At 45.1% G+C, this 51,877-nt stretch overlaps 1 protein-coding gene across 2 annotated transcripts; it reads right to left on the reverse strand.

Moving 5' to 3' along the window:
• Nucleotides 1-4,756: 4,756 nt before the first annotated feature.
• UTP14A (UTP14A small subunit processome component) lies at nucleotides 4,757-26,651 on the reverse strand. 2 transcript variants are annotated; one of them, XM_051967852.1, is made up of 15 exons: nucleotides 26,300-26,651; nucleotides 24,714-24,789; nucleotides 23,321-23,532; nucleotides 22,824-22,888; nucleotides 21,286-21,428; nucleotides 20,167-20,322; nucleotides 16,100-16,219; nucleotides 15,889-15,983; nucleotides 15,030-15,153; nucleotides 14,837-14,914; nucleotides 13,610-13,979; nucleotides 10,993-11,399; nucleotides 9,195-9,388; nucleotides 8,832-8,928; nucleotides 4,757-7,125 (listed from the first exon to the last, which is right to left on the reverse strand). In XM_051967852.1, exons 1-15 carry the CDS (start codon nucleotides 26,320-26,322, stop codon nucleotides 6,862-6,864), a joined length of 2,424 nt encoding a protein of 807 aa, XP_051823812.1. In that variant the 5' UTR covers nucleotides 26,323-26,651; the 3' UTR covers nucleotides 4,757-6,861. The 2 variants fall into 2 exon arrangements, with proteins under 2 accessions (XP_051823812.1, XP_051823811.1); XM_051967851.1 differs by having other exon boundaries at nucleotides 24,714-24,792; nucleotides 26,300-26,650.
• Between the last annotated feature and the right edge of the window lie 25,226 nt (nucleotides 26,652-51,877).

A 51,877-nucleotide genomic window follows, 5' to 3' on the forward strand; every position in this document is an offset into this window, starting at 1 on the left:
CAGAGAGGGAAATCAGGGAGTGCAGGGGTACAGTGTGCCATTCCGTAGGTGGTTAGGCTCCCAAGATCCCTCTTCTCTCTACCTCCCCAGCCTCACCCCTACTTCCTCCCCTCGGTCCCTGAGGGAACCTGGCACGTTTTTCCAGGACAAAGAGAAAATCTGTGCCAGAGGCAGAGGAGGCTGGGACCCCGGGGCATCTTTGCCCCGGCAAGTCCCTGACACTGCCTAATTGTTAGCTTTTCACTTTTATTTTTTTGGATTGTTGAACATGCTCAGCTAGAGCAAAAAGGCTAGGGTGGGATCCAGGGGGCCCTGTCCCTTTTCCAACCTTCCCAGTTGGCATCCCACTGAAATTCAAGTCCATTTGAGGAGGGATCTAAGGGAGAGAGTACACAATGTCAAGGAGAGAAAGGCCACAGGCACGATTTCTCCCCAAGGGCTAAAAAGCTGGAGGAGCTCTGTTCCCTGCCTCCAACTGAGTCCTCCCTCACAGCCAGTTCTCTCAACGAACACCTGTCCTGGATCACAAAGGGGGTCAAAAGAAAGAACGTGGACAGCTCAGTGTTCAATCTTCTCTCCTCCTGGCAGCACAACTCGGAGTGAGCGTCCTGGGCGGGGTGGAGAATAGGAAGGGTACCTTGACTGTCTTTGTACCGGAAGGGCAAAACGATGACCTGTTTGGGGGCATTTTAGATTGAGGACAAACCAAGACAATCCCATAGAGCAGCCTTAATCTACCCCCGGTAGCCCTAGAAGTGGGAGGGTGCTCCTAGCCTAAGAAGGCAGGGTGGGTGCATTGACTTCCTAATAGCAAGGTAACTGTGGTGCATTGGTTAGAACGATAGACTTGGGTGTCAGGAAGGGGGTTTGAAACTTGTCCCTGACACTTACTCCATGGACGACCCTGGGAAAATGACTCCTCTCTTGGCCACTGTTTCTCCCTCACCTATGAGGGTCTTTAATTCTAGTAAAAAACAAAACAACCTTAATAATAAATGGAGGGGTACCAGTTACAGGTGCTGGATGGACACATCCATCAATTAAGAAGCATTTATTGAACTAGATTCGGTACATGAGTGAAAGTTCCTGCCCTCGGGGAGTTTGTGTTCTTATTTATCACATTTGGTCATTCCCCACCCTTCAGGTTCCTCTCCCCTCCCCCCCAGGAGACCCTTGAGAAGGAATAACCCCACCCGGGACACTACCTTTCGCTGTAAATGGCACCCTGCAGTGATGAAGTGGCCTAAAGGCAGGCCTTCGTTGGGTGCCCGATCTCCAGGCCCCCACCGGTGTCTCATTCTCCCACCTCCTCCAACCCGACCCCCTCCCCACCCCCCGAACTGGGAAGCTGCGGAGTTCCCTTTGCAGCCCTCACGCAGCTTTGCATTTGCCCATAGAATTACTCGATAAGATTGCTGCTTGGTCTTGGGGCAGGGGAACAGCAGCAGCAGCAGCATTTGTGTCCATTCGCAGAGGGCCGAGTGCTGGATGGAGGTTAGCCCGGGGAAGGCTGGGTAGCAGGAGTTAGGGATTTGAAGGAAAGCTGGGACTGAACCCTGCTTCCTCCCTCCCCGCCCCCCCCTTTCCCCCTGCTGATCAGATGCTCTTGAATAAGTCACCTAATTTCTCAATCTGTTATCTTTTCAGAGCGATTTCGCTCTGCTAAAAATTCTTCCTTCCCTCCCTCCCTGTCTGGTCTGGAGGGAAGAAAATACTTGGGCGATCTTTTAGGTAGTGAACCAGAGAAACGTTCACTCCAGGGGCTTTTAATCTTTGAATGACAACGACAACTATGTCACCGAGAGAGATTTAGAGAAAGTTGGTCCTTGTAGGCGGACCGGGCCGGGCAATGGTTTGGGATCCCGAGAGCGCTCCGAAAACACGGATCCGGGCTCTACCATTTACTGGCGGGGTTATCTCGGCCAAGTTATCGTTCCCTCAGTTTCCTCCTCTGTAAAATGAGGAACACGGTATCAGAGCTGGAAGGGACCATCCGTAGTGTTCAGAGTCCAAACCTCTCGTGGCAGAAGGGGAAAGTGAGGCTGGAGCCGGTGATCGGCGAGCCTGCTTCCAGCTTTTTGCTGGGACCTCCGTTACCGAGCTGCTGATGGACCGGCCTTCCCCAGATTCCCGTAGGCGCGATGGGGACGCGCCGAACGTCCGGGGCTAACCCTCCCCATCTCGAAAGAAAGCGCTCAAGCCGCTTAAGACATCGGACGCTTTGCCGATGCCCAGACTGGGTCGGGGTGGGGGAGCGGGGATGCCGAGGGCAGCGGGAGGTTGCCCCCAAGACACTTCCGACGGGTTCGGGGGTCTTCCGTGCTCCGGCTTTAGGGCGGAGGGCCGGGCTTTGCACGTTTCCTGATGGGGGCCGCGGGGAGAGAGAGGGGGAGGGAAGCCGAGAGAAGTCGGGAGCGCCGAGGGAGGGAACAGGGGAGAGAGGCCGGCCGGGTGGCCGGAGGAGGAGGGGCCCCGGGAGGGAGGGGGACGGTGGGGTGCGGCTGGAGGAGGGGCAGGGCCTCGGAGATCCGAGTGAGACCAGAAGGGAAGGGAGGACTTGGAGACCGAGGAAGAGACAAAAGGACGGGATGGGGGGGGGGGGGAGGCGCATGGATATGGGGGCGGGGCCTGGAGCCTCACCGGGGTACACCGGGAGGCGGGGCCTGGAGGACACTAGGGTGACCCCTGGGGGGAGGGGCGTGGATGGGGAGGTGGCCCCGGAGTGTTAACATACTGAGGCTTTAGGGAATGGAGACGCCCGAAGTGGGGACCCCACGTGGGTATAAACTGTCCGCAAGGAGCGAGGCCTGCGGCGCCGGGGTGCGCGCGAGGGGTCAGGCTTAGAGCACCGAGCAGGGTCCCGGCCCGAGGGGCAGGAGAGGCTGCAGGAGATCAGATGGACTCGCGGGGAGGGACTTGGAGCTGCGCGTGGGTGGGGAATCCAAAGGCCACGGAAGGGAGACTCTGATGGGGCAGCCCGCGACGGGGCGGGCCGGGCCCGGCTGGGTGACAGCGAGGGCAGGAAGCGAGCAGTTCACGGGTGGAGGGGCGCCGGGACCCTCGGAGGAAGAGGAGGGCCGGCTGGGGCGGCCCCAGCTCGGCAGGAAGGCGCCACCACCGTCGCCCTCCCCTAGTCCCTAGCGCGTCCCGCCCCGCCCCGTCCGGGGGCCCTAAGGGCAGCGGCCTGGGCCGTAGGGGAGCCGAGCTCGGACGGTACCATTCAGCGCAAAGGTGGGGGGGGGGACCGGAGAGAGAGAGAGCGAAAGAAGGGAGGAGTCAGGGGTCAGAGCCCTGTTGGGGGCGGGTGGGGGGGGAGCCACACCCTGGGAAAAGGGCTTGGGCACATCCAGAACGGACCAATCAGCGAGCAAGGCCAGGGTGGCGTCAAGGGGCAGCTGCGGCCAATGGGAAGGAAGAACACTTCGGAGGTTCGGAGGAAGAAAAGGGGAAAAAAAAAAAAAAGCCATACATCGGGAAAAAAAAAAGACAACAAAAATCCCACCCAATTCCCCCCAAACCCATGAAAGACTCCGATCCGGAGCTGGGAAGTGTGGGCGTCCGTGTCTCGAATAACGAGGCTCATTCGCTCATTTAGAGCGCGGGGTCATCGGCATCCCTCCTTGACCGCAGGGAGCCCCGGGAGCCGAGGAGGGTCCCGGGAAAGTCGATGGGATTGGCCACTCGCTGGGGGCTCTGGATCGGGCGCGTCTGTAGGGTATGGGGTGGGAGGGGGCCTGGCCGGGTCGGTCCGGGGCCGGAGGAGTCAGGCGGCCACAGCCCGCGTCCCTGTGGCGAAGGGCACCGGACGGAAGGAAGCCGCGGCGACCCCGCCCCAAACGCTGGAGTCCCCTTTCAGTGATCTGCCACGGCCAAGCCCGAGGCAGCGGCTCCACGGGGTGAGGGAAAGAATTTTTTTAAAAATCCCTAAGCATTTTGGCACGCAGCACCATACCCTCACCCACTCCCATCCCCGCCCCTTCTTTCGGTCCTGGACCCCAAACCCTTTCCCTTTGCCCATCTTAGCTTGTTTCCAGGCTGAGCTGCCAAGCCTGGTGGAAGTAGGTCCCCATATTATTTTCTGATATTACGTGGCTCTTTCGGAGGATTCAGAATTTAATCCCCCCCCTCCCAAGTGACTCCTGTCTGCGTGTTCCCCCAAGCTCCCTGAGGGCGTCCACCCAAGGTACTGAGGGCTTTCCTCCAACTAGCTTGACCTTGTGTCACGACAAGGTGAAAAGGGTGTCTGTGCATTATCTCTCTCTCCTTCTCTTGGCCATCACCAGCCCACTTCACTTTGTGGTCGTGCGTCTTTCTGATAACTTTTCTGTAGCTTCTCCTTTCCCATTTCTTAGGGAGCGAGTTGCTCAGGTCCCCACTGGGTGGCTCCCCATTATTATCTAGGGGATCCCCAAACAAGCAGAGGGAAAATGCCTCTTGTTTAAGCTACGATAGGCAGTGAGTGAAGGAAGTCCACACTGCCCATGGACGGGATGAGTCAGGAACTAAAGAGAAGAACAGGCTGAATTTGGTTGGGGAAAACTGCAGTGTGTTTAGCTGCCCTCCACATCCTTGCCCACCCACTCTGCTATTGTGAAGTAACTCAGCATCGATCATAAGATGTGAGAATTGGAAGGGACCTTAGAATGGTGAAGACTGTCAAGAACTGGGGAAATCCTTAGTACAGAAAAAGTCAGCTGGAAGAAAATCTTCAAGCACAGTTAAAAAAAAAAAAAAAAAAAAAAGCCAGAGCAGAAGAGGACCTTAAAAGATCATTTATTCCAATCCCTTCATTATACAAATCGCAAAACTAAGATGTGGACTAGGAAAGTGACTCGTCTAGGATCACACAAGTAGTAAATACCAGAAATGTGATTCGAATGCGAGATCCCGACTTCATAACCACTTTCCTTGCCACTGTCCTGGGACATAATTTATTAAGGGACAAATGAGGGCGGCATCACACAGCACTTGGAACAGACCATGAAGTCACAAATGGATAAATGGAGATGCAGCAATCCTTATCGGAGGAGGGCTTTAAAAATCAGGAAGACGTGGGGTGAAGTCCTGGCTTTGATTCTATTGTGCCGTCATCTATTTCAGTGACCTAAGCCACCTTCAAATCAGGATTCGTAGAAGAGCTGTAATCGGCATCAGAGAAGTGGGTTTTCCTCGTGCTGACAGAATCACAGATGTGGATCAAAGGAAAATGTAGACATCAACACCCACTGGACTAATGGAGGAGTCGTCTCTTTTTGGGGGAAGGAGGCCAGATTGGTGGAAGAGACCAGAGAAGGTGGAGTTGGAGTGGCAGAGACCAGTGGTTGAATACAAAAGTTTGGAGCTGAATTTGCTGTTTGTCTTTTTCCCATGGATTCCCAGTGCTGGCACACAGTAAGTGCTTAATTAAGGTTGCTGGAGGGGAGGTAGGTACACTCAGTAGAAAGATCCTTTTGGAGGAGACTATATGCAGCGATAATCTGTCCCACATCCTCTGGAGACAAGGTAGATTTTGCTGTTTGAAGTTGGCACCAGAAACTGTTTCCCCTGGTTTGGAACAGGTTTCACCTAGCTGACACTGTGAAACATTGTGCAACGTAGGAACTGTCCCCACCTCCCTTACTCGTACACTAGGGCTCCTCAACTATGAGGGACTCTTCATTTGCAGGAGACATAGCAAAAGGCCCGTGTGTACCCTTCAAGGCCATCCCTCAGTGGTCATTCATAAAAGAACTTGTAATAAGACACAAGTCTGCCCAGCTTCTCAGAAGCTCTGGTATTCAACATAATTGTCAATCCCAAACCCGAGTATGGAAAGCAAGCATTTGCGTTAAGAAAGAGGAGAGCTGCCTCATTGAGGGTGGGGGACTCCCCACTCTCAGTAATGCCCCAGGGATAGAAAATATCCTAAAATTCAGAGCGTTCCTCCGACAGGAAAGGGATCTGCAGAGGGTTGTTTCCTTTTGGAAGATCTAGAGAGAAGTGCTTCGGCGTCACAAGGTTCTAGGACTAGCCTCAGCCTTTGGGGACATCCACTTCACGCACCTCCAAGAGTTTAGACGAACCGGATGATAAAACCTGGAGGTCCTCTAAAACCGCACTGGAGAACGAGTGGAAACGGGAGAAACCGGTGCCTAGTCCGGGGCCGAGGTTCGGCCCTGACGGTGCCGCTTGGGGCAGATTAGCTTCCCCTGGGTCTGTTTCCGATTCCTAGAACATTAGGGCTCAGCTACTGACCGGGGTTGACTTTTTGAGGTGTCATGAGCCCCATTAGCATTCCAATAAAGCCCATGGATCCCTTCTCAGAACATTTCCAGATGTACACAGGAAAACAGTCGTATTGACATGCATTTCCCACCACATTCATTCAGATCCCAGGTTAGGAACCCCTTCATTTTCCATTGTGGTGCATGAAATTCAGAGAGAGGAAGGGAATTGCCCAAAGTTAGCCAGTGGCGTGAATAAGCTGTCTAGACTACGGGGGTGCTTTTCCTGAAACCTCTCCCCCTCCTCTAGTGAGTCAGAGAATGGCTATAAAAAGGCTGTCAACAGTTCAATGCCGTCCAGACGGATGGAAGATATTAAATCTGCTTTGCGTTCTTGATTTTTCTTGCCCCACTTGGTCCCTATTCGGCCACCTAACGAGCTCCCGGTACAGAACAGGAGTTGGAAGACCTTGAGCAGATCTGTCCGATGGTAAAGGGAGAAGGGAGTTGACTGGAGAATGACAGCACACTGAGCTCCAGTGAGTTGCAGGGTTTGTTTTATTTCTAGAAGGAGTTATTGTCACCATCCAGGGTACTGTTTTCAGAGTCCCAGGGAATGAGTACCAAGTTCTCCTGGGTTTGAGTTGAGCAGTAGGACTTAAACATCTTTCACTGGCTCTCTCTTCCGATGGTTAAGGTACTGATGTCCTTTCTTCTGCAGATCCGGAAGATCGGAGTGGGAAGGAGAGGACTCGACATTACTCTCCTTAATGGGTTCAATGATATGGCCCGGCTTGGTCACCACCTGGGGAGCAGTCAGCTTCTGGAAGGCCCTCTGTGTGTTCCACGTGGTTCCCACTGGCGTCTTGATGGTATGTTCAAACTCATTCGGGTGCGTGAACGGGAACGGAAGCACGTTAACCTGCAGAAGAGGGGAAAGGAGGGAGCTCAGGCCTGGAGCTCTGCATGGCTCCACATTGTGGCGGCAGGGTGTGAAGCTAGAGAGGGAACAGTGGGCATGTGGTGTTTTGGCAACATTGTGGGTCGTGGAAGTGTGTCCCAGAGGGGATGGCCTCACATGGGGATTCTATAGGAGGGAGGTAGTGTGGTGTAATAGAAAGGGCCTTGGTTTTAGAGGCAAAGGACCTGGTTGAAATCCTAGCCTTCTTATCGGCCTGCATGGTACGGACAGGCCTCTCTTTGGGTCTCAGTTCCTTCACCTATAAAAGGGAGGGGTTGGATTTTCAATCTTTCATCTTTGGAGTGACTGGTAAGCAGAACGCTACATTCAAAGTCAGAAACCCCGAGTTCCAATGGTGGCTCCGACACTAGTTGTGGGCCCAACTCCAATGCAACTTTTTTTTTTTTTTTTGGTTAAGGCAATTGGGGTTAAGCAACTTGCCTAGGGTCACACAGCCAGGAAGTATCTCAGTTTAAATTTGAACTCAGGTCCTCATGACTTTAGGGTTGGTAATCTCTCTGCCCACTGCGCCACCTAGCTGTTCCCCAAAGCAATCTCTTTTAAGAAGCCTTCTCAGGGCCTTTCCTCTCTTAATCCTGTCACTGCACTCTGTTTAGATGGTTCTAAAGTGCTCCTAAAGGCAGAGCAGACTAAGGGGGAAGGGGCGGGGAGAGGGGGGCGGGGAGAGGGAGGCGGGGAGAGAAGCCCAATCTATACTTTTTATCCAGGTCAAGATGTAAGACCCAATCCCAAAGTACATGTGTACTTTCATACTCGAGGAGCCAGCAGGGACTTTTCACCTTGAAAAATAATTGATTGCTTTGAGAGGTATGCCCCTCTGGCTTATGAAAAAAAAAAAGAAAATGATTTTCTCATTCTACTGATTAGTTAGAATCCTTAGGCTCAGGCTGAGTCCAGCCAGAAAGCAAGGTTTGTAAAGATTATTCTTCCGTGGATTCTCTCCATTCAGTCCGCGAACAGCTCCTGTAATTTACAGAGCTGGAAGGGCCTTCCCGTGACCCTGCCATCCCCCTCCCCGCTCAATCCTCAGTATGGCCATGAAAGCCTCTGGGCTTTTTCCAGGTCTCTTCTGCCCAACCCTGTTGGCTCTCCCTTTCCACCTAGCCACTCCATCTGCCCGAGGATTTGCCCTGTCTATGGCCCCTTCCCAGAATGCTCTCCTTCTTCATCTCACCTCCTGGTTTCCTTCGAGTCTTAGCTACAATTCTACCTTCTCTGTCCCCGTTAACCTTGGGGCCTTCCTTCAGATATTATCTGCACTCTCTCTAATCCGTGCCCACTCGCATGCAGCTGTTGGCATGCCACGAACTCCATTAGACTTTGAGCTCCACGCTTGAGGACAGGGACGACCGTCCTTGGCGTTTCTTTTTGAACCCTGGAACTAAGCATGGCGCCCGGCCCGCACACCCAGATACTCTACTCACAATCGCCAAAGCGGGCATTGTGCAAAACGCCAAGTATCAGAGAACTGAAGCGATCTGTGACAAGTCACACAGCTCCGATATGCCAGAAGCAGGGTCTGAACCCAGCTCTCTGCCCACTCCCGGTCCTCCGTTCTTCTGACCGGCCGCTGCTGGCTAAGCGGGCCCTCTACAACTTACCCGGGAGCCTCAGACCCCGAGCCCATCCCAAAGCCACCTCCCTACCTGGTGGGCTGCAGCATGGACGTTCCGCTTCTCGGTGATGACCACATTTGGCAAGCACTTGTCTTTTCTCGGAGCTTTAGGGGCTTTGATGAGAAACCTGAGCAACAAAGAACAAGATGGCTGGTGTAAGTGACTGAGTCAGCACTGTTCAGGTAGGGCTCAGAGGCTCCTGAGAGGCAAGAAAGGGTTTGCATCCTTTTGGCTGGGAACCCTCTCCCCTCTGGGTCTCTGTATTCCTGCCTGGGAAATGGGCAGAAGAACAAGAAACCATTATTTCTTCTTTCCCTCCCTCCCACAGTTACTGCGAGGAAGGCACTTTGTAGACTTCAAAGGGCTCTAGAAACGTAATCACGTGGGGCTTACCGGCGTCTCTTTCTCGCACTGATCGCCAGGCCCGGACCACCCCACTGTCCCCAGCCTGGCAGGCACAGGTCAATATCTTTTGGTTCGCTTGCTTTCTCGGCTTCTCGTTTCTCCTTCTGGAAGTCGGCGATGACATCGTCCCCAGCAAAGGCCTCCTTTATGAGCTGCTTTTGGATTATGTCCTCGTCACAGTCCTGGGAGGAGACAAGAGCAAGAAGCAGATGGGAGTGCAGGTTGCCAACAGCTAAGCAGCATGGGCCGCCTGGGGTGCCAGGCTGTGACACTTCAGCGCCCTCTGGGGGAAGCTGTGTGCAATCTGGGCGGAGGGAGGGCCTGGCTTACCAGCTCTGACCCTCCTAAAGGCTACCTCCTCTCCCCACTTTTTTTTTTTTTTTTTTTTTGCCTCGAGGAGGCTAAGTAGGGGCCAAGTGGCATGGCCTTACATTCCAGGGGAGTCCTCCTGGCAGGGCTCCACCCGGGGCCTCCTGGTCCCGAGAAGAGTCACAAGCTTGGAGGCAGCCTTGGGCTTCTAGGCCCATCCTCCAATGCACTCTGCATTGGAATCACTCCACTGTCTAAAGGAAGCTTTTGCAATCCATTAACTGGGCCCAGAAATCGGAGGAATCCCAGCTTTCTAAGGATCCCGCCGCCCATCGTCTCGAGTCTCCAACAATACTCAAACATCGTGGGCTTTGTAGGCGACGACAGCATCCGGGCCAAACTCTTCCTCGGACACCCCGGCAAATCCTGAGGTCACACCGCAGGTACTAGAGCGAAGATATGAAGCTGGGAGGGTTTATTTAGCTAATGCTGGACGACGGTCAGGATTCCCAAAGATCTGGCCGGGCTAGACGGCTCAATGTGGCCCCAGCCTCCCGCCACAGACTTACAAGCCCTACCTCCCCCCCCCCCCCCCCCCCCACCTTCCTACAGGGGGAAGCTCAGGTACCACCTCACTTCCTCTTCCTCCAAAGACAGTACACACTTAGCTATTTGTATGCTCTATTCCCCTAGAGGTTCTAAACCTTTTCTTTTGTTACAGACCTCTTGGGCAGTTTCATAAAGCCCAGGGATGGGCCTGCCCAGAATGGTTTTTCGTTGCATAAAATAAGACAGATGGCAAAGGAAACCAATGACATCGAACTGATTATCAACAGATTAGAAAAATAAACAAATAAGTCCACCTTAAGAGCTCTTGGCTCTAGTAGAATGTAAGCTGTTCGAGGGTAGAGAGCATGGTTTCTATATTGTCTTTAGATTCTTGGCACTTACGGGGTAGAGAGCCTAGCACGGCGAGCTTGCATCGGAACCCAGGTTTTGGAATCCGAGGGAACCCCCAGTGGACACCGCAGTGCTCGGCCCTCTGGTCTCCAATCGCTGCTGCCACTGCTCTGATTGATGAGGGGACCTGGGGATCAACCAGGCCTCTCTGAATGCCCCCCACGCCCAGTCCCCCGACAGCCGGGACAGGCCTAGAGCAACGCTAGGGGTGCAGTACTAAGGTCAGAGCACCTAGAGTAGAACCAGAGCTGTCGCCTACAGTGCGGCTCCTCTGAAAAAGGACATCGTACTTAGTTTGGGGTCTGGGGGCCCTTCCAATTCCAAATCTCTGATTCAGTAATCAGCTTGGGTGATAGGCGATCGGTCAAGCCACGGACCCCCTGTATTCGAACGAAGGGTTTGTGTCTCCAAACGCGGCTCCCCCATGTCCCCCGAGGCCAGCCCCGAGCCTTAGATTAGGCCAGGTGGCCAACAGGGCTTCTTCCAGTCGCAAGGCCCCGGGCTTAGCCCCACTCACCTCCTGTTCTACAATGGTAGGGATTGATAAAAAGGAGTTTGCAGTGTGAGCCTTCACACTGATGATGGTGTGCAGGTCAGTCACGGGCTTCTCATTTGTCTTCCGAAGACTCTTTTGGTTAGAGTGGTTAAAGTGCTGCCTTTCCGGCACCGGCTTCCGGAGCTCAGGTTCTTGGCCGACTTCTTCCGTGTCCAAAGCCTCCAGGTCCTCCTCTACCATCCCGGCCGGCCTCTCATTTAGCAAGGCCCGCTCTTCTCTCTGGACGCTTGGCTTACTGCGGGTGGCTGAAGGCGGGCTCTCGGGCTGTTCTCCATTTTGCCTTATCTTCTTGGCCTTCTGCTTTAGTTGCTTAGAGAGGTCCCTGAGATGAACTAACACCTCCTCATCTTCCTTCGTCTTCTCAGGTGCTAGAAAAAGAAGAAGCCATTAGGGAAGGGACAGAAAGTAGCCTCAATCCTGAACTATTGCTACTCCCCCCTCACCCCCCCGGCGGGTGACAGACTTCTGTGAAAGACGCTTCAGGGATACTGGGGGAGTTTCCGTGCGCTGGAGTTCTGGGACGGTCTGCTAACTACTGCCTGTCAAGTAGGAGGTAGAAGGCTTTAGTGCTAAAGGCCTGTAACTTCCCCTGGGTTCTATTCTCAGCATCACCAATGACTCACTGGATAATTAGGCTGGGAAATCTGCTGGCGTGGAGGAGCCAGGGGTCAAAAAAAAAAATAGGTGATCTCCATATAACAGGTCGTTTTCATTTATGCGCCATTGTTTACAAAGGCCAACAGAACAAATAGTGTTCACTTCGAAGTTGGAATCATTCCATATCACCAAGTGGCTCTTTATCATCCACTGGCTCATTCACGGAACCAGAGGCAAAAGTTTCTACAATGTATGCATACAGCTTACTCTAATTACTAGTGACATCCAAGTTTCAGCGGTTTTAGAGCAGGAAGGGACCCCAGAGGGCCATCGAGTCCAACACCTCATGTTAGGGAAGATGGAAAGTGAGGGAAAGGGATTTGCCCAAAGTCCCCCAGGAGGGATGCAGACAGAGAGTTGGAAGGGACCATCTAGTCCAACTCTCGATTTTGCTGATGAGAAAACTGGGAGCTTCAGGCCTTGTTTTTTGAACATCCATGCATCTATCCATCCTTCTGTCCTTCCTTCCATCCATCTGTCCGTCCATCCATCCACCCACCCACCCATTTTTCCTTCCACCCTTCCACCCATTCAGCCATTTTTCCTCCATCTATCTATCCATCCATCCTTCCATCCTTCCTTTCGCCTGTCCTTCCTTCCTTCTTTTCTTTTATCTATCCATTATTCAATTTGGTCACAAGAAACAATTTACTTTTCTTTATAATAATAAAGATATAATATAATATAATATGATATAAATGTAATAAAAACAGTGAGCATTTATCCAGCATTTTAAGGTTTGCAAAGTAAGTGCTTAATATATTATCTCATCTGATCTTTCTAACAACAACCTTGAGAGGTGGGTGCTATCATGATCTCCATTTTACAGATGAGGAAACTGAGGTTGGGAAAGGTGAGTGACCTGCCCAGGGTCACAAAGCTGGGACATTTCAGAAGCAGGATTTCCCGCCCCCAAGTCGCTGCCTCCAGAGGTGGAAGGAGCTCAGAGCCCATGTAGTGCCAAATGAGCATTCCTTCTACATCTGGACAAGCGGTTCCTCAGCCATTGCCGTCAGACCACTGGTAAAGTGTGACACCTCCTCAGGTCATCAGTCCCTTCCGCTCCACAGAGCTGGAACTGTCAGGAAGTGAGCAGGTGCCCACTTTCTGAAGGCCTGTTCCAGTTAGTTTTTTGTCAGATACAATTCAGGTCCACAGCCCAAGTCTTTATCTCAAAACCTAAGACTCGACATTCAGTTAGAGGAGAATGTTTTTTAAATCAAGTTTTACAGACACTTTTTAGCATCATAATCATTTCTGATTAAATACAATCTAGCCCCTCCACCACCAGCCTCCCCTTGCAACAAGAAAAAACAGAAAAGTGAAATCAACTGCCTGAGCCCTGCTGTCTCACCGCAAAGCCAACATTCTGGGCCCTCGGTCCCCAGCCTGTTTCTTCCCGTCTGGGGCCAAGACCAATCGGTGCGGGAACGTCATGTTCTAGCAGTGCAGTTTTTAAGAAGCCTCGGGAGAGGTACCATAGGTGGCCTGGGGTCACACATCAGGCTCCCTGTCACTCCAAACCTATTGCATCAGTGCTTTCATTTTCCCTTAAAATCGTGTGGTTCGGTGTGCCTCCAATCCCAGAAACCACAGAAGCAGACAACTGTGGCCAAGGGCCTTCTGCCCAATGAAGGTCCTGCCACGCATCCTGAATGAGAGCTGATGCTTCTTCATTCGTCAAATGGGTGGATGGACGACGCACAGGGACAGATCTGGGCTCTCCAAAGTCACAGTTGTCCCAAGTGGAAAGGGCTGGCTACCTCAGGATGCGGCAGGAAGGCTACTGGAGGGGCTGCTTCTGTTATGTGACCCGTTTCATAAAGTCAGCACAGCACCCATTTTTAAAGGTTAAGCTTTACTGCTCCATTTTACAGAAGGGGATACCGAGCCTGCTCGGAGAATTTCCGGGACAGCTCACCTGTCATCGTGGTCGTGGTGTGGTTCTGCAACCCCTGTTCGACCTTTGAGCTCTTCCAAAGGGCCCGCCTCTCTTCCACTTCTCGCAGGAGCAGCTCGTCTTCCGCCGTGGCCTCTTCTTCGTCCTCGGACTCGGCCGCTTCGTCGGCAACAGGCTTCTTCTGGGTGGGAGAGTTCTTGACGTGATTCAGACGCTGCTTTTGCATCCAGGGGTTCGGTCCGTCGACGCTCAGCTGCACTTCGTTCACGATGGCGGGGATGAGCCCAGCGTCTTCCTCCTCGTCTTCATCGTGCTCACTCTCAGAAGGCACCTCGAGTTTCTGGGTCAGTTCTTTGTTCTTGGTCAACTGCTCCTGCATTGCCTTACGGGCCTGAAGGAGACACAGCAAGAGAAAGGACCTCAGTCCTAGGGTTCTCAGGCCCTTATGGATCCCTACTCAACTCACCAGCCTCAGAAACCCAATTGTGCAAAGATATTATGGACCTGGGGGCAGGAAGCTCTGTGTTCAATTTCTGCCCCAGACTACAAGTTGTGGGACTGGGCAAATATCCCTTTGCCTCTGTCTGCCTCCCCATAAAAAAAGCCTGAGCGCCTGCCTCCTGGGAAAGCTCAACTGAATGACTTTAAGTAGGTAAAGCACTCTGCAAACTCCCAAGAGCTTACAGAAGGACCAGTCATTAGGAGAGCTACAAAAGGAGCAGCAGAAATAGCCTCTGCCTCTAACACAGAATCACAGCTCCAGGGTAGGGAGGGACTTCAGAGGGCAGATGATCTAGGGGGGACAGACTTCAAGATGGCACAGTGGACTGAGCACCAGCTCTGGAGTCAGGAGTTCAAATCTGGGCTCAGACACTACTTATTACTAGCTGTGTGACTCCGAGCAAGTCACTCCCAATTTTCTTTCCAAAAAAAAGAAAAAAAAAGATAGTGGAGGGCTACAGTCCACTGAGTCACATGGACAATTGGGAGGGGAAGTGATTAGAACGCTAACTCTAGAGCTGATGGGGCCTTCGGAGGCCGGCTAGTCCCAACCTCATCCTCAGTTTCCAAGAAGTGAAATTAGGCGCTTCCTCTACTCCAACCCAAGATCCTTAGCAGCCACCCTCCCTGCCACTCTTGATTCTGCTCTTGTCAGTCTCCTTGTACTCTGAGTCACCTTTCCTCATGACCATCACCCGTGGCACCCACGCCATCTTCCTGGGCCCTCCCGTGCAAATGCTTGCTTACCTCCAGGTCGTATTTGGCCATAATAGCCTTTGACTTGGCCCATTTGCCGCTGTTCTGGTGCTTGAGGGTCATTCGTTCCTGAGAGAAAGGACAGAGAGTGATGATGACATGGTTTGGGAAGCGTGCCGGGTCATGGGAGCAGGAGGCGAAGGAGGAGAAGAGGAGGAGAAGGAACAGCAGGGGAGGAGACTACCTGTATTCTGGCGTTTTCGATTTTTTTCAGCTGTTCCAAGGCCGCGGTGGGATTGATCTTACGCAGTTCTTCAAACTGCTTCAGAACTTCTTTGGTTTTTTTTTTCTTTAGCATTTTGTGAAACCTGTGGGAGGACGGCCACAGAAGGGAAGAAACACATTACGGCAAGGCGGCGCCACATCCCAAGACTCAAATTTGGGGACTTTGGAAGAAGGCCCACCGCCAGCAGCCCTCAAAGCTCCGAGGGTTGTCCTGGAGGACAGAACTGTAGGGGTGCCCCGAGACCAAGAAAGAGCTAACTCCTGGAGGGCTTAAAGATGGGGTGCGGTGAGAAACGCCATTAGCCTAAAAAAAAGGCTTTCTGACGCAGGGCTGGCCCCTCCCTGGGGCTTTGGCAAGAGGAGGTCACCAGGCCAGGGCTCCTAACCTTTGACAAAGTAAAAAAGGCACTATCCAGATGACACCCAAGAAGGCGCCTTTTAAACAGACCAAAGGATGATGCTATTTGGTGTGGGCAGTTCAAGGGGAGTGTCTCTCCATGGCCCCTTCTACCACAGGACTCATACATAAAAGGACTTAAGAACTGGAGCTTCTAGGAGAAAAAACACTGGCTCTGGAGCTGGAGAATCTTAGGGTCATCGCTAGCTCGATTCCTAAGTGCCGTCCAATGGCACGCAGGTAGGTGGCAGAAACGGGGACCCGAAGGCAGGTCCCTGCCTCCAAAACCAGTGCTGCCAACACCGCCACATAGTATTGCCTGTGGCCAGCTGTCCTGCTTTCCCTTAGGGATTTATAGCAAAGCATACACCAGTTTCCCCCCAAACCCCTCAAACAGCTTGAGCTCCTGGGGACTTGTTACCTTTTGCTTTTGACTTTCTTCTCTCTTCGAGCCCTGGCCTCATAGTAGGACTGCAGGGCCCGGGCTTTCTGGAGCTCTGCTCGGCGCTGTTTAGCCTGCAATAAATGACAAGAATGGTGAGGCCGGGGCCGTTGGGCAGCTCAGGGAGATGCTGGAGATGGCTACCAAGGAGAGGGGAGGGGAGATGGGGCTGCAGCAGCCTGATACTCACCTCCTCCAGACTCATGGCTTTCAAGGAGGCCTTTTCCTCCGATGTCAACGAAGTGTTGGTCACAGGCTGCTTGTTCTTGTGGAGGACGCTAAAAATTTCCTTTTCCAGAGGAGTTGATACCTTCACGATACAACAGAACACAGCAAAAACTGAGCAAGGTGCTCCCACCTTTCCTTCCATCCCCTACCTGTTCCATGCCCCTAGAGATGAGCTAGGATGGCTGCTCTGAGCCAGAGTGGAGCGGCAATATGGCAGCCTTATTCTTCAATGCCCTGGGGGCTTCGTGTCAGCCTCAGGAGCCAGGGCTACTCATGACCACCATGAAACCACAGAGCAACCATCAAGGGGTGAATCTGGTCAACCACCCCCAAGATCACACAACACCTCACGGTTCTAGAGAGCTTTAAGATTTAGCAAATGCTTTCTTCTCAGCACTTGAAGAGGGAAAAGGGTCCTAAATTCAGCATTAAGAACATCTGGTTTCAAATCCAGATTGTGGACAAGTCACTGTTCTTTTGGCTTCCCTTGCCTTTCTGCTCTATTATAAAACAAGTGGGCTGCACTAGCTGCTCTCGAAAGGTCCTTTCCCAACTCTGAAACAGATGCAGTAGGGAACTCTGCCCAAGAAAACTGAGGTTCAGATTGGTTGACGGCTAGTTAGGTGTCAGAGGTGAAATCGAAGCCTCCCGACTGCCACAGGTTCTATCAGATGGCTCCAGTCCACACTCCGGATGATCGTAAGCCTACTGGAAAGTGCACTTTGTGGCCCAGAGCGAGACCTCTCCCCCACCCCCATATTATTCTCTATGCTTCCAATCAGCTCTTTCCCTTTAAATTTACTTTCTAGAGGGATGGTAAGGTTAGATTTTAAGATCAGCAATCTTTACAGCTGATAGTAAAGCAGGGGGGGAAAAATCTGGCTAACAGCTTCGAGGCAAAACCCATTAACAAAACTTCAGAAGAGCCAGCTGCTACCAATCATGTGGACGTATGTGCCGTGATGGGCTATTGTCACTTCTCAGCTCTGTATTGTTCACTTGTGATGGGATCAAACAGAAAAACAAGTCATTTTTAGGCACGCTCTCCGACTGCTGCGTTCCAGTGGGCTGTTTTTTTCTTTTTAAATTTCCTGAGCACAAAAGGACGCTGCCTGAACAAAAATATGACCTTCGTGTAATTAGCCTGTTTCCTGACAGTTCAAATTTAACCCTAGTCATTTCCTCACTTTGCCTGCCATTCCCTAAACTCCACGGCCTATTTCCCACCACGACTTGATTCCGTATGTAGGAAACATATGGGCTGCAGTACCAGGAGATGGACGGGAGTATCTCAAAGGTCTCTTCCATCTCAAACTCCTCGGACTATCAGAAGCAATCCATCTGTTTTCTCTTACAGCAGCAGCCAGAAAAGGTGGCCACTGTTTCACCGGATTCAAATCAGCCGGCCAGTCTCCGATCTTCAGATATACGCCCTCCTACTGCCTTTAGTCACACGGCCTTTTTTAGTCCCAAGAATAAAAACAAATTTGCAAACAAGGCTTGTTCATCATCTACCTAGGAAATGTAATTTTCTCAAGAGTAAAGGTGACCGTGATCACAATAAAAACAAATCTGTAAACAAGGCTTGTTCATCATCTACCTAGAAAATGTAATTTTCTCAAGAGTAAAGGAGCACCGATGTCAGGGCCAGATCTTCAATGTCAAAGCTCGCCACCTGCTACCTCCGCCTACCTGGAAATGACCTTTGTGAGTTACTGGGATCCAAAGAATCCCTCCCCCGTGGGCCAATTTTAGCAAGGCTGGGCCTCATTTCATGACACACAGTTCATCTACAGACACACGAGTCCGTCTCTGCGTGAGAGAATCTGTCAGGCCCTGCATTGGGCTGGCGTGGCCAACAACAAATTTCTTAGACACCTCAGTGTGGTAGGGAGGGAAAAAGGCCAGATGTCAAGTGAGCCAACTTGGTCTCCCATCCCAGCTATCACTTACTATGTGTGACCTCAGTCAACCCACTTCACCTCCCTTGCCTCAGATCCTTTTCATCTCTGAGATGAAGGCTATAAGGATAAGGGTAAATACTTCTTGGGACTCAGTTTCCTCCTTGCAAAATGTTGGAATGGATGGTCTCACATCCTTCCCAGCTTTATGAGTTACTCAAGGTTCCCTCTGTACCACTCGGGCTGTTGGAAGATAGTGGGCCATGAAGTCATAATTAAATTAAAAAGTTGCAAAAATGGTTTCTACCTATCATCTCCCTATCTTTTCAGCTCAAAAAGAAAAAGTTAACTAAAACTCTAGGAACTAGGACTAAAGCCACAGTGTATCATTTAAAAAATTCCCAGCTCTCTGAGAACTGTTCTGTCGGCCTTGTGCCTTTTCCCTGACCAGCTCCAACGAAGAGTTCAAGAAGTGTTCAAATGTCTAAAAAAGGAAGCTCAGAGGTCACCCTATTGGCCTAAACCTGTGAGGTTAAACTCAAAAAGAACCAGGCGCCACTAACTTGCCCGGAGAGATCCCGGTGGGCCACATATTGACTTAGTTTTAAGATATCATGTTATTTATATTTGACTGGATTTTGATTTCATTTGTGGAGTATTTTCCCATTACATTTTAATATAGTTTGACAGCACTGGCACATATGTGTTTGATACCTCTGGCTTAAACCATCCTGTGGCAAAAGTGTTTTAAATTAAACAAAACAAAACAGATAAAAAGAAACACAAAACCAAACCAAACCCCAAACCTCCAAGCCCTATATGAATGCCTATTATTCCCTTTTCTCTAAGGTCACAATTCCCCCTCCTGAAGACAAATTTTAAGGCATTAATGCTCTCACGTCCAGTACTCGGGCATCGGCTAAGTTTCTGGAGCCCATGTTGTAAGTGTGGCAGCTTGTACGCGTTCCACAGCCAGCCATCTTTCGCTAATGTGTGAAATCTTCATCCTCTTATCAAGGGAGGATCACAAACTGGCTTCGACACAGCCGCCAAGGTTACTGCGATGAGCTGCTGTTCTGTGTTTTCCTCTCTACGCCAACCATCCAATGTACATTTCCAGAGCTCTAGGCCTAGTCCCACCCTCAGCCCCATGCCTCTGGTTGACTAAGAGTTGGCTGCTGCGGTTCATCACGGTCCACAGTCTTAAAGAGCTACCTTGTTGGTTTTGGTCACTTTGGGGGTGGGGGGGATTTCCATTCTTTCTTTCATTAGGAGCAGTGTATTGCTTCTAACTCTCTAGCTGAGGATATTCAACCTGTCTGAGCCTTAGTAAGAAGGGAACAGCAATGTCTCCAGTGCCTGCCTCCTGCGGTCGTTGGAGACTCGAGAGAGAATACCCGTGAGGGCAAACTAAAACCCTAGAAATGTCAGTTACTATTGTTACTTCTCGGCTGTTTTGTGAGCAAACTTTGGGCTGTTACATACACTTCCCAGAGGCAGAATTCCGAATAAGGAATCCCTTCTTCCTAAGATTACTTCGGCTGCAACTGAATTTCTCTGAAGATCCTATCCCTGGTGACCAGAGGTGTCAAATCTGAGATCCAGACTACTGGGACCAGATTGAAATATCATCACAAAGTGGATAAAAATACAACGCAATGGGTAATGTTAATTTGTGGTTGGTGAAGATAGATTATCTGCGGAGAAGAGCCTGGAAGAATGATGGGATGTGTATAGCAGGAATGGAAAGGCCTGCACTACATCTTTCCCTGGTCTGGTCCCAGACTCTGTAACACGAAGAGGACTAGTCTAGACTCTTGCAGCTCTTAAAATCTCTCAAAGCTGTCTTCAGTGGCTGCTGCATTAGAGACAGAACCCTACCTTCCTCATGGACATGACTGCATACACTAGAGCAGTGAGCTGCCTGCGAGAGCTGTGGGGAGGACCAGTTGAGGTAATGAACACAAAGAACTCTGCACACACTGGAAGAGTTTGAGAAACGGCAGTTGTTATTGTTACTTCTCCACAATTGGGCTTGGACCATGAGCACCCCCCGTCCCGTCCCCATCTGGAGCCCCAGAACCTCCCTTCCTTATGGAAGCTTGGCTGGCCCTTGTGCCAAACGTACCTTCCAGCCCTCAATCACTTCCTCGATTGGCACGTCTAGAACTCGCTCCTGCTCCAGAGGAAAGACTAGCTGTGCTGCTCTCCGGTTCTTCATGACTATTGGCTCCCACTTGTTCATGTCTTGGGAAATTTTGTTGTAAGCAGCTTCCCTGAGGATCTGAAAGAGGCAAAGCAGCCAAGTGCCCAGAGGTCAATGTCACAATACCTTTTGCATCTGACCTAGAGACTCAAAGATATCATGTCATCAGGACTCCAACTTCCCCTGGGCTCCTGAATGTTCAGCATGTCGACCATAAGCCAGAGGGATACCTGAGCTCTAGAACACTTTTTTTTTTACCTAAATAGCTAGACTTTCCATGTGGTGCAGTGATGATCACAAAATGGTCTAATTAAGGATTCCGGGAATCCTAGGTGGATGCTTCATGAAAGATTTAGGGCAATCACAGGAGAAGATGTGTATAGAATGAGGGGCCACAGATGAGCTGTGATCGGAACTGGCAGAACGTCCATACCAACGAGCTCACCGAGCTACCCAATTACTATTGGCTCACTGAAATTCCAGGCTGGGTTTTCTGGGGGATGTCTCATTCTGGCTGGCTCTAGGAAAGTATCTTCTTCCTCACGAAACTGCTGAAACAGAGGCCGAGAGCCCCCACTCTCGGTCGTAGAAATAGAAATGGAGCTCGAATTGAACTGTACCCAGTCTCCCCCACTTGGTGAGAGGCACCCAGCCTGTTTGGTAAAAGAATGCCCGCCGATTCCTGTCAAAACTGATCCACCTTTAGCACGAGCCCCCTAACTGTGCACTTTGGTAAGGATCAAGTTGACGAAACTGGCTTCTTTGAATGGTTTTTGTTTTTATTGGCCACTATTTTTCAGTGGTTAAACTCTACTTCACCCTTTTAGTAATATAAAATCTAGGCAAGCCTGCAAAGATTTCTGCTCACAGGCCCATTCATGATGGAAAACGATAGGATGCCTCCGGCTTGGATTATACTTACCATTTTTTACTGCAAGGGGATTCTATAAGGTTTGGCCATTTCTATTTCTCTGAGATCAGCTCAGCTTACTCTCCCGATTCTTTTCTTTCTCTTTGTGGGCTACTTTCCAGATCACTCACCCGTTCATTCTCCTCTTTGCTAAGGGGTAACTCCACAGTCTTCTTGTTTTTGACGTTCTTCAGCCGCTTCTTCACGCTGCCCAGCGAGGAGGAACTCTTGATGGGTGCCAGCAGTTCTGAGAGTTCCAGCTTCTCCCCTGTCCCTGTACAAGCACCAAATTTCTCAGTAGGACCAGAAGGGAAGGAGGGAGGAAGCAGGGGGTGAAGGAGACTGCTCCTGGGACAGTACATTCAGGGAGGCTGGGATGAATCAGCTTACTAGAAACTGGTCATCAGATAAGATGGGGGATGTGTGTGTAAAGTGTTTAGTGCCTGACTCAATGACTTGAGAATCAAGAGATAATACACGAGAAACGTTCTGCAAACTAAAACCCTCTAGAAATGTCGGTTATTATCGTTACTTCTTGGCTGTTTTGTGAACCTGACACATACAATCACTTGAAACTCAAGAGATAATACACGTGAAGGGTTCTGCAAACTAAAACCCTCATAAAAGGTATTTTTTTTAAAGGTATTCTTTCCAGGGGTCCTCAAACTTTTTAAATAGGGGGCCAGTTCACTGTCCCTCAGACTGATGGAGGGCCGGACTAGAGTAAAAACAAAAACTTTGTTTTGTGGGCCTTGAAATAAAGAAACTTTATAGTCCTGGGGGAGGGGGATAACCTTCCTCGGCTGATACAAACACACTCCTATTTTAGCACCTAAGGTGTCCTGAGGCATTAGGCTTACCCTAATGAGGAAACAAAAAGCAAGATTGACTATTACTCCCCTGGCCCAAACTGTTATTTGCTCTGGGTAAATAAAAACAAAGCTAGTGGAGAGGCGGGCCCAGCCACAAAGCTGGGAGAGATATGGGGAAGGGGAGAGTTCAACAAGTACCCCCAATTCATTTTAAACTTAGAAACCAGTGACTGATGGGTGGCTGTCCAAGGTGGGAAAATCTGAAAGGGGATGAGGGAACTTTTAGTGAACTACAGACCTGAAACAGCTAGGTTGAGCAGTGCAGAGAGGCCTGGGCTGTGAGTCAGGAAGATTTGAGTTCAATCCTGCTCATAGACACTTACTAGCTATGATCCTGAGCAAATCACTTCAACCATCTGCCTCAGTTTCCTCAACTCTAAGATATGGATAATAATAACACTTACTTCCAGGGTTGTTTTAGTGAGGATCAAATGAGATAACATTTGCAAAGTGCTCTGCAAACCTTAAATGTTGTAGAAATGCTGCAGATGATTATTATTCCCAGGAGCTATCTAATGTCTCTACAGTAATTCTGTCCCTCAATTTCCAGGCCTTCTCATCTTGCTGTCTGCCCTGTCCTTGTCCCCTCAAACCTCTGAAGAAAACTTTGTCTTTGGCACAAGGTAGCCAGGGAAAAAGCGAGAATGTGAAAAAGCTTGTTGCCCACCTACACACTCTCGTATAAGGTTAACAGTGAATCAAAAATCAGATTCGCAAGCCTGAGGCTGGGCAACCTGTGATTCTCCTTCTCCATGACTGCAGAGGCAGACGCACCTCCGGCTGTCCCGCTGACTTACCTTCAGTGCTGACGCTGAACTCCGACACCTGCAGACTGGCCTCTGACCGCTCAGCCAACTTCAGCCTGAAATCATATATAAGAAGACCGTGAATGTGAAATGAGCTCACAAACCCAACTAGGGTTCCCTTAGTTATAGGACAGTTGAGCATTTACTAATCTTAACTTTTAGACCTGCCTTCCTTGAAAGGAAGGACTGGAGGAAACATCAAGCCTATGCCCACTGTTACATCCAAGGAAGGACTGGAAGAGCCTTAAGGAAGTGAGGTAAAGTGAAAAGAGTACGGAATTCATAGCTGGAGGCCCTGGCCCCAAATCCTGGTGCCCATTACTTGCTTAAGCACAAGGACCTCCTCAGGTAAGTCCCTGACCCTGTCCTGGCCTTCAGATTGCGCCTCCATAAACTGACAGGTTGAACTCCTAAGGTAGCCCTTCTAGCTCTAGGCTTAGGACTTTGTCAAGCTAGCAAAAATCCATCTAGTCTCAGCTGCACATTACCTCTTCCTTCCACCAAGGCCACAAATAACATTCAGGAGCTTTTGATGTTTCCTCTCATTATTGTTGTCACCTTCGGCGTTAACTCCGTCCACTTCGCCGTCCACTTCTCCATCAACTTCTCCGTCAATTTCGCTGTCCATTTCTCCGTCAATTTCACCGTCCATTTCTCCCTTGATTTCACTGTTATATTTGTTGTTGTTGTTGTCGTCACCCTTTAATCAGAAAATGACACAAAGAGTTCGACCCGGTCTAGTGATGCTTGAGCCAGTATGGGGAAAGGGTATGTATGAGTGGGCCCTCGATCCGTGTCATGATTGCAAAGTTTGGGTGAGCAGATGGGGAATGATGTGAAGGATCTCAACCAAAACAAAAAGATTCGCTTTTGAAACTGGGCAGAGAGAGCGCAATTGAGTAAGGCAGGTAGCAATTACTGACAAGCTATGATCCCAAATAAGGAGAATGAATCCTCTGAGATCAGCTGGGATACTCCACGTCTCTGTTTTAGTTCTGCTTTGGGAGGAAAGGTGATATGTGGCTGTAAGGCACTATTATGTAAGAACATGTACTGGCACCCTGCCGAGTACTGTGAGTCACATAATTACTGCGGGTTAAACTTCCAGCCATCCTACTTACTTATGGTGACTTTGGGTAAGTCCTCTCCCCTCTCGGACCCCCAGATTCCTCATCTGTCCAATCAGGATGATTTAAACTTAGAAACGTGACCTCTAAGGTCCCCTCCGACTCTAAATCCTATGGTCTAAAATGGCCTGTCCTAGGGAAAAAACTACATCACCACTACAGCTGTTCTGTGACATTTCATTTTTTCCTGGCAGAAATGATTATGTCAATTATTGGCTTCAAAGTTAAGAATGGTAAAGAACAGTATCTGTTAGGGGTCCAGTAAGCACCCTCTAGTCAGATGATCATGGCAATCTCTGTAGAAACTGAGGTTGGGGGAAAGGGCAAATTATGTCACGAGCAGGAATGCTAATCTTGTTACATTCCCCGCAATGCGGCTCAACTTAAGGTTCCTGAAGGCAAGGGGTAGGTCTTATCCTTCTTTATGTTCTATATAATGCCCAGTGTGTGTTAGGTCCTCCATAAACATTTCCCAATTTGATCTGATTAGACAGGGAACCCGGGTTCTCTGCTTGACCGTTTCTGGAATTTATTACTCAGCTTTAGGGAAGAATGCAGAACCCCCTTTGGGGATTGGACAGGGTGGGTGGGCAACTATCAGTGCTATGGCTTCTGTGAGGAAAACTTGGCTTCCCATGAACAGAAAGAATAGAGTCCCCTTTGGGGGACCTTTGGGAGTTATGGGTAAGATTTCTCTCCACGGCCCCTTTGCATTGGGTTTTTCTCGAGTCTGGATTCAGTAGCAGTCACTTACCTCATCTTCAATGGTACTCGGCTCGCAGTCTGTAAGTAAACCCAGCACTTCTTCCTCATGGTTCAATACCCGAAGGCTGCTAGAAGGCAACAGAGAAATGTCACTATCTGTAAGATCTCCTTCCTCAAAGTCCCACACAGCAAAACTGTGTCCTCACACGAGACCGGAAGACCGAACAAGACGTCAGAGATTCATAAAACCAAACACCACCTATAAGAGAGGGCATCACGCAGAGGTATCACAGAATTGCAACTACACTTTTGACTTTTAGTTCCTTCCCAATGTCCTATATGCTTCCTAATCCTCCTGGATCCTCATCTCAGACCGCAGGCAAAAAGACAGAAAATGGGAACTCAGTTTCATTAGTTATATTTGTGGTAAAGCTTAAGTAGAGCAACAGACTAGCAACTCTCCAAGGTTGGAAAGCTCTTTTCCCTCTGAATCTTTAAACAGTATATTCTATGAATAGAGGTCGCGCAAAATATTGTCAAGTAACTAATATTTCATCGACTGTTTTTGGGCAAAATAAGTGACAGTGATGAATGGTGGTGATAAACTACAATCTACAGCGTTTGGAAGAAGTAAAATAATAAGATATTAATCCTCGAGTTGCATGCTGTAACAAAGTATCACTTCTTATGTGGAGAGGTTTATTATGGCCGGTAGAAAAAGGAAATGGATCTGGAAATCAGAAGACCCGGGTTCAGTTGATACTTCTGCCACTTACAAGCCATGCCTCTCTGTGGGCCTCAGTTTCCTCATTTGTAAAATGAGGGGGTTGAACTGTAAGATCTCTAAGGTCCCTTCCGGTTCTAAATCCCATAACCTCACGAAAAAGGAAGCACAAAGAGAAAACATGTGAACAACTGCAAAATACTATGTTTCACAGAGTAAGTAAGATTAGTAAGAGTTGCAGAGAGCCAGTAGGAATAAAGGACTGAGTAGGATCAGGGAGCGTCAGCCTAGTGCCTGGCACAAAACAAAAATAAATGTTGACTGTGGTCCCCGCGATCCGCGGGGCACTGTTGGGTTTACATTGCCAGAGGAGGGAGGGGAGAGCTACGAAGTTTAAATAAGCCAGGAGCGCTGGTCTCCCGGAACTTCTACAGAAGCACGAGGTCAAGACAGGAAGCCGGACAAGTGAAATCCACAACTTTTGAAAGTAAGTGCCCGAGGCGAGTGAAGACAAACGGTTCCCAGGGCGGAGGGAAGGGGCAGTCCTTGCTAAATGAAGCGATCAGAGAAGGCGGGCGAGAGGTGGAGGGTGACCGGGCGGTGAGAAGAGCACGAGAGAAAGGGAGTAGAGAGAAAAGTCCCAAAGCGATCGGCCTGGAGGGAAGGGGGCAAACCGTGCAAGAGAGAGCGAGCTGCGGCTTCCTAAGTCCAGGGGGGAACTAGAGAACGGGCGCGTTCGGAACAAGTCGCGCCAAGTGGGGGGAGGAACGCAAGGGGAGTTTCACATCGCAGCGCCCGGTCGCCGGCGGCTCCCGCTCCCTCCCCAGATGGGAAGTCCCCGCCCCGACGGGGCGCAGAGCCGGACCCCTCGGCCCCTGCCGCCGGCAGACTGAGCTCGAACTCGACCTCACCTCTTTTCAGGAACCTTCTTCATAATGGGAAGCAGGGGGTATCCTCACGTGGGCCCAGAATCGGAAGATAGAACTGCACGATTTCCGGATAAGGTTGCGAGCGCTTCCGCTTCCTGTCCCGCCCTTAGCTGACGTCACGTCCACAGTGGGAGCTGGGGAAAGTCTGGCGGAGCTAGGCCCTCCCGGGAAGTGGTGGGGTTCGGGGATTTGGGGATGCCCCGATCATTCCCTCAGACTCCCTCCTCCGACTCCTCTTCTTCCTCTGCTAATGCAAGTTTGAGCTTCTCCCGGTTCCTGATTGCCGGGAGGGCGGGGCCAAGCGAGCTACTTACGTACTCGCTGATGACAGGGCATCCCCTTTGAGCTACATTTACGTGTCACGTCGACGTAGGGATCTGTCACGACAGAGAACTTGCTAGTGCCTGGGAGAAACCCGGAGACAACTTTCAGTCTGCCTAGGGATGTCAGGCACACGCCGGCTAGGCGGCCCCCGCGTTGGTGCCAGACTACGTAGTCAATTGCCACCTCTGAAGTCCCTTCCAACTCCAGATCTCCGATCGCCTGTGGGACTTGGGACAAGTCCCTTCCCGACGCTGGCCCTCAGTTTCTTCCTCCTTTGTAAAAAGAAGGAGTTGTACTAGATGAGTTCCCAGATGCCTTTCAGCTCTAGATCTTTTGATACCGTGTGTGACACATAAGCTACTTCACATACAGGATTTCTGACCTCAGTTTCCTAATCTGTAAAATGTTATAGTTGGGAATAGATAAGATCTGAAATTCCAGATCAAGACCTATCATCCTGTGTGTAACCTTGAACGAGTGAGTACACTTTGGACCTCAGTTTCCTTATCTATACAAAGGAGTCGAGCTAGAAAAATCTGAGGTCTCTTCCAGCTCTAGGGAGGGAGGTAGGGAGCCATCATTTATTTAAACCTCTTCGTAACTCAGGCAAATCACTCCAATTCTCCTTGGCCCTCAGTTTCTTCCACTCTAGATGAGGAAGGTATTGGATGAGATAACTTTTGAGGTTTTCCGGCTCCGGGCCCATATTCCTGTGGCATTTATTGGTAGAAGTGGGATTTCCTAGAAACATTTATTAAGCGGCATCGTTTCATGTTGCTTAATAAATGCATAAATTAATAAGTTATCAATAATAAGAATTAATTGATGACTAATTAATACGTTAATAAATAAATCAATGTCCATTGATGTGCTCATTGACACAGCTGTCTGTGTTCTTCTACTAGGACTATACATATATACACCCAAAGATCAAAGACAGAAGGGAAGGACCCATATACATAAAAAATATTACTAGTAGCTCTTTTTGTAATGGCAAAGATCTAGAAACTAAGGTGGTGCCCATCCACTGGGGAATGAATGTGATAGAATACTATGGTGCCACAAAAAATAACTAACAGGATGAATTCAGAGACCGCCTATGAACTGCCACAGAGTGAAGTGAGCAGAACCAGGAGGTAAATTTCTACAACTTTGTCAAGACAGTTTTGAGAGACTAATAATTTCTGACCAGTGTAACAGCCTGTCATGATTTCAAAGGACTCACAATGAACTATGCTGCCTGACTTGGCAGAGGTGATGGATTTGGAGTGCAGAATCAGGTGTAAATTTTTAGACAGGGGAATTTATTTTGCTTAATTATGTATATTTGTTGCAAGGGTTTTATTTTTCTTTAATGTATGTTGGAGGATGGGAGGTTGAGAAAAAATATGTGTTAATTTAAAATTGAAAAAGAACTTACTGAGCTCCTTTTGTATGAAGAGCCCTAAACTGGGCATCGGGTAATAAAAAGTTTAAGTAATAATTACAATTCTTGCCTTCCTATTGTTTATACCAGTGCGGTCAAACAAATAGAAATGGATCCCTGAAGGCCTCGTGTTGACTTAGAAACCACCAATTAACATTTGTGTTTTGTTGTAATTTTTATTTATTATTGCTTTTCCTAATTACATATTCAGGAAATAGTGGGGAGGATCTGAGGTCTTCATGTTTGACAATGATGGTCTACACTCTACAATAAGGAGATGCTGACACATTTAGCTGTGATACATTCCAAAATAAGTGCATTATAGATAGTTCTAAATGAAGAGAAAATATTGGGGCATATGGGAAATAGGGAAGGCTTCTAATTTAGAGAAGAAGGGACAAGATATATTTTTTTAATTAAAGCTTGTTTTCAAAACATTTAAATGGATAATTTTCAGCATTCACCCCTGCAAAACCTTGTGTTCCAAATTTTTCCCTCCCTTCCCCCCACCCACTTCCCTCTGAGGCAAAAAAATCCAATATATGTTAAACATGTGCAATTCTTCTATACATATTTCCACAATTATCGTGCTGCATAAGAAAGATGAGATCAAAAAGGAAAAAAAGAGAAAGAAAACAAAATGCAAGCAACAACAAAAAGAGTGAAAATACTACTATACTGTGATCCCAACTCTGTTCCCATGGTCCTCTCTCTGGGTGTAGATGGCTCTCTCCATCACAAGACCATTGGAATCAGTCTGAATCATCTCATTGTTGAAAAAAACCACATCCATCAGAATTGATCATCATAATGTTGCTGTTGCCATGTACAATGTTCTGGTTCCGCTGACTTCATTTAATATCAGTTCATGTAGTGTGAACAGACCCAGCTATTCTAGAGAGCAATTTGGAAATATGTCCAGAGTTATGAAACTGTGCATACCCTTTGACCCAGCAGTGTTTCTATTGGGCCTATATCCCAAAGAAGGTGTGCAAAAATGCTTGTGGCAGCCTTTTTCATAGTGGCAAGAAACTGGAAACTGAGTGGATGCTCATCAGTTGGAGAATGGCTGAATAAGTTATGGTATATGAATGTTATGGAATATCATGAATGCCTCTTAGTCTTATGAATTTTAATAAGTTTCTTATATGCCTTGGATAGGATACCTTTATCATTACTGCAAAGGTTTTTTTCCTTATTTACTTGTTTCTCTTGTAATTTAAGCTATATTAGATATTTATGGAAGAAGTTTTTAATTGTATATGATCAAAATTGTCCACTTTATTTTGTGTGGTCCTTTCCATTACTTGTTTAGTCCGATATAATCTTTCTCAGGCACAGGTCTAACTGTCTTTCCTTTATTCAACAATCTTCAATAGCTTCATATTATTTCTGAGATAAAACAGACCTCAGTTTGGCATTAAAACCCTTTACAAGCCAATAAATTTTAAGATTTATTTCATATTACTTTTTTATGTTGTCTGTTTTCCGTATCACTTGACCTACAAATGTCCCCAAACTCAATTTTCTTTATTTTTTTTTATAACAAAAGGTAATCTTAATTTATTTATCACTAAATCTGTCCTTGTATTTTTTTGTAATCTATAAGATGGACTGAAATATGTGCCACTGACACCGTTAAAACATGGTGTGCAGCCCAAACCCAATTTTCCATTTCCTTCTTCTATGTGTACCTTTGCACAAGCTATCATCCTATAGCTTCAAGGCACTTCCTCCAAATTCGCGCTTCAGACCTGTTGTTATCCAGTTGTTTCAGTCAGGTCCAACTCTTTGTATCTCCATTGGGGGTTTTCTTAGCAAAGATATTGGAGTGGCTTATCATTTCTTTTTTACAATTCTTTTTACAGATGAGGAAATTGAGACAAACAGGATTAAAGGACTTGCCCAGGTTCACACAGCTTGTAAGTTTCTGAGGCCATATTTGAACTCAGGGCGAGGAGTCTTGCAGACTCCTGCTCTATCCATCGCAGTGCCACATAGGTGCCCTTAGACTCTTTAGTGTTTACTTATGTGTGTCCTTCAATAGAAAGTAAACTCATTGAGGATAGAGACTGGTTTTTCTTTTGTCTTTGGATCCTCATTCCCCATCCTTGTATAATAGGTGCTTCATAAATACTTGTTGATTTGAATAATATCCAGGTCTAGATAGGTGACAATGCAGGGCTGCCCTCTGCCCTGGCCAGACCATATCGGGAATATTGTGTTTTGTTTTGGACACATCTTTGAGAATATGCCATAAGAAGGTCTATTGAAGGAGCATGGGATGTTTAGCCTGGAGAAGAGAAGACATGAAGGGAACATGATACCTGTCTCTGAGACTTTGGAGGACTCTCTCTTGGGAATGATATCAGACTCCGTTTTCCTTGGTCTGACAATGCAGAACCAGAAAGCAAAGAGGGAAACTTAGGTTTAGTGTGAGGAAGCTAAGTAAAACCAAGGAGGAGATAGCCAATAAGGGGAAAACTTTCTAAATAGCCCTTAGTCATTGAATGGGTGTTGCCTCTGACAAACTGAGACTAGGAAGGACCTCAGTTTAAAAAGGCCAAGGTCACCCACTGCATCCTGGGCCATTGCCAGTCATCTTGACTTTTGTCTTGCCATTTGACTCTAATGACTCTGGCCAAGAGATTGAGGCTCATGACTTTGCACAGCTGTGCCTCACTTAAATCCACTTCACACACGAGTCAAGACAACACCCTATGATACCACAGATCCTCTTCGAGGATGAAGGCTGAACAACAACCTGGGGAATGTGGCAAGATTCATCAGGCCCTCTTCATATTTCCTTGCATAGGGATATCTAAAGCCTGCCTAATTTTCATATAACAGAGATAGCCTTAGTACAATGTGACCTTCAAGGATTTAGTGTAAATATCAGGCTGTCGGTCAGCTGGGGAAGAACAATTATTAAAATGATTCCGTAGGATTCTGTCTTTTCATCTGCTATCAAGACCAAACGTGTCAGCAACGCCAGAGTGCTGCCTGAAACAATTAAAAATGTAAATGGGAAATATATAACAAAATAAAATAAAATAAAACAAACTTTTTTTTAGTGTTTTTCAAATTATGTTTTTATTTTTTAATTATAGCTTTTTATGTACAAAACATCTGCATGGGTAATTTTTCAACATTGACCCTTGCAAAAACTTCTGTTCCAACTTTTCCCCTCCTTCCTCCCACCCCCTCCCCTAGATGGCAGGTGGTCTCTTACATATTAAATAAACATAAACATTTTAAATGTATTTGTATCCTGCAGGGATCCTCGTATGTGAATTAGTGGCCCATGTCTATTTAAAGTTGATCCTACTGGTCAAACATTCAAGGGGTTTTTTTGAGTTCCAAATTCTCTCCCTCTCTTCCTCCTCTCCAAGTAGGGTAAGCAACTTGATATCGCTTATACGTGTGCAATCATGCAAAACATCTTTCCATATTAGTCATGTTGTAAAAGAAAACAGACCAAAAAAAAAAACCATTAAAAAAGTACCAAAAAAAAGAGTATGCTTTGATTTACACTCAGACTCTCTCAATTCTTTCTCTGGAGATGGATAGCATTTTTCCTTGTGAGTTCTTTGGAATTGTCTTAGATCACTATGCTGAGAATAGCTAAGTCATATATATTGCATATAATTGCAGTTATTCATCATACAGTATTGCTGCTACTTTGAAAAATATTCTCCTGGTTCGATTCCACTTTGTATCAGTTCGTGTAAATCTTTCCAGCTCTTCCCAGTTTTTTTCAGAAACCATTCCCCAGGTTGTTGTTCAGCCTTCATTCTCAAAGAGGATAAATGGTATTGTGGGATGTTATCTTGACTTGTGTGTGAATTGGATTTAAGTGAAGCAGAGCTGTGGAAAGTCATCAGCCTCAATCTCTCCGCCAGAGTCATTAGAAGCAAATGGCAAGACAAAAGTCAAGATGACTGGCAGTGGCCTAGGATGCAATGGGTGACTTTGGCCTTTTAATTTTTTAATTTTATACATATATTTTATTAAAGCCTTTTATTTTTCAAAACATATGCATGGATAATTCTTCAACATTAGCCCTTGCAAAACCTTGTGTTCCAATTTTCCCTCCTTCCCCCACGCCCTTCCCTAGATGGCAAGTAGTCTAATATATGCTAAACATGGTAGAAATATATGTTAAATCCAATATATGCATACATTTTTATACAATTAATGTACTGCACAAGAAAAAAAAAAGAGAAGCAAAATAAAATGCAAGCAGACAACAACAAAAAGAGTGAAAATGCTATGTTGTGCTCCACACTCTGTTCCCACGGTTCTCTCTCTGGAGTAGATGGCTCTCTTCATCACTGAACAATTAGAACTGCTTTGAATCATCTCATTATTGAAGAGAGCCACATCTATCAGAACTGCTCATTGTTTGATCTTGTTGTTGGACTTTGGCTTTTTTAAATCGAGGTCTTTCCTAGTCTCAGTTTGTCTGAGACAACACCCATTCAATGAGTAAGGGCTATTTAGAAATAGTATTCCATTACAATCATGTACCACATACTATTATACACCTCTCAGATTGGCTAAGGTGACAGGAAAAGATAATGACGAATGTTGGAAAGAATATGGGGAAAACTGGGACACTTATGCATTGTTGATGGAGTTATCAACTGATCCAGCCATTCTGGAGAACAATTTGGAACTATGCCCAAAGGGCTGTCAAACTGTGCATACCCTTTGATCCAGCAATGTTTCTACTGGGCCTGTGTCCTAAAGAGATCATAAAGGAAGGAAAGGGACCCACATGTGCAAAAATATTTGTGGCAGCCCTTTTTGTAGTGTCAAGGAACTGGAAACTGAGTGAATGCCCATCAGTTAGAGAATGGCTGAATAAGTTATGGTATATGAATGCTATGGAATATTATTGTTCTATAAGAAATGATCAGCAGGATGATTTCAGAAAATCCTAGAAAAGCTTACATAATCTGATCCTAAGTGAAGTGAATATAACCAAGTGAACAAATGAACAGGAAGAACAAGATTATGTGATGATCAATTGTGATGGACTTGGCTCTTTTTAACAACGAGGTGATTCAAGGCAGTTCAAATAGACTTGTGATGGAGAGAGCCATCTGCATCCAGAGAGAGAGCTATGGAGAGCAAATATGGAGCAAAGCATAGTATTTTCACCTTTTGTTGTTACTGTTGTTTGTTTTTCTTTCTCTCTCTTGTTTTTTCCCACTTTGGTTGGATTTTTCTTGCACAGCATGATAAATATGGAAATATGTTTAGAAGAAATGCACATTTAACTTATGTTGGATTGCTTGCTGTCAATGGGAGGGGAAAAAACTTGGAACACAAAGCTTTGCAAAAGTGAATGTTGACCATTCTGGAGAGCAATCTGGAATTATGCCCAAAAAATTATCAAATTGTGCATACCCTTTGATCCAGCAGTGTTTCTATTGGGCTTATATCCCAAAGAAATACTAAAGAAGGGAAAGGGACCTGTATGTGCCAAAATGTTTGTAGCAGCCCTGTTTGTAGTGGCTAGAAACTGGAAAATGAATGGATGCCCATCAATTGGAGAATGGCTGGGTAAATTGTGGTATATGAATGTTATGGAATATTATTGTTCTGTAAGAAATGACCAGCAGGATGAATACAGAGAGGCCTGGAGAGACTTACATGAACTGATGCTAAGTGAAATGAGCAGAACCAGGAGATCATTATACACTTCGACAACGATATTGTATGAGGACATATTTTGATGGAAGTGGATTTCTTTGACAAAGAGACCTGAGTTTCGATTGATAAATGACGGACAAAAGCAGCTACACCCAAAGAAAGAACACTGGGAAACGAATGTGAACTATCTGCATTTTTGTTTTTCTTCCCGGGTTATTTATACCTTCTGAATCCAATTCTCCCTATGCAACAAGAGAACTGTTCGGTTCTGCAAACATATATTGTATCTAGGATATACTGCAACATATCCAACATATAAAGGACTGCTTGCCATCTAGGGAAGGGGGTGGAGGGAGGGAGGGAAAAAAAATCGGAACAGAAACGAGTGTCAATATAAAGTAATTATTAAATAAAAATTAAAAAAAAAAAGAAATAATCCACATTGAACAAACATAAAAAAAATTGCATTTATATACTTCTAATTCAAATGATACAAGTACAACTAGCACTTGAAAAAAGAGAATGTTATATTGTATTTAACTTATACCTTAACATATTTAACATGTAATGGTCAACCTGCCATGTGGGGGAAGAGATGAGAGGAAGGAAGGAAAAAGTTGGAACAAAAGGATTTGCAACTGTCGATGCTGAAAATTTACCTATGTTTATATCTTGTAAATAAAAAGCTATAATAACTTTAAAAAAAAGTGAATGTTGAAAGCTATCTTTGTATGTATTTGAAAAATTAAAAAGCTATTTTAAAAAAGAGTTACAAATATCATCTTTCCTCTTAGTTATATAAATATTTTAACCTTATTGAATCCTTTCTGTTTTCTTTATCCCGTTTACCTTTTTAATACTTCTCTTGAATCTTGCATTTGAAAATAAGATTTTCTGTTCATTACTGATCTTTTCATCAGAATGTTTGAAAGTCTTCTATTTCATTAAATGGATATTTATTTTACATTTATATTTAGTTTTGCTGAGCAAAACAAGCAAAAGCAGGAAAACATTGTACACAATAACAGCAAAAATGTGCGATGCTCAACTGTGAAAGATTTGCTTCTTCTCAGTATTTCAGTGATTCAAAGCAATCCCAATAGACTTGGGACAGAAAATGCCATGTATATAAAAAAAAAAAAAAAAACCTAAGGAGACTGAATGTAAACCTACACATGCTCTGTTCACTTCTTCTTTTTTTTTTTTTAAATCTCACCTATGGTTTTCCCCTTTTGTTCTGATTTTTCTCTCCCAACATTATTCATAAAGTAATGTGTATTAAAAATAAATAAATTTCCTGGAAAAAAGATTAATAGGCAATACAGATAGGAGGCTTATTATAACCAGAATTTTCTGGCATCTGATTATTCTTGATGTATAAATGAAAAAATTTCTTGAAATATGATGTCTAGGTGCTTTTTTTTTTATCATGGCTTTAAGGCATTCTAATAATTCTTGATTTATCTTTTCTTGATCTATTTTCCAAGTGAGTTGCTTTTCCAATGAAATATTTCACATTTTCTTTTATTTTTTCTTTTTTCTGATTTTGTTTTATTGCTTCTTGATGTCTCATGGAGATATCAGCTGCCATTTGCCTAATTCTAGTTTTTATGTAACTGTTTTTTAAATTTTTAAAAATTTCGATAGTATTTTATTTTTCCAATTACATGTAAAGATAGGTTTCAACATTCATTTTTTGTAAGATTTTGAGTTCCAAATTTTTTCAGTAGTATTTTATTTTTCCAAATACATGCAGAGATAGTTTTCAACATTCACCTTTACAAAACCTTGTGTTCTAATTTTTCTCCATCCCTCCCTTATTTCCCTCTTCCCCAAGACAGCAAGCAATCTGATATTAGCTTTCATTCTTTTTTTTTCTTTTTTTATTGTAGCTTTTTATTTACAAGATATATGCGTGGGTAATTTTTCAGCATTGACAATTGCATAACCTTTTGTTCCAATTTTTCCCCTCCTTCCCCCAACCCCCTCCCCCAGATGGCAGGTAGACCAATACATGTTAAATATGTTAAAGTATTCGTTAAATATAATATATGTATACATATCCATACAGTTATTTTGCTGCCCAAGAAGAATCGGACTTAGAAATAGTGTACAATTAACCTGTGAAGGAAATAAAATATGCAGGCGGATAAAAATAGAGGGATTGGGAATTCTGTGTAGTGGTTCACACTCATTCCCCTGAGTTCTTTCGCTGGGTGTAGCTGGTTCTATTCATTATTGAACAAATGGAACTGATATGGTTCATCTCATTGTCGAAGAGAACCACGTCCATCAGAATTGATCATCATGTCGTATTGTTGTTGAAGTATATAATGATCTTCTGGTCCTGCTCACTTCACTCAGCATCAGTTCATGTAAGTCTCTCCAGGCCTTTCTGAAATCATCTCGCTGGTCATTTCTTATAGAACAGTAATATTCCAAAACATTCATATAACACAATTTACCCAACCATTCTCCAATTGATGGACATCCACTCAGTTTTAAGTTTCCGGCCACTACAAAGAGGGCTGCCGCAAACTTTCTTGAACACACAGGTTCCTTTCCCTTCTTTAAGATCTCTTTGGGGTATAAGCCCAGTAGTAGCACTGCTGGATCAAAGGGTATGCACAGTTTGATAACTTTTTGAGCATAGTTCCAAATTGCTCTCCAGAATGGCTGGATTTATTAACAATTCCACCAACAATATTATCAGTGTCTCAGTTTTACCGCATTCCCTCCAATATTCCTCATTATCTTTCCCTGTCATCCTAGCCAATCTGACAGGTGTGTGGTGATATCTCAGAGTTTTCTTAATTTGCATTTCTCTGATTAATAATGACTTGGAACATCTTTTCATATGGCTAGAAATAGTTTCAATTTCTTCGTCCAAAAATTGTCTGTTCATATCCTTTAGCCATTTATCAATGGGAGAATGGCTTGAATTCTTATAGAGTCAATTCTCTATATATTTTGGAAATGAGGCCTTTATCAGAACCTTTGACTATAAAAATGTTTTCCCAGTTTATTTTAGCTTTCATTCTTTAACAAATAATCAGAAAGCAATAAAGCTTTCATATCTATGCAGTGTTATACAGATTGGTCTAAAAAGACACAAACGCTGTTTAGTGTAAGTCTCAAATCTAAGGTGGTATGGTCTGTATAGTAGAAAAGACCACAGGGCTTAACATCCAAACATCCAGGTCTGAGTGCTGACTTTGATACTTACTAGTTACGTGGCCTCACACCAGTGACTTGCCTTTGTCTGAACTTCTTTTTTTAATCTATAAGACAGGAAAAATTCACAGTCATAAATGATGTGAAAAAGGCATTTTGTCAATGTTAGAATGTTTTTTAAGGTATAACAGTGCTTTAGGTGTTTATGTTTGTAACATCAATTATTTTATTTTGTTTTTATTAAATCAACAGCTTTATTTGGGAAGGGTAGAGTGTAATGTTTAGGCTAGGGTTCTCAAAGAGCTCTCTGGAGTCTGGAGTCTGGGATCGAGCTCGAGCACACTCTCACTCGAGTCTCTCTCTAGTCTAGAGAGATCCTCGAGAAAGCCAGCCCGGACATTACATTTTGGCACCCCACACTGGGCACGAAAATGTTCTGCCTTCATCACTCCTCCACTAAGACCAAGGACTCGGGCTGGTTCCGAGGTCCTCTAGAGAGCTAACCCCGACATTACAGTAGAAGATGCAACAGAAAAGCCAGAGAAACTCAGTTTTCATTTATCGATAGAGTTGCTGCCTTCTGAAATCATAAATTCAAAGATAGCATTGATGCAGGCTGAAATAGGAATACAGTAAATGTGTGAATCAGGAAGCACTAACCGGCGGCAGCTAGGTGCATAGAGGCTAGAGCGATGGGCTTCAATTCCAGAAGAACTGAGTCCAAGATCACCTCAGACATTTACTAGCTGTGGACAAATTACTTAGCCTCTATCTGCCTCAGTTTCCTCAACTGAAAAATGGGGATAATAATATCTGTCTCACAAGATTATTGTGAATATCAAATGAGATAAGACATTACAAATTATGCTAATATGAAAGGAAGAGTTTCAGAGAAACATGGGAAGACTTGTATGAAGTGATGTAAAGTGAAGAGCAGAACCAGAAGAACAATTCATACGTTGTCAAAAATATAGTGAAGACAAATGACTTAGAATGACTGAAGAGCTCTGATCAACTCAGTTACCAGCCATGATTGCAGAGTACTGATGATGAACTATGCTACCAATCTCCTGATGTAGAGGTGTCCCAGCAGTGATAAAGTTAGGCTCCAGAATGAAACATACATTTTTGAGACATGGATAATGAGGGAACTTGTTTTGTTTGATTCTGAATATTTGTTGCAAAGTTTCATGTTTTTTTTTAAATTGGTGAGAGGTGGAAGAAGAAGATAATAGATTTTTTGTTAAGTGAAAAAATAAGTTTAATTAAAAAAAGATTAAACTGTAACAGCATTTTTTGTTTGTTTGGTTTTTTGCTGAGGCAATTGGGGTTAAATGACTTGTCCATTAAGTGTTAAGTTTGAACTCAGGTCCTTCTGACTTTAGGGCTGGTGCTCTATCAACTGCGCCACCTAGCTGCCCCCTAGAACAGCATATGTTAAACTCACTATACTATCCCATGGGAAACTTCTTTAAACTTTAAAAAAAAAATTAGTAATGTCAATAAAAATCAATCAAATGACCATAGAAAATAAGGACTAAAATCTTATATAAAACCTTTAGCATTTAAAAAGATAGAAACAAATGAACCAACAACCAACCAACAAGCAGAAAAAAATGCCTTTGTTCCTTCCAGATCTCAGATCTATCTAAAGTTATACTATTTCTGACTTCCTTCCTTCCTTTCATCTCTTCTTCTTCTTCTTCTTCTTCTTCTTCTTCTTCTTCTTCTTCTTCTTCTTCTTCTTCTTCTTCTTCTTCTTCTTCTTCTTCTCCTTCTCCTTCTCCTCCTCCTCCTCCTCCTCCTCCTCCTCCTCCTCCTCCTCCTCCTCCTCCTCGTTCTCCTCCTCCTCCTTCTTCTCCTCCTCCTCCTCCTTCTCCTCCTCCTTCTCCTCCTCCTCCTCCTCTTCTTCTCCTCCTCCTTCTTCCTCTTCTTCTCCTTCTCCTCTTCCTCCTCCTCTTTCTTCTCCTTCCCCTTCTCCTCCTCTTTCTTCTCTCTCTCCTTCTGCTGATCTTATTCCACAACATTTCAACTTCCTTTTCTTTATATGCTTTCTATTTATCCATTTTTGTGTCAATAGTATTCCATTTTGGGGCAGCTAGATGGTACGTAGAGGACCATCCCTGGAGTCAAGAGGACCTGATTTCAAATCCTGCCTCAGATATTTAACACTAGCTGTGTGACCCTGGGCAAGTCACTTAACCCTAATTGCCTCATCAACCCCTCCCCCCAGTATTCTATTACATATTTATGCATAACTTATTTAACTATTCTCTGAATGTTGTGTATAGAGGTTGTTTCTATTTTTTTTTTTGCTATTATCAGTATAATTATTATGAATAATTTGGTACAGATATCTCCTTTTCCTCTTTTTTATGATGTTTTGTGGATAGATTGCTGACAATGACCTCGGGTCAAAGGGATGATTGGTATTGTGGATTTTATTGAATATAGCCATATTGCAATCCAAAATATTGATGTCGGTCTGTAGATCCACTAACAGTGTATTTGAAAGCTTGTTTCCCCATAGTCAACATTTTTAACATTGAATTTTGTCTTTATTTTTGGTTTTAAAAAAATGCCATTCCAGTGAGTATAAAGTTAAGGTTGTTTGTTGTATATTTCTTTGATCCCTGGAGAATTTGAGCATCTTTTAATTTAGTTGATTACACTTTCTATTTCATCTTTCCACAATTGTCCATTAGTATCTTTTGACTACTGCTCCATATTGCGATATTGGTCTTCTAGATATCCATCAGTTCTATATAGATTTGGATGTCAGGTTTTTATCTGAAATATTTATTACAGATATTTTTCCAATCTATGTTTGGTTTTTAATTTGTAGAGATATTGCTTTTTATAGTGAAAAATCTTTAGATCTAGTCATCAGAGAAATCCAAATCAAAATAGCCTTAAGATAGGACCTTATACTCTCTGGTAAGGATAGACAAAAAAGTAAAAGTCTAAAATCCAACAGAATTTGTGATAAACAAGCTCTCTGAAATATCGTTAATGATACAGTAGTCTACTGAAAACATTTTTGACAGCAACATGGCAATAACAGTTAAAAAATAATCATCCTTTCTGATCCAGTGATCCTGTTTTTAGGACTTTTGCGCAGAAACATCATTTAAGAAAAGGAAAGAACGCTTTTTTTCAACGATTCCCTCTGTGTTTGCATTATATTTTCTCTCTCCATAACTGAGATAAATCTTTTATTCCTTTTCCTTCTATGGTTTTTATTTTTTATATCTAGATCAATGATCTAGCTAGTTTATCGTGAAATATGATACGAGGTATGAATCCAATACTCCGAAAAATATTTTCGAACGTCTAGTTTGTAGTAATGCAGAGGAATTTTTTGGCAGTGGGCTGGTTTCTGTTCACTTTATCTCACAGATGGAGGTAATTTAGTTTAATTTAATTTTATAGGTATAGAATTTCTTTTCAGACATTAAAACAAAATTATCGATAGGTTTTATTCAGACACAAGAGACACTTCCCAACAAATACCAGAACAAAGCTTCCCACAAAGTAGATTCCTAAAACCAGTGAGTTTATTGATTGTTAACATAAAGAAAGGCTATTGATGGAGGGCATTTGAACAGATGTTCTGCTTGTGAAAAAACCAAATTCAGAGTACTCCTCTCTAACAGAAAGAATAAAACCCAGAGGCACTCTCCTCTTGCCAAGTAGCCTCAGCATTCGGGGGTCCTCCCTGAACTTTTTTTTTTTCCTTAAGTGCCCACGATATAAACATATGGCACCATTAAAAGCCAAGTGATATTTTTAGAACTCACATGAAAATTGAGAGAAAAAAAGCTCTGTTTCAGTAGAAATGAAGAGCGAGCATTGTGTGAATTAAGCAGCCTTAGTAGGTCTGGACAATTATCGATTTCCTTTTTGCAATCTTCAATGTGTTTTCGCTGCATTTGAGGACCAGTAAAGGACTCTCCTATCTTCCTTTCGAACTACAAATTGCCCGAGGATAATAAACTAACCCATTCCGTCACCTAGTGGTTAAAATGATTACAGTACGTCCTTAAGCCAAAGACTGGGGGTAGGGGGCAAACCTCTGATTATTCTGGGGAGGAATGAATGGAGGAGTCAGAGAATCTGAAAGACTGAAAGATCTTAGAGGGCATCGAGTCCATTCCCCTGTTCCCAATTTACAGATGAGCAAAATGAGGCTCTCTGTGATGAAGGGACTCCACCAGAGTCACCTAGCCATTCAGGTAGTGAGACGGCCATTCCGATCAGGGTCTTCCAGTTGCAAATTCAGGGCTCCGTGTCCCGCCCATGCCGGCCTCTCCCTGGGAAAGTGTGGCTATTAGAAGAGAAGTAACTGGAAGGTGTGATTACCCTGTAACTAATGTCTCCATTTTGATAGATGGGGCTATTAGCCCCTTTGGCTGTAAGGGGGCCCCTAATCCAGTCCCCTCCCTCTCGCGCTCCAGATCTACCCACAACCCCCTACCAGCAGCCTCCCTCTCCGAGTGAATCGGCTTTATTCTCTCCCGGGCTTGTGAATGGTGATATGTTCAAACTATAGTATTGCAATGTTTCCATAGTAACTAATGCACATCGACGGGAGAAGGAGGAAAGCTTGAGAGAGAATAACATTCCCATAAAATAAGTGAGGGTGAAGGTGCTTTAGCAACGTTATTACCTCTTGTTTAGGAATATGAAGATATGAATCTCCTTAATAACAGAGCTGCAAAAAGTTGCAACAATAAAACTTGCTGGTGGCCATTTCTGTTCCATCTTTCTATATAATCATCATTATCCAAAGGCTTTTAGTGCTTGTCTGGCCGGGGCTATTGCATGGAGTGAATGAAATGGCCGTGGACATGGCTGTTCTCCTGTGAGCCTATGATCAGGGTTGGAGCCTGGTGGCAGCCCGCTGTTTGTCTGGCCTGATTGCTGGGCATTTGGAGGAGGTTGTTTTGCCATAGGAAATAGAGATCTGCTTTGCACCACATGACTTCAAGTACTCGCACTTTAAGGCTCTCTGTGTGTGTGTGTGTGTGTGTGTGTGTGTGTGTGTGTGTGTGTGTGTGTGTCTTGAGCCAATGAGTGACTGCCATTGGGAGGGACTTCTCTTTGTCTTCCTTCTTCCCCTTCCCTTTCTACTTTTCCCTTTCAGAGGATTCAGTCTTGGAAGGAATCTTCCAGATCATATTTCCAACCATTTAATTTTCCTGAGGAAGGAGCTAAGTCTCTGAGAGCTTAAGGTTTTATGGCTAGTAATATGGCAGGATCAGGATTTGAACCCGGGTTTGGGGAGGGTCCAAATCCAGAGGACTTTCCTTTATTTCATGCTGCACATTCTCATTTTCCCTCTTTTTCCTCCTTCCCCAAACACATCCTTTCTTTGCTCCAACCACTTATTCTTCCCAGTCCAAATTACAGTATCATAGACATGCCCGTTGAATAGAATATCAGAACTGGGAAGACCTTCGAGGTGGTCTGGTCCACCCTCTTCATTTTACAGAGCAAGACATCGGGCCCCCAGAATCAATCAACGGTCCGTCGGCGGACATCTATTAAGCACCTACTATGTGTCAAGCATTGCAGATGAAGGAAATGCAAGGCAATGCCTTCAAGAAACTGACAATTCTACTGGGGAGATATACCATGCACAGATAAGAGAATACAAAAATACATACAAGATAAATGCATGAGGATGAGGGGGGGCACTAATAACTGGGGGGGGGTGTTCAAAAAAGGCCTCATGAAGCATTTGAGCGCAACCTTGAAGAGTGTGGGAGTTCCCAGAGGCAGAGGTGAGTGAGGGGAGAAAACATGCTGGAAACAGGGGGCAGTTTGTGAAAAGGCACGGACACGAAGTGAGAGATGGAACGGCACATTTAGGAAGCATCATGTGGACCGATTTGGCTCGAATCTATAATGATTGCCGTGTCTGTTGGGCTTCTCAGACCCCATGCAACTTCCTTCCATATGGGTTGTTTTTAACTGTCTGTGGCTGAATAGATCTTGATAGAAGGAAGAGGAAACTGCTCACTTCTACCTCTGCTTAACAAAGTAATTGTTTACCTGAGTCTTCAGACTCCAAGGCAGCCATTGTGTCAGATAAAGAAACCCCCCTCCTGGGACAGTGAGTAATGTGTAATAAACCTGGAAAGATAACCTGGAACCAAACTGTGCAGGGCTTAAAGTGCCAAACAGCAGATTTTGTATTATAGACTGGAGTCAGCAGGGAACCACTGCAGCTTCTTGAGCAGAGGAGTGACATGGAGCTATATTTGAGGACTATCAATTGGCAGCTGTGTAAAGGATGAATTGGACAGGGAAGAAACCATTAAAGACACTACCTCCATAGTCAATAAAGAATGGCGGAGGCCCGGGCAAGGGAGTGGATATGTGATTGGAGAGAAAGGGGCGGATGTGAGAGAAGGTATGGACGAGACTTGGTGATGAATTGGACTTGGGGTGAGACAGAATGATGGAGCACGAAGCGCTAAGGGGAGTTGTAGGGGATAGAGCATCAGCTTTGGAGTCAGGAAGACCTGAGCTCAAATTGGGCCTCAAAATACTTACTAATTGTGTGACCCTGAACAAGTCACTTAACCCAGCTTGCCTCAAAAAAAATGACGGGCAGTTAGGAGGAGAGGTGGATTTAATGGGTAAGGTAAGGAACTTTGTTTTGACCTTGAGTTTGAAATCTTTCCTCTTTCCCTCTCCCTCGTTTCCTTAGTAACATCCAGTGCACCACCAAGCTTCCACTTGCCCAGGCTCGGGGTCACCCCTGACTCCTTATTCTCTCTCACTATCCCGTCCAATAAATTGGCAAGTCTCATATTTTCTTCCTTTGTGATGTCTCCTCTCTACCCCCTTCTCTTCCTGCTCAATCTTTCTACTGCATTCTGACTCTATCAAGTACAAGCCCTCGACACCCCATAGCTGGGCTACCGGTAGCTTGCTGGTTGGTATCTGCCTCAAGTCTCTCTTTTATTCCCATCTATGGAAATCATCTTCCTAGAAGGAAGGTCTGACCATGTCACTTTCCAGTCAATAAAGTCCAGTGGCTCCCTGGAGCCTCCAGGATTAAATAGAAGAGTCTCTGTTTGGCTTTTAGAGCCCTTTATCATCTGTTCCCTTCCTATTGTCCAATCTTCTTGCACCTTATTCCCCTGACATACTTTATGATCCATTGATTCTAAACTTCTTGCTGCCTCACTCAGGACGCTCAATCTCTCTACTCCATTTCCCTTTCTTCTTCCCTCCCTCTCTCCCTTCCTTTCTTCCTCCCTTCCTTCTTTCCTTCCTTCTTTTCTTCTTTCTATGCTCTATCCACTTCAACACCACCTAGCACTCCACTCATTTTCACCAATCAGGAATCTCTCTCTTTGATGCCTCCGGCTTACTTCAAGTCTCAGTTAAAGTCATGCCTTCTGCCCGAACTTTTTCCCAGTTGCTACCTAGTCTTAATCACTGAATGGGTTTTGCCTCAGTTACCCTGAGATCTGTTGAAGACCTTAGCTTAAAAAGGCCAAGCTCTCCCATTTCATCCAGGGCCATTTCTATTTGTCCTGCTCTGTATCAACTTGACACTTGGACCCAGTTGGCTCTGGAGGGGAAAGTGAGGCAAGTGACCACGCCCAGCCCTCCCATACTATTCACAAAGTCATGGCATTGCCTTCTTGACATGATGGCCTTCTCCTAGAAGGAATAACAAACAACAATCCAGTGCTCCTTGATGTTCCTGTTTTCCCTCTGAAATTCTCTCCAATTTATGTGTCTTGTTTGTATGTAGGTATTTGAATGTTGCTCCTCCATTGTACTGTGAGCTCTTTGGAAGCCAGGACTGTCTTTTGCTTTCCCATCTCCAGCACTTAGTTCAATGATGGGCAAATAGTAGGTATTTACTAAGTGTTTATTGATTTAATTTGCAAATCTAGTTGGAGACATCTAAAAGTCAATTGGAGATGCAGACCTGAAGCTTAGGATAGCACTCAGGGATGATAATGGAATCCATGAGAATTCCCAAGGTCAACAAGAGAGACTGGAGAGAGACAAGAGGAGACAACCCAGGCAAGAAACTCTGTGGTGATCCAGACTCGAAGGACTGAGCCTGGAGGATGATCCTGCAACGGAAGCCAAGAGAATTAAGAGACAGCAATGTCGAGCAAGTCCAGGAAAGAGAGAGTGTGCAAGAGGATGGGAAAAGCCACAGAGAGCTCGGGATCACAGAAGCGTCTTGACCAAGTTAGGTGGTGGGCAAGCAAGGGCTACAGTTAGGTCTGCTTCTTAGCCTCTTGTGCTTTTCATAACCTGCCCGCCTCTCCTTCTGGTCCATTGTGAAAAAGTATGTGTGTGTGTGTGTGTGTGTGTGTGTATCCACTGTGTATACATAGATAGATGTGGGCATACATGCTAATTTATTAAAATAGAAAAAGGGCTATTTTTAGTGTTAAACCAACACATGCTCACCCAACTAGCTAATCTGCTGCCAAAGATGAATAGATTTTATGGTGGTTACTCGTGAGTCTAGAGGAGCTGACATTTTTCTTGGGAATTAAGCTCATGCTGTCTCTACAAAAGAAGGTATCTTGTCACCCCAGAAGCAGAAATTAAGTGTGGAGGTGTGTCTTGTGCGATGGGATCAAAGGGACGTGAATAATTTCAGGTAGCATTGGCCAGGATCCCGTCTGGCCCGATGGCCTCACCGGGCAGAGAAGGAAAGGAAGCCATACTCCTTATTTAGATGTGGCCACATCACCTTTGGGAAATTTGGCTTGGCTTTAACTTCACTATGAATGAATTCAGAAAGCAGCAATGAGATGTGGAGGCAGAGAAAGAGACAGAGAGAGAGAGAAAGAGAGAGACAGAGACAGAGAGACAGAGAGACAGAGACAGAGTCCTGGAGATTGAGGTTAAGTGATAGAAATGAAAGACTTCCTAGAGGGTCAAGGATCATACAGCTAGAGAAACATCTTACTTTTGGCTATGAGGGGCAAAGGGGTCTCTAACTGCAAGAATCCCCAAAATCAAGATGGTCCTCAAGAACAGATGTAAAAAGGGTATATCTTCATACTAGAGGATCTGCTTGGAGAAGGACATTGTATTTTTCTTCATATACATGTTGTTTAGCATGGAAGAAGCAGTGGATTTGGAGTCTGATGATCCCTGGGGTCAATTCCTGACTCTGATACTAGCCCTGGACTAACTCTGGACAAATCACTTAATTTTTCTGAGTCTCAATTTCCTAATCTGTAAAATGGGGATAGAATTACTTGTACTCCAATATCTCAGGATTATTATGAAGAAAGTGCTTTGTAAATGTTAAAGTGCTAAGAAACAGGAGCCATTCTGATGACACCCTTGGGGGTTAGGTAATATTTGTAGGACAATTTTACTCAGTCTAGCATTCTTGACCCCACGCTAGCTCAAGGGAATTGAGTCTATTGAATCTGACACAGAAATATAAGGTAGAAAAGTTCTGGAGTGAAGAAGTCTTCTGTGTCACCCCACCGTCAACCCCTCCTCTGAATCTTTAAATCTCCTGTTCAGTCAATTGTTGAGGTCTAGCTTTGGGGTACCTAAATGAAATTAGGGTTAAGGTCTAGTGGCAGGTTTGGGGTACAGATTCGACGCAAGGGGGTCTAGTAGCGGCGCGAGTTCCCAATAAAAGCATTTATTGGCCCAGAGAGCTAGATTGATAAAAGAGGTTTGTTATTATATAAGCAAAGTTAAAGTATTGGAGAAGGTAGAGATAAGGAGGGCACTGGACAGAGGGTCCAGTGGACAGAGGGTCCTCACATGGTAGCCATGTTTGGAATCTCTGCAAAGAGGGGTTCCCAGCGTGGCCTTTTTATAATAGGAGACTTAGCTCGAGGGGCTTTCGGGTGTAGCCCCAAAGTTGGCTCATATCCGGGTGGGGCTGGGAACAGGTCAGATCTTCTATTGGAATTCAAAAGGACCAGGATGTGTGAGTTAAAGAGCAATTTACATTATTAACTAGGAGAGGGTGGGAATCTAGAAAGCAAGCTTTCCCACATCACAATGACTTCTACTATGACTTCCTTCCTGTCACCCAGGCTCACAACCTAGGGATCATCCTTGAAGTCTCATTCTTTTCATCTCTCATAGCCAGTCTTCACCAAGTCTTGTCTTTTCTACCTTCATAGCATCTCTCACAGACACCCCCTTGTTGGTGAGAAGCAACCACCTCGGTACAGGCCTTCATCACCTCATCACCAATAGTCTAGACTGCTGAAATAGTCTTCTGCTGGGCTTCCCTCATGCAGGGCTCTTTCTACTTTAGTCCGTCCTCAAGCCAGCTGCCAAAGTTATCTTCCTAAAGCTCACCTGGCCAAATCACACCCCCACCTCCACCCCAATTTAATAAACTCCAGTGGCTCTCTAGCATCTCCTTGACCGAACAGGAAATTCTTGGTTTGGCGTTTAAAGTCCTTTATAAATTGTTTCCTTGCCTCTTCATTTTATTCCCTTCCACAATTAAAGTTGGAAAAGACTACTATTTTTTCTTTCTTTTTCTTCCTGCTTTTTTCTCCTCCTTCTCCTCCTCCTCCACCTTCTTCTTCCCTAGCCACCTCTCTCTACTTAAGATGTCATCTACCTTTACAAGTGAGTGCTCTGTCCAAAGGAATATAACCTTTAGTTACTTATATTTTGCAAAATATTTGGGGGCTTGAGACCTAGATTATTATTTTTTTTAATTTCTGTGTATTTTTCTCAAAAAGCTGGGAGAATTTACTCTTCTTCTACACTGTTTTCATTCGTGAATTCTTGAAACATAGCTCTGAAAAATCAGGCTTTAAAAAAACTTGATTTCTATTGGATTAGCTGCCACTTGGGGGAGGGGATGAAGGGAAGGGGGGGAATTTGGAACACAAGGTTTTGCAAGGGTCAATGTTGAAAAATTATCCTTGCATGTGTTTTGAAAATAGAAAGCTTTAATAATAATAATAATAAAGCTTGATTAAGTCTTTAAACCCAAATCACCCCAGCTTTCATTGAATGGCCAACAATAGACCTCAGCCTACATCTCTATAGCCCATTGTTTAGTCTTAGAGTGAGTGCAAAATAGCAATTGTTTTCTGTTCTTGCCAGAAACTCTGAGGGTCTTCCCCACCCTGAATGATGCTTTTTGTGATGCTAAAGTAGGCCATCTTTTGTCTCAATTCTTACCTAGTCCTTAGTCATTGAATGAGTGTTGCCTCAGACAAACTGAGACCAGGGAAAGATCTTAATTTAGAAAGGCCAAGGTCACCCACTGCACGCTGGGTGATGCCAGTCATCTTGATTTTTGTCTTGACGCTGGACTCTGATGACTCTGACGACTTTGCACGGCTCGGCCTCATTTAAATCCAATTCACTTGCAGGTCATCACCTCCATGCTATCATTGGTTCTCTTCAAAAGTGAAGGTCAACTCATTTCTAAAATATATGGAGAACTGACAGATTTATAAGAATTCAAGACAATCTCCAATTAATAAATGATCAAAGGATATGAACAGACAATTTTCAGATGAAATTGAAACCATTTTTAGTCCTATGAAAAGGTGTTTCAAATCACCATTGATCAGAGAAATGCAAATTAAGACAACTCTGAGGTACCACTACAGGCTAGAATGACAGGAAAAGATAATGATGAATGTTGGAGGGGATGTGGGAAAACTGGGACACTGATATATCGTTGGTGGAATTGTGAAGGGATCCAACCATTCTGGAGAGCAATCTGGAATTATGCCCAAAGGGTTATAAAACTGTGTATACCTTTTGACCCAGCAGTGTTACTACTGGACTTGTATTCCAAAGAGATATTAAAGGAGGGAAAGGGACCCACATGTGCAAAAATGCTTGTGGCAGCCTCTTTGTAGTGGCCAGAAACCGGAAACAGAGTGGATGCCCATCAGTTGGGGAATGGCTGAATAAATTGTGGTATATGAATGTGATAGAATATTATTGTTCTGTAAAAAATGATCAGCAGGATGATTTCAGAAAGGCCTGGAGAGACTTACATGAACTGATGCTGAGTGAAACGAGCAGAACCGGGAGATCATTGTACACGGCCGCAACAAGATTATCTGATGATCGATTCTAATGGATGTGGCTCTCTTCAACAATGAGATGATTCAAATCATTCCAATGGCCTTATGATGAAGAAAGCCATCCGCACCCAGAGAGAGTGATGGGGGGTATGTGTGTGTGTGAAACTGTGTCCCCTTTAATCTGTAAAATAATTACTCTGCCCCTTTGATTCTTGGCCTCCCAGACTCTATAGAGTCTATGAGAGAGCATATTTCCCAGGCTGGGCTTTTCTAAGGCAAATCACCCCCATGTAATATTCTCTTCTCTAAAATATAATGTTCTCTGGGAGCAGGTTTCTTGGGGGGCTCCTGGGAGCAGCCTTCATTTCAGTTCAGTGTAATAATCACCTCAAATTCAGCCAGGGATTTATTGTTTCCTTTTAAGTCTTGTCTCCTTCCTCGAGCCTGATTAGCTTTCTTAGAAGCCTATCTCTCTCCTTGGTTTCAAGAGCAAGAGCTCCTTTGCCTCTGCCAGCTTCAGCCTCCAGCCAGCACAAAGGTGGATAATGGAATGAATCTGATTCCGCCTCCCAAAGTGGGCTTGTGTCTTCTGACTTGTGAATCTCCTGGATTGAATCCTGGTTGAGGCTCCTAGCTTATATATGCTCTCTTAAAGGTGTGAATCTTGTGGAACTATTGTAAGTACTAAGTATATCTAGAGAACTGTGAAGCACCCTGGCTAAACAACCATTGTCTCTGTCAGTTCCACTGACTTAGCACCTTGTAAGAATCCTAACACCCTCTCCTCCTCCCTCCCCTCAATTGATCTTTTGGAGAGCTGGATCCCCAGTCCGGAAGCCTTCAAAGTGATTTTTATTCAATTGGGAGATCTGGGTCTGATGTTGAGTGGCTTGAAACTCCAAGTATCTAGGCCTGGGGGCATTGGCTTTCTTTTCAACTGGGAGTTTTAGCCTTGAACTTCTATAAAGGACAATTGTAGACTCCACATTTTTGCAGCAGTCCTAAGTAGTACACTTTGCTCCTTGGCATAGCTGCCTGCCAGGACTCCTGCCCCCTGTGAAGAGTCCCTCTTCTCAGTGCCAATAAACCTCCTTTTTTGCCACTAATATTTCGGGTTCGTGAATTCTTTTCACCTCAACTATCTGCACTGCCCCTGAAATAGCATCAAGAAGACTGTGGGAACTGAGTATGGTTCACAACATAGCATTTTCACTCTTTGTTGTCATTTGCTTGCATTTTATTCTCTTTCTCATGTTTTTTTTCTTTTTGACAGCAAGAAAATTGTATAAATATGTATGCATATATGGGATTTCACACATATTTTTACCATGTTTAACATATATTAGATTACTTGTCATCTAGGGGACGGGATGGGGGGAAGGAGGGGAAATTGGAACACAAGGTTTTGCAAGGGTCAATGTTGAAAAATCATCCATGCATATGTTCTGAAAATAGAAAGCTTTCATAAAGAAAAAGAAAAACAAAACAAAAAAGAAAAAGAAAAAGCTTGAAAAAAATGAAGGTCAAACAAGAAAAACAATACACATGCCCTTTAACCCTTTAATACACTCACCTCCTGACTGTTGCTTAATATTACATTCTATCTCCCAGACTCTGGCATTTTCCCCATACCTGGAGTGCTCTCCCTCTTCACCTCTTCCTCCTGGCTTCCTTCAAGACTCAGCTTAAACCTTACCTTCTGCAGGAGGCTTGTATATTCCCCTCCACTTCAAGTGTCTTCCCTCTGAGATTGCCTTCCATCTATTCTGTATGTATTAGTGCATGTACTTAAATTTTTTTTTTTACAAGGGTGACTAGGTGATGCTGCAAGGGGTAGAGTACCTTGTCTGGAGTCAGGAAGACTCTTCTTCCTAAATTAAAATATGACCTCAGACACTTACTAGCTGTGTGACCCGGGGCAAGTCACTTCACCCCATTTGCCTCAGTTTCCTCATCTGCAAAATGAGCTGGAAAAGAAAATGGCAAGTCACATTAACATCTTAATTTTAAAAAAGCTAACTTAAATGAGGTCACAAAGAGTCAGACATAAAATGACTGGAGAATAACAATGATTATTTTATATGTTATTTCTCCTTTCTCATTGGAAAGTGAACTCCTTGAGGTCAGGGACCCCGTTTTGCTTTTCTTTGTATCCCTAGCACTTAATCTAGTTCCCGACACAAAGAAATCCCTTAACAAATGCTTCTTGACTGACTCCATTTATTTTTGTGTATGTCTAAGTCCTAAATATTTCCCTTCCCCTTTGTATTTTTTGAGGTCAGTTGTGATAATCTATTCCACCACAAACCAAAGCGAATTATGATTATATATTTCCTTGGTATTGGGACCCCCAGTGAAAAAATTCTCTTCCAATACAGACAAGCAGCTATTCTGTAACTTGTAATGTTGGAGTCACCCCCGACCCTAAGAAATGTAAATGACTTACTTGCCCAGGGTCATACAGTCCATGTGTCACAGACCAGACTCGATCCCTAAATCTGATGCTAGCTTTCCAGCCTCTTGTCATAGTTATTGTTCACGATACCTTTTTTCCTTTTGAGGTAATAGGGGCTAAGGGACTTGGCCAGGAGCACACAGCGAGTATCGGAGGTTGGGTTTGAATCCCTGACTCCAGGGGACAGTGCTCTAGCCACTACACCATTTAGCGGCCCCCATATTTTGCGGGAATGAACTCTCCCAGTCCCCCACACATTAAAGAACAAGTCCTTCTCTGGATTCCAATTTCCTCTGCTGGAAAATGAAGGTTAGAGTAGGTGAGTTCTGAGGTCCCTTTCATATCTAGCATCCTCTGTGTTTGATGTTCTCCCGAAAATGGATACTTTGATGAGACATGTAGGGACTGTGGGTTAAAACAATTTTTCCTCCTTTATTTCAATGCAATTTAGAATAAATCACATCAGTTGAGAGCAGTATCAC

The sequence above is a fragment of the Antechinus flavipes genome, chromosome X (assembly GCF_016432865.1).
Source record: "Antechinus flavipes isolate AdamAnt ecotype Samford, QLD, Australia chromosome X, AdamAnt_v2, whole genome shotgun sequence".
NCBI classification, from domain to species: Eukaryota; Metazoa; Chordata; class Mammalia; order Dasyuromorphia; family Dasyuridae; genus Antechinus; species Antechinus flavipes.

Excerpts from the sequence above, each read along its gene's own strand:
- UTP14A (XM_051967851.1), bottom strand. The coding sequence starts at position 26,322 with ATGAAGAAGGTTCCTGAAAAGAG. Across the intron at positions 11,400-13,609 it reads CACCACGACCACGATGACAG|CACCTGAGAAGACGAAGGAA; the intron begins GTGAGCTGTCCC and ends TTCTTTTTCTAG. Across the intron at positions 9,389-10,992 it reads CTACCATTGTAGAACAGGAG|GACTGTGACGAGGACATAAT; the intron begins GTGAGTGGGGCT and ends GTCTCCTCCCAG.